Source organism: Wolffia australiana, chromosome 12 (assembly GCF_029677425.1).
Source record: "Wolffia australiana isolate 7733 chromosome 12, ASM2967742v1".
In the NCBI taxonomy this organism is placed as follows: domain Eukaryota; kingdom Viridiplantae; phylum Streptophyta; class Magnoliopsida; order Alismatales; family Araceae; genus Wolffia; species Wolffia australiana.
Window position 1 is genome coordinate 10642246 of NC_135846.1, and position 72089 is coordinate 10714334.

General features: G+C 37.1%; 3 protein-coding genes and 2 pseudogenes across 4 annotated transcripts; 2 read left to right on the forward strand and 3 right to left on the reverse strand.

Annotated features, from left to right (window-relative positions):
- Positions 1 to 37886: 37886 nt before the first annotated feature.
- On the forward strand, positions 37887 to 40103 carry LOC144710734 (SNARE-like superfamily protein). Its single transcript, XM_078584574.1, has 6 exons — positions 37887 to 38011; positions 38128 to 38226; positions 38331 to 38381; positions 39192 to 39365; positions 39802 to 39861; positions 39938 to 40103. Exons 1-6 carry the CDS (start codon positions 38009 to 38011, stop codon positions 39977 to 39979), a joined length of 429 nt encoding a protein of 142 aa, XP_078440700.1. The 5' UTR covers positions 37887 to 38008; the 3' UTR covers positions 39980 to 40103.
- CPK28 (calcium-dependent protein kinase 28) lies at positions 40038 to 44234 on the reverse strand. The gene is made up of 12 exons (XM_078584572.1): positions 43639 to 44234; positions 43418 to 43548; positions 43059 to 43100; positions 42824 to 42935; positions 42655 to 42733; positions 42420 to 42589; positions 41873 to 41999; positions 41671 to 41786; positions 41486 to 41593; positions 41240 to 41302; positions 40885 to 41058; positions 40038 to 40479 (listed from the first exon to the last, which is right to left on the reverse strand). The coding sequence occupies exons 1-12, from the start codon at positions 43987 to 43989 to the stop codon at positions 40315 to 40317; spliced, it is 1638 nt and encodes a 545-aa protein (XP_078440698.1). The 5' UTR covers positions 43990 to 44234; the 3' UTR covers positions 40038 to 40314.
- A 990-nt stretch (positions 44235 to 45224) lies between these two features.
- LOC144710733 (uncharacterized) lies at positions 45225 to 46795 on the reverse strand. Its single transcript, XM_078584573.1, has 5 exons — positions 46491 to 46795; positions 46324 to 46386; positions 46080 to 46244; positions 45928 to 45998; positions 45225 to 45641 (listed from the first exon to the last, which is right to left on the reverse strand). Exons 1-5 carry the CDS (start codon positions 46668 to 46670, stop codon positions 45380 to 45382), a joined length of 741 nt encoding a protein of 246 aa, XP_078440699.1. The 5' UTR covers positions 46671 to 46795; the 3' UTR covers positions 45225 to 45379.
- Positions 46796 to 54761: 7966 nt separating this feature from the next.
- On the forward strand, positions 54762 to 56526 carry LOC144710084 (uncharacterized; annotated as a pseudogene). The gene is made up of 3 exons (XR_013583197.1): positions 54762 to 54839; positions 55818 to 56006; positions 56101 to 56526. The product of XR_013583197.1 is annotated as an uncharacterized LOC144710084 (transcript).
- Positions 56527 to 69260: 12734 nt separating this feature from the next.
- Positions 69261 to 70010, reverse strand: LOC144710235 (protein SMALL AUXIN UP-REGULATED RNA 12 pseudogene; annotated as a pseudogene).
- Between the last annotated feature and the right edge of the window lie 2079 nt (positions 70011 to 72089).

Consider the following 72089-nt stretch of genomic DNA (forward strand, 5'->3'; position numbering starts at 1 on the left):
GGTACTGAAGCAAGAGGTTAATTTCCTGACCATGGTATATGAGTTTCTAGAACTTGTAGGAGTTTAGAAGCTTGAAACATGTTCTGATCCTTGTGAATTAAATAATAGAAGTTTAAATTTACGCAGAATGTTTAAAGCCTAAGTAGGCTATGCAAACCGTGGTTCATTGTCTGGCCTAGGTCAACCTATGGTTATATATCAACAAACATATTAGGACATCATACAGTATTCATTTCGGAAAAAATGTTAAGAGTAGGTTTCTATTATCTTCTTGACTTTGAAGATGTTTTGACAGCTGGAAAAATAGTCAAAAAGTTTTTGGAGTCCGAATTCTGTATATTCTCTATCAGTAATAACAAAATTAACTAATCAAAATTGATCCGGTCACTCAGTTGAAACGGTCAATCATGTTTCAAAAAAAAGTTGAAATGGCCAAAGCAAATTCTTAAAAAAAATTGAGAGGAAATATTACTGTGGCAATTATTTCTTGATTAGAGACTAAATGAAATCTTTTCAAGTCATGCAATAAAGACAACAAATGACATTCACCAAAAGTCACAACAGACCTTTGGAATGACGTACTGGTCAAATATCATTTCATCACCAGGTTGATTGGATTATCTGGATTGATCCCAAACCAATGGCCTCAGTTCTGAGACACCATGTGACGGTAGGCGGTGACACCAAGTAAATGTAATGACCCTTCCTTTTCTACCACAAGCTTTGTCTCCAACTGCGAGCTTGTTCTTCAAGATAGACGTTTAAAATCTGTATCATGTCAATCAACTAAATTTTTTCAAAGATTGACAAAGAAGTTTCAAAAATTGAAACTTTCCTTGTTCTAGTTTCCTAAGAAAATTTTGACTCTCCTTTTTGGACTTTAATGACATATTTTTATTATTTTTGTCAGTTTTAGAATTTAATTCCTTGCTATATCATATTGCTGATCAAATTTAGGGTCCCAATCGTTCTGACTAACCTGCATGGAAAAATGAGTTAAAATAAGACCAACAAGAAAAATGCATAGAAATAGACTATTAAGAATAAAATGCATATAAGGTGAATTTGATTATTTAATCTTTATTCTTAGTCATAAATGATAGCCAGGATAAGTTAAAAGGATCTTCATGAAGAGATATTAGAGAACTTGGAAGAATAAAATGCTATTATTAATTTTAAGTTAAAGTAGTTAGAATCCATTTGAGGAATAAGAACATTTTTTAACGGAAAATATGGAAATATATATTGTGACAATGCATTGTTGGCGTTTGGAGTAATGGAAACTAACTATCATATGGGACTGGAGGGTCACATGCACAAAGTTCATAAAATTTTGGAGGATATACTCCAAGTTAGGGGTTCTTTGAAAAACTTCGGAGGATATACTTTACACTGTTGAGTGTAAAGTATATTAAGTCTGCGGTGAAAAGTATTGGGTTCAAAATAAATCCACCAAGGGAGAAAAGATGTGTAATAAAATAAATTATGTGAATCAAGTAGATAATACTTGATTCAGGAAAAAATGAGGGATTGCATGGTCTTATATAGATTGAATAAAGATAGAAGGAGAGGGAGAATGGGCCTAAAGGGCGTGTAATACTCCCCCTCAATCTGGAGTTTATTATTAAAACAATCTAGTTCATCACACAAAGCAATATACATTAATTAACAGATGCTCTCAGAGATGATAATTTTCAACCGATCAATAGAAGAAAAATGGAGCAGATAATTTTGGGTTTGGAAGTGGATGGTTAACTTTTTCCAAGGTTTTTTACTTCTCTATTGATAATCTCAAAATCAGGTTTTAATTTGTCGTTAGTATTTTTGAGTTTAATCAATAAGTGTAGAACCTGTACTCACCTGAGTAAATTTAGCTACTGAATGAGATGAGACAGATTTAAAATGCAGAGTCGAGCGGCAAGAAATGCAAGGCATGAAAGTGAGAATTAAGATTTTAGAAGATTGAGCAAGAACGGGGATGAACAAGAAGAATGCAAGGGAGTGATATAAAGAATGTGTTGTATAAGGTGAATGGCGAGTAAGACAATCATGAGATGGTGACATGAAAATGGTAATGCATGATTAGGGAGTATACATACACAATGCGATGGTGGGACATGACGGTGAAATTGATCTAAGCTTACGATGATGTCGAGAAAAACCACTATAAGGCAATGATACTTACCGTAGATTCTTATGTTTCACCAGGAACATGGCAGTTTTTGACTGAAGGTAGTATCCCTCTCTTATCAGTTGCCTCTTCTCACACACTCAGGACACCAAGAGAAAACTTGACGGCTTCCAAAAACTCACTAGCTTTTAATCTACCAACAAGAGTATGAAGCAAGTTTAAGGATTAATTTGATTATGATCCATGCCTTTATTTATGGATATTATCGTATGGATGGAAATAGGGTCGAAGACAAAGCTTCCATCAAAATGTTAGCTCACTTGGTCTTCTGCATCATCAGTTATCAAGTTTTGAAGTTGGAGAAATCCTAGCCGTCCATTTTTCTCTCTCCTAATCATTGTCACTGACTCATCCTCATTTCCCATTGGCAGCTGAAATGTCAAGTCATCATTCATTTAATGATTGGTGCAATCATGATGGCGGATCATCTAGGCGATCGCATCCAGACTCATCACAGGCCACTATGCGGAGCCCGAGCCGACGTGAAGAACCCACACTTCCACTATTAAGTTTGAGAAGCGACATCATCGTATTGTTTCATGTCATGTGTCTTTATGTTCTTTTCTTTTTTCGTCATCTTTGGATTGTCGGGAGGCCCCTCCTGCGTGATTACCGGCCTCCCCCCTTGTACGTGCTTGTTACTTACCTATTCTAATTCTTCCTTTTAGGGGGGGAGAAGAGTCCACATAAAACTCCTCTTTTCCCCCTAAAAGACCCTTTTAAAGGGAGCCCAATAAGCTCCCTCTTAAAAAGGGGCCCATTAGCCTTCCCCCAACTGCTACTACTTGATTATAAGTAGTGGGAGAAGGGTGGACGTGGAGATGCATGCTTGTTTAAAAGAAAACCAGATCTGAAGTTGTTTTTGGCAGTTATTGTTGTTTTGGTGTTGAAGCTTGTCTTGTGTTGAAGAGCAAATCTGGACGGAGAACCAGGTTGATTTTCTTTCTAGAGTATCTATTCGACCACCATTGAGTTTCCTCGACTTGTCCATATTGCTTTGTTGATATTGAAGAAGACAAGTTCCGGAGGGAACGATTATCAGTATTGCTGGCTTAAGGCTCCATTGATGTTTCTTCCCCTTTGTTCTCTCAATATTGAGATGTCGATCGACCCGTGGTGAGAACCACGCGACTGACAACCACGAGAGGAAGTTGACTCACAATTTCTGGGACCAAAAACCCCTTCCGCAGGCGAGATTCTGAGATTCAACAAGAAATTCCTAACATCAATCTGTCGGTGAAACTGCCGTCTCCACCCAAATGATTCTTTTGGGTCACGGTTCTCGATTACCAACACCACTCTCTTGCATTTTCATCCCCGGACGATTGAACTCATCATTAAATCGGTGATCTTGCTCTTGCAGAGCCACTGGAAGCCAGTCATTTCGAGGACGCTCGCTGCTTGTGTGTCCATGTAATTTTCTCTCACGTATATTTTTGAACCTATCTTACCGCCGATTTACACCCACTTTGGCTGCGGATTCTCTATTGCTTACCGTAAATCCCTTCTTCTCATGGAGGATTTCTCTGGCTATTGGGCATTTCAACCTATCCGGTACTCCACCTATTTCACGGGCTACCTGTACCTTCACTGCTGACTTGATCTTCTTTGGAGCAGACTGAATATCAGTCACAATTTATTGTGCTTGACTCCTACCAATCAACATTGGGGGTCGGGAATATACTTCTCTCTTCGAACAATTCCCTCGGCCGGATCAGTAACTTCACTGCTGTACTGTGTTGCGACTGTATATTTACACATGGTTCATCTACTTGCTGTTGGATTGGAAGGTATCCACCGAGAATTCTTGAACAACTGCACAGACACACTTGCTATGAATCCTTGAGTCATGGAGATCACGACGCTGAATTCTCCTTCAAGGATGCTATGACCATTATTCACCATTGCATTCTGAACTCGTCCGTCACGTTTCGTCCTTCTCCCTCCATTTCTTTGCAGTAATATTACCTTCGTCAGTGCCAATTTCCTGATTGCTCCGCTATCTCGAGTGATTTCTATATGGTCTTAGCCACCACCGTCATGTTAGGAAATTTTCTTTGACGATATTGGATCGGCTTGTTCACGTCGACGGGTGTGGACACTATTGGACAAGGATCCTCCCCCCACCATGTCCATCCTTCAAGTCGATTATGCGGATCATTAGGAGTTTGATCATGACATAACCCATCCGTGTTGTCAATTGGTTACGTCTCTAATCTTCTGACTTCCGTCGTACTTCTCGTTAAATTCTCTAAACCTACACATCATTTCACATTGTCACATCGCATTGAGCGTTAATTCTCCTGTGGTGTAACACGCTCCGCTCGATCCCGATTGACATGTTACATCAAATCACCTCCTCTTTCACGACCAGATGTAGTGAGAAAGCCACGTGTCACTACGTAAAAGAAAAAGACAAAACTATTCTTAATTATCATCATTTAATTATTGTGATGTGGTGGCACATTGCCATACGCCAAGTCACTAGAATTTTCTCTTCATCTTTTTGTCATGAATGACAGGCTGACAGTGTCATTCACGTAAAAAATGCGACATTATGTTATTTGATTATGGCACCGTGAATAAATTGCACCTTTTTTGCAATGAGTAGCATAGCTAATATTGCTGAAGCTTTTGATTGGTCACCATTCGATTAAATTGAATGGTGACATGTGGTGGGGTGTAATTTTAAGGCATAAATATATTAATAAGTCATAGAAAATGAATGCTAGGTCATAAAAATAATAAATGTATTGTTGGACTTGGAAAATTAATATCTCCATGAATATAATGTCAAAAATTCATAAAAATAATTTTTGAATCATAAAATTATTTTCTTTAAAAAATATGATGTCGCAAAAACCCTTAATAATACTACTAAATACACGAAAACCAGAATATCAATCCAAAAAATACATTTAATCATTTTAAGCTTGATATCACAAAATGATAATTATTTAAATGCCTAAAAATATCTAAATTTCATATAAATAACCTATAAATTGCATGTTATCACTCTTCAGGTTGGATACTATAAACATGAAAAGACTTCATTTATCTCAAGGACATGGTTTGAAATTTTACCATGCAATGAAGGTTCTCTCTCTCTATTTGAGTGAATACACCGTGCCTAATTTTTTTCCAGAAAATCCTATTTACAATTTATTTCATTAGTAGAAAGATGACATCTCCTCTTAGTTGGGATATAATGTGGGAATAATTGAGGAGAAAAGTAAGAGAATATATAAGGGAGGAAGATAGTTAAATATCTAATTCCCTTTCTTTAGGGACAGAGAGGGTAGACCATGTCTTCACACACATGTTTACTTCCAAGCGCATAGCCCGTATCATAACGAAATATATGATATGTTCCTAAGGGCAATGGAAAGTCCAAGGAAAATTCAAAGGCATTGCTAAGATATGCGCGGTTAATTAAGTTAGACGGTCAAACTCCAGACTAGGTATTAGTTTATTATCATGAATTTTCAATATTTAATTTCATTAGAAAACTATAAATGCAGGAACTCAGCTTTATAATGGCCAAATATTATCTTAGAATGATATTTTTATGGAATTTTGTAACTATATCAAAAAAATTTTATCATATTCAGAGGGATAAAAAATTCATTGTTCATGACTGAGTGAACTCTGTTCGTCCATGAAAAACAGGTTATAATTTGGTGCTCTTGTTCGTGTTCGGTTTGTTTGTGTTTGTTTGGAAATGTACTGCATTTTGGAAAACTTGTATTATCTATGGGAAAAATAGACAATTTGACTTTAGCTAGATGGATGGAAAGTTTGAGTGTGACTAAGGCAACATAGTGGTTCACTCAATGAGCCATTCTTTACCACCTCTATGTCCTTGGTTTAATGGGGCAAGTTGTGGAGGGACGAAGCAGTTACTTGACGTTAGACTGAGCAAACATTTTCAGTGTGAAGTTGTAATGGTTCCAAAATATGCTATCACTCCACTGGATGGAGTCTATTTCTCTTCTATGCCTAATTGGGATATGGACCTCAATCATGGAGTTTTCTGGTGCGAATTAGAGGAGATTGCAAGGATGCGCATGGTACTTACCTTAATGAGTGCAATTTTCTTGGAGGAGAATCGACGTCTATCACCTATGGTGGCATCGTTCATTGCTTTTGCGCCATCATCATGGTCATGTCATATTTGGATTCTGAACTGACAATGATAACACTAAGAGTCCTGTGGTATTTTGCTAGTCTATGTTGGAAAAGTCATACAGTACAGTGTGGTATGCGTTAAGGTCAAGCTCCCACATCCTCTAATGAACCCGTGCCACCATAAACATTGGATGAGCCATCAAGACTAACTGTAGCATAATCCATGCTACTTGATTTTCCATAATTCATTTTCTCTTTACGAAAGAAAAAATGTTCCAAAAAATGGTCAACATGTGTCAACCAAAATTTTATAATTTTAAAACATCCAAAATTCATGCAGACCAAATGTTATCAAGAGTTTGAAATAAAATGGGATAATGTTTTCAGAAACCACATCAGCCTTCTGGGAGATCCAAATTGTTTATTTCTCCCCTCGATGTCCCTATCGTATTTGAGAATTAACCCTTCTGGTACTTGGTAACATAGTGAAGGGAAAATAATCAATGTGTGAGATATTGTACCATAAAAGAAATAAAAAAATATTAAATATGAGTTATACCTGAAGATTTTGGTTTATCATCCGTCTGGTGGAGTTTTGTCATCATGGACTCCTTCCACCAATTCGACCTCTTCAATCTCAGGCAAAGACTCATCCATGTTGCTCTCTAGATACTATTGCCTCAAACAATGTTTTAATATCATAAGTATGGATATGTTTTGAGCCAAAAGCCCTGAACATTTGTGCTTGTAAATTCCACGACCACCAGAGAAGAATCTTTCAACTGGTGCACTAGACGCACATACATGAAGTATGGGGCCAAAATAGAAAGCTTAGGAAATATCTTACATCCTTCACCCTGCCACCATAAGAGAGCATCACTCAATACATGAGTCATTTGTAGGTAGCTCTACAACTCATCTTTGACCGATGGGGTGACACAATTTTGACATGGGAACACCTATGCAAGCCTTGACTTGATAGATGGTGCGTATGTCTCATCCATCCAACCATCCTTGTCATCACCCATATATTGGTGTTGTTACCCTTCTTCGCCTCCTACCTCATCACCATCCTTCAAATTTGGGATTTCCTCCTCACTGGCGTTATTCAAAAGTTCTCAAACATATGCCATCAAGCTCTCACCATCCCCGGATGAGATGTTGTCTAATTTAATTTGTGGATCTACAATTGAAGCAACTGAAAATACAATATTTCCCCAAAGACAAGCTTCATACTTGGAAAGTTTTGCTCCCATTGCTCTGCATGTTATCTAGATGGCAACTCAATCATCCATTGTGAGAACAACACTATGGGGGAAAAAGTGTCCTTGGTTTATGGTATCAATATGTTCAAGAAGGTGTTCATCAAGACATGATAAAACTGTTTTTACCATCACACATTTAGAGCTGTGAACAATATCTGGCTCTTCATGGAATGCCTTTAAAATTATAGCTAATGTGCCCCCAATTCTAGCTAAAATTCTACCTCTTCATGGAATTGCTGTCAAGGTCATATGTCTCGATCACAAAAAAAATTTCTACTGTGCTGTCGAGGTCAAAAGAGACATCTTGTACAAAATTTTCCTCTTTTGATATGCTACCTGCAACAGTTCATGTGTGAAGTATCATCTAACCTTCACATCCAACCCCAATTTTCTGCTATTAGACATCTTTAGTTGTGCACACTAATAGTTTAAGTATCCAAGGAATAATATAAGAGGGGGGAGGGTGAATCAGATTCTCTATCTATATTATGTTTTTATTTTTACTTAGCCTAGGAATTTTCTACCTAAGAAATGATGTAGAGGAAATGGGAGACACAATTATTTTTCTTAGACTGATTAGACTAATCCGTAATGTTGTTTGGAGGTGTCCATCCCAAGGTGATGATGTGCCCTAACCGTGTTTGTGTGAATGCCCCCAAGAAAATCGCAGGAAAATAGGGCTGAACAAGGATACCAAGAAAAAGAAAAAGTAGATGAAGCTTTGTCGTCCTCGACCCCAAAAAGGTTTCCACGAAATAACATCGCTTGATCTACTTCAACTTGGCCCCCAAAGTGTTCTTATGGCCCCCAAAGCCGTAACCTGACTAACTACAAAGATCTAGCAATAACAATATATTTTTGAACAATGTCTTCTCCTCAACAATACTTAGTATGACAACTACTTAAATAGTATTCAAGAAAAGGACCGATTTTATGTATCTCAACAAGAACACTTTTAGATCAGAAATTTATTAATTCAGAGATAAAAATGAATAAATGTAACTATGACTTCCCTTTAACAATACCTCCTTGTTTGTGGTCTTTCTTTCTTGAAGTCCTTTTCTCCACCATGTTTTTTTGGGATGAAATTCTTGATTTGCATTTGACCTTTGGTGCTTGTAACTCTAATATCTTTTTAATTCTTGCACCAAATTAAATGATTCTACCTATTGTCTCACACAAAGTGTTCAAAATTCAATCAGATAAATCTCGCAAGATAAATCTTTCCACGTTCTTAGTTTACCGTCTGATTCTTCTGCGCCCAACTTCAAACCCTTGTAACTCTTTCAAAACTCAACCAAATGATGGGATTCCAAGTTCTCTGGTTTTTATAGATGTTACCAACGATTCATATGCTGAAAAAATCTCAAAATAAATATTGAAAGTATGCTAAAGATTGTAAACTTATCACAAGGTTGAGGATGTGCGAATTTCGGTGGCCAGCCTTCTTTCCATTGAATCTTGGAACACCTAGCACCAAAATCACGATTCCAATTTCTTTGAAATTGGATTGATGTTAGAAACAAATGATTTTGTCCAACAATGCTAAAAACTTGCTTGAAACCTGCTCCACAGATTGAGAGATCTCTCTAGCTTTTAGGCTGCGAATTTCAAAGGGCAAGGAGAAGATAGTTTTAAACTAGGGCTAAAAACTGTATATGTGGACTTAGAAATCTGAAAAAGGCATGAAAGCAATTTTTTAGAAGTCCAATATTTGTATGTTATGATTATGACTAAGCAATATAAAACAATAATCATTTTAATTTTTATATTTATAATTTTTCCATCATTTCAAAATAACCTTTCAAGAGTTAAGAGCAAAAACTAGCCGTTATGCCATGGATTCCAGCTTTAGAACAATCTTAAAATTTTAGGTATGTTTACCACATCATTTTAATCAATATATCAACATTTGATCATAATATCTTCATCTAATTAATTTTCATTAAATCATCCGTAAATTAAGCCTTAAATAATTGAAGGTTGTAATTAGTAATTTAAATAACTTATTAAAAAAATTAAAATGGAGTCAAATGCAGAAAAAAAAATTGAAAATTGTTAGAAAATATGTTTATCTTCGTGTCATAGAAAATACAAGCCCTACATACATGATTTGTCTTGTTCATCGTATGATCAAACTAAGTAGCCTTTTAATATAACTAAGGCTGCTATTTTATCTTCACTTACAATCAGTCAACTAGTTGACAGAGGACCTATTGTGCTTCAAAAATCTTATTGAGGAATGAATTACCTTTGACATTCATCAAAACACATTAAAGCATTGCGCAAAAATGCCCTTAAAGCTTCATCTTGACACACCATTGGACATAACTCCTTCCCCTATTATCTGATGCACGAATTATGACAATAATTTGATGTACCCTTGCAACCAAGTCTCCTAAGGAGTTAGACAACCTGACCCATTGTGTACATGCATCTTCAGACTGCCCATCCACTAGCTCTACTCCCTCACTGGGGTAATCGGTGGTGGAATTCCTAATGCTTTTATACCATCGTGCACTACAAGTTTGATATTGTGAATAGACATGCACAATGCAAGGCATGTAGCTAGTTCTATCAAAGTAGGAGTTCACTTTATTACTGGGCTTGTCAGCAATGTAATCATCAATATATTCTTACTTGCATTGTCTCTCCTAATAATGATAATTTTTTTCCAGTCTGAAGTCTACCAGCACCTCAAGAAGATTTACATGAGAAAATTCCTGCTACGCGGTCCATCTATTTTTGATGGACAACACATGTTCTTCCCATTGCCAGATCTCTGTGACCCAATGAAAAGTAATTCTGAAAAATGGTTTTTTTTACTCCAGAATACCAACCTTTTGTGAACGGTTTTCCTATTCATGGCCGATTAGCGAACGGTTCTCCTGTTTGCGAATGTTTTGGAACATTGTTATAGAGGGATTTCCTCTGTTCATGTTCATGTTTGTTTGTGTTCATTCACACCTCCGCAAATAAACGATTTTCTATTTCCATCCCTAAATATTCATAATAACAACATTTAAATCAAATACATTTTACATGGTTTTATGACGTCATATAAATAAAAAAATGAATTTTAATGTCAATTTTTTAGGTTTTAATGAATTATAAAAAATATATTATTTAAGACTTTTTGGAAATGTTTTGGATTTATTTTGAGTTTTCCACTTGATGGAGGACCATCGAGAAGCTCCTATTCAAGCTCGACATCAACCGCGACGTGACACCCGAGCCGACGTGAAGAACCCTACCTTCAAGTACATGGCTTGATGACTGATTGGGTAAATTGCGCATCTTATTTCAAGTATTTGTTTATGTGTAAGGACTTTCAAAGGAGGCCACCTGTTTGGGCCTTATGTTTTTATTCTGATGTAATTTTGTTTAATTGGCCCACTAGGGGCAGGTCTCTTACTTTGGCTTTCCCCTAATGGCCCATTTAGGCATCCACCTATATAAAGAGGGGAATGCCTTAATGGAGGACTGGCATTTGGAAATTTGGAATCGTGTTTGTTGTTCTTTTTTCTTCTCTTCTCCTTTCCACTTGGTGGGCTCCACCACCACACATCTGCGAGGATAATGGTTACTGGCAAGGAAGGGAATCACCCTCTTCCATCTCATCTGAATTGTTGTGAAAAAAAAGTTCCAGTGATCATCATCGCTCCACCCACAGATCCACCATTATCGTCTAATACGTGCGGTCGTCTAAGCCTCCCTCTTACGACTTCCACGACCTCTATACATTTCAGACTGTCGATCCTACACGGTCAATAACAGGCCATTGTACCGTACGTGGAAAACGGCAACCATCTTGACGATGACAGTATTTCTCGCTGCAAATCCGCCTGAGAACATCTGCTCTGGTCAAGAACAACTGGACAATATCACTGGAATCTCTCTTCTTCGGGTTCATTGACAATGCATTAACGGACGTATTCCCTCCTCTCATCTGTAAAGTGCAAAGACGATGAATATTTCTACCTTTTGACTCTTCTCGGAAAATTTTACTGCATTTAGGATAGCTGAATTTTCAAATTGGGGAGTCTCGGGCGTCGAACATCGGGCTGAAGACTATTCTCTTTCGGAGATGGAAGCTCAAGAAATCTCCTTCTCTGATCCGCCAATCAACCCAGATCCTATGACAATCTCCTTATAGCACCAAGTTTCTCTACGTGATGCCAAGCTACCCTGGCTGTTGCCCGCCCCAGGTCACTCCTTGTCAAATCCCCTTAATTTCTCAGCTTAATTACTTTCTTTAGTGCCGACGACGTCATTCCTTTGCCTGAGATTTCTTTACGTAGGATTAGCCACTTCAACTTTGAAATACAATTCTCTTTCTTTGTGTCAGTTTAGTATCGCCTCCGACGGGATTGGAACATCTACGGGCAGTGATTGCTCATCTCACCTCGTTCGTGTTCGTGACAATCCGTAGGTCATTTGGGAGCCTTTCACATTCCTAGTTTTCCTCTCAAACATCTTGTCGGGTCTAAGGTCTTATCCGACGTCAATTGTGTACTAATCATTATTTTAAAGTTTATCATTCATTGCTGCATTGCACGTTGTTTATTCTTGTGCCATAATTTGATCCATGAACTCGTCAGATTGTGTTACATCACCACTTGTGCTATCCAATTAATTTGGATTCTAGCCAATTATTGACGTTGAACACTCTACCTTAATGTTGATACTATTATGATTATTGGCACTTGTGCTATCATGATTCATGATACTCTTACCAGTCATTGTTACATTTTTAACAATGACTGGTAATTTTTACCAATGTCTGCTCTTACCAGTCATTGTTAAAAACTAGGTTACGGCATCATGATTCATGATGCTTTTATTGACCCATCATTTAACGTTCAAAATTGTCTAATGCGCAGGGACACAGGGTGCCATTGACGACATAGAGACAATATTTATGGTTCAGAGACATCAAAATTCATAACACAGAATCTAAGAATCCAGGAGTTTTAGGCTGAAAATTTTTGGGCAGATTTATCTCTCCATATATCTCTATCTCTCTTTTAATCATCTATGCCCTTGGATATTGATACAGATTTTATGGGTCAAATTTCACTATAGGTAAATTGATCTTTTGTCAAATATTCTTTTATTATTCAGAATGTTTTTATGTTGAGGGTAACGTCATCCTCACAAGGAGTGGGTTGTAGAGTAGATTTGTATTCTTTCTTATGAAAGATGTAGTTTCATCATGAAGGACAATCGTACAGATTTTTTTGCATTAATTTTAGAAGCATGGTCATAATTTAGATGATGCAACTAAGAGGGGGATGAATTAGTAATTATTTATATTCATTAAAATTTAAAATATTTTTACTAATCCATGGAATTATCACTCACCGCTCACTCTCACAGTACACAGGTGTGTTAACTCTTGTTCGAGGGACCTACATGTCTCTTACATACAAACCCGAGTATGTTTGCCCTGATTATTCCAAAACGTATTGGGGAATCTTGGTGAATATACCTAGCACAAAGGTTGTAAGACAACTTTGATAAATGACACAGAGAATGCGCCCACAGTGATTCCTTCAACTTATTGGGTCCTATACCACTACCAACTGTGATCGTGAAATGCTCTATTGTAGAAGGCCCTAACTCACTTGAGTTGAACTCCTTTATGAGATATCATGATTTTGTAGACTTCTCACACCTCCAGGTGTGCTTTTCAACTCAGATAAAGTTCCTTGTACTCATGGGACTTCTAATCCACATTGATCCTCCAGCTCACAAAGAGTCAACAAACAAGATAGAGAGTGTATTTAACTTAAAGGTTCAATATGCAAACCATTAAACTAGTGAGAAATATTCATGTCTTTGGTCTAGGGTTGACTTTAACTTAGGTTTGACCGTTATAAGGTTGATCTTGAATAGATTGACCTTAAATAAATTGTCCCTGACTGGATTGATCTTGACCAGGTTGACCTTGACCAGATTGACCGTGAGTATGTTACCCTTGCGTAGGTTGACCTTGACTGAGCTTGACCGTGACTGGATTGACCTTACCTAGTTTGACCTTGACTCAATTTTTAAATGACTAGGATGAGCTTATCTAGGTTGACCATGACTCTACTTAATCATGACTGTGATGGCCTTGCCTTGGTAGACCTTCACAAACTTACTAACAACATATAATAAACTAAGCAGTTATCAAAATGTAAAAACAACAATTTGATTTCAAATAGTATGAACTTAGATAATTTGATTTATTATGATGAATAACAGAATGAACTAACCATATGTGAATGTATCATTCAGTGATAAACAATGATGTCATAGCACTATATGTGATAAAAATCATTCAGAAAATTATAATATGTTTATTTTGACATAGAAATTAGGCAAAAAACATTTCAAGATTAAAGAGTGATCTCTAGAAAAGAATACCGACTAAATTTATATGTAGATGGATTCAGAAATGAAATAGATTTTAAATGTACATCCAGAAAGAAGATTTTAATTTGTAGGAGAGAAGAATAGTTATAAATAAATACCGACTTGATAGGTAGATCTGGAACTTAAATACAAGTTGTCAACTTACGTTTAACAAGATCTCATTCAGATAATACATCAAATTATTTATCTCTCAATGAAAATGGATTAAACATTCACCAGAAGAAGGAAAAAAATCAAAACAGACCGGTAAACTCAGCACACTCATCAACGGTTAACCAGAAATCAGATTTCCAAAATAGAAAAGCTTTCCAATGATCTAATAAAAGATATATGGAAATAGACCTGTGGTCGATTTTGAAAAGCCCTATCATTTTGTGAAATATCTTGGTTACATCAGATCAATGAACACACATATGAGCAGAAGATTCTGTAAAACAAACCTGAAACCGAGGAGCAGAACTTCACGCTTAGATCTTTAGAGCTGGGAGAGAGAAAATAGCTGAGATTCACGTTGGGTCATTTGAGCTGAGCGAGTAGGGCCTATTCTTCATGTTGTGTTCTCAGAGAGAGGGAAAACAACACTTGATAGAAGGTGGCACATGTAGATAGAATATGGTTTTGTTCTAAGTCTTGCGACATGCATGCTTCCCCTTTTTCATTTATCTTATAACATGTTATTATACATATTAAAATTTTATAAATTTTAATAGTCTTAATAAATATTGCTACATTTATTATCCAAACAAGGTCATTGAATTCGAAATTAAGTAGTGAGATTGAGTTATAAAAATTTCTCATTTTACCTCACTCATAAGATCAGGAACACATTATACTTATCAACACATATTTGGACAAATAAATGCATAAAGACTCGTAAATCAATCTGCACACAATCAGATCGCTGAGAAAAGTTGATGGCAAAAGAGAGGTGGAGGGGTTCTCTGTAAGCCGCACATCCCCTTAATCTTGGATAAAAATAAGAATCTATAGTGATTTCCTTAAAATTTCATTGTCATGTTTTTTCTTGACAATTATCTGCGCACATCCATCCATCCATATGTATCTTCGTCATATCACCTGTCATCATCATCCACTGTGCCTTCTTATTCGATCTATGTGGATAGATTTATATCTATATATTTATATATATCTTACTTAGTCTCCTCCTCATATTACCATATTTATTATCTTATAAATATATATTATCATTAAAAAAATCTTTAATTCCATCATCAGTATTCGATGTGGAGATGAATGATAAACACAAATTTAGGGTTATAGTTGGACTGTCATGGCGTATGAGTTTAATCATTGAAATTCATAAAATATTTAATAATAGCATGGCTAGAGACTAATGATTTAGTATTGTTGCCACAATGAACAATGACTAGGAAATTAATATGAGATAGTGACATGATGGAAATGGTGAGGTAGGATGATGATAGGAGATATTTACAAATATATTATAAAAAGTATTATGATAGATTAAATGTAGAACATAGTGATGTAGGGGGAGAGAAATAGGAGGGACACAGAGATAAGATAGGAAGGTAGATAGAGGGATAGATGAGTATATATGGATAAATGGATGTAAATATTTAGGTGAGTCTAGTGAAGGTGATTTAATTGGATCTAAATTAACGACGAAGACGATGATGGAACAATGTAAGACAAGAAAATGCACCTTAGATCCTTACATACTGGAAGGACCACAATTATTTTAGGATGCAGGTTCACATTTATTTTACTCCACCTTAATGACTTAAGACTCTCTTTCAAAATGCCTACAAAATAGTTTTAATGATGATTTTTAAAGCAATCAATGCCTCAATTCGCACATCAATGGTATGGATGGAAAGAGGGCACAAAGACCAAGCATCCCTCAAATTGTCTTCTCAATTGTCCTTTTGGATATTTAGATAAATAAATTAAATTTGGAGAAATCCTTGAAATTGATTTGATTATATAGTTGTTCTTCCCTCACAGTGTCATGATGACACATAAATTATGGGGTTAATTATGGGAAATTTACACTTGTTTACGCATTAGAATTACTATAAATGTGTAAAATTATTAAACCTATTCTTATATTGATATTCTTGTTTTGATTGATTTAATCAGATTTTATACAATTTTTTTGACATCATATCCCCAAGGAACTTAATGACCTGATTTGGAATTTATCTTTTATGATTTTTTTGGATTTGTATTCAGATATATATGAATTTTATAAATTTAAATATATATTATATTTTATAACTTAGTATTTAATTTATAATGATTTATAATATATTTTTTGGGCTTTAATATGCATCCGCCACATGTAACCATTCGACTCATTGAATGTTAACCAATCACGAGTTTCCATAATGATAAGCACAAATAATCATTATGAGAAGGCACAATTATGGCATTGCAAATCACGATACCATAATCCACCAATCATTATATAACAAACTAACACACTTTTCGTGGGAGGTGACACAGACCAATGGAAAAAAGAAACGATTTAAATCACAATAAATGTGGTACACGTGGTGTGCACATGCACCATCGCGATTGATGAAAAAAGGATTTTGATCCTGACGTGGTGCATGGAAATGCAAACCACAACAGGCAATCATCGGGAATATTCTCCTCTTTCTGACATTAATGACACGTGTCAGCATGTCATTCATTAAGATAGAGAAAAAAGAAGTGATATGGCATGCGGCGACATGTCTCTGCATTACGATTAAATTAAGATGAAGGAAAAGGTGTTTCTTGTTTTTTTTCTCTGGCCGGCGATGGATATTATGTGGCCGTCAAGCCAATCACACTACCATGTTTATTTAAGTCCATTGAATAAAATATTTATGTTCATTTTTATTCCGTGTGATATTTATAATGAAGTCCATGAATACGTGCAATGACTTAGTGAATTATGACGAGATCATAATACAGTGATCACTGGTCTTTAAACATGTATTCTAAATATTCCTATTCAATGGATAGTCGAAACGGACATCAAATTATCCGGATAGAATAGCACTAGTTGATCCTACTTATACGATAAGTATAGCTGATCTTATGGCTATTAGTGTGGTGACACTAAGGACAGATAGTTGGTGCTCTTTGTAGAAAGAGTTCACTGAATTGATCCGTATGAATCCCTGAATCGTATTATACCTAAATGTCAATCAGGTTGATTCAAGTCACGGTTGTATAAGTGATCCACTAACCTGAGACACCAATGACAACTCGTGAGTGGACGACTATGTTTTAACTATGACTTATGAGCCTCTAATCATGGGATTCAAATAAGTCATAACTCAGATGTAGTTAGAATCTCAAAAAGATGATTGAGTGGTCAAGATGGGATCATTCGCCCTCGGTGTAAGAGGAGATTGACTCAAGGAAGACGATGCAGAAAAATCCCTGGCCAAGGTAGTGAGCATATTAGAGAAGGCATTCTCCTATGATCCCTGTTACGTATCAGTACTAATCGAATGATGGATTAGGGTTTGATGATAAATCATACCCTAAGTTTTTCGAGAGTCTCGCGCGGATGATGGATTATACATATATGGTAACTGATGACGGTAAAGCTTCCATGAGAGAGTTCGAGACTACTCGGTATCTTCTTGAGCACGAGGTGTAGATTGGCACCCTACTCGATGGAAATTTAACCTATCGATTGGGTTAAATTGATCCTTATTTAATTAATATATATGTTGATATAGTTAATTAATAAGGTTGGTCAATACAATGTTATTGGGTCATTAAATTTATTAACTAGAACGATACATGGGCCTAGAGGGTCACACGCACAAGGTCATAAGGGCATTGGTGGATATATTTTACTTAGGAGGGTTTTTGAGAAAAAACCTTAAGTGAAATATAAAGAGGGAACGGGGTCTCATTTTAAGCACCCATGCAAGCCTGATTTGAGAGCCTCTCCCCTTCACCACTCTCTTCTCCACTCATCCAAGGAAGAGTGTCTTCATGGTGAGGAGGTCTTCAAGATTTCCAAGAAGAGTTTAAGAAGACGTGGAGATCCAAGCACCGAGTGATCGTGTGGATACTTCTAGAGGCCCGACGCATGAATGGCTTCAGATTGATCTTGGAGCGACAAAGTCAAGGGTCGAATGAGTTCCCTGATAAGCCGAAAAATCACGTAAAATTACGTGGTCGTTGCGCTTTTTAGACTTATGCAATAAATTTATAATTCCCTTAATTACTAAATAAGAATATAGAGCAAGCAAGGGGTCGATCCGCAAGGAGGCAACAATTCAGAATTTTCAAACAATTTTTATGAATCAAGTCAAGTAATTTTGAATTTTGCAATATTTAATTCAATTAATATTAAATAATATTCTTAAAATAATCAAAATTAAGTAAAACTTAATTTTGATTTCTCAGATAATTCCAGATAAGAATATTATTATTATTTTAAGCTCATAAAATATAAATTATTAATTTCCCAATTTAATAAAATTTATAATAAATTTCAGAACTAAAATTGGGAATTTAATAATCAAGAAAGTGATTTTTGAATTGGAGTTCAAAATGGATGAATTTTTGGTTCAAATTTTATTTTTGGGTTTTTTATATATTAAATTAAATTCCTAAACAATAAAAACCGAAATCTAGAGAGAGAAACAAATCAAATTAACCTAGAGAGAGAAAGTGAAGAAATTGGGGAAAGCCCCAATTTCGACCCTAAATTAAAAATGTAATGAAGCATAAATGTCCTAAAATGATTAAGAATTAATTATCAAAAGTCAGATCTCGAATCCAAATCAAAAAGAAGTGCTGATGCATTCAAAACATGAATCTAGGGCATGTACATTTCGCCCATGCCAAGGCGTTTTCGAATCGTTCTAGAAGATGATCAAATATAATTCAGAAACTTACAAATTTGATAAAGAGATCCAGATCTGACGACTTCCAGAATGCCTCCTGTGTCCTTCCTGGCCAATTGCTTGGGGAGAGCCTCCAAAAGTGATTTTCGCCCTTTTCCAGACCTCCATTTAAAGATCCAACCGTCTGGATTGTAGAGGGAGAAAAGACGAACCTACCCTCAAAATTTCAGCCAGATCGGACATGTAGATCTCAAGATATCAAGGTTTTAGTGAGAAAAAATCTGAGCCGTTGGATTTATTTATCTCTCCTCCAATAAGCTTGGAAATGGCGCGTTTTGATTGGCTAGCATGATTATATCTCGTTTTCCGCTTTCTCGGATCACGCCCTGACACGTTGTTGTGCGCGTCGTCCGCCCGCAATCATTGGCAAGTGATTTCGTCATTTGAACGGCTAGGAATTCTCCACGTCACCCTGAAATAATAAAAACAAAAGAAAAGGACAAAAGGTCTTTTTAAAAAAAAATATATATATATATATATTTTTATTCTCTTAGCCGTAATCTTTTACCATTCTTCTCTCTTTTATTTTAAATCATAAGCCGCTATTCTTCTCTCTCTTCTCTCTTTAAATATTTTAAATCATAGCCACTTATATTGACTATTCTTCTCTCTCTCTTCTCTCTTTTATATATTTTAAATCATAGCGGCTTATGTTGACTATTCTTCTCTCTCTCTTCTCTCTATTTATTATATAATAATAACCACTCATTCTCTCTCTCTCTTTATTCTTATTTAAATAAATATATCCATTTATTCGCCCGGGCGAATGACGTGGATACTCCTTAGTAAATATTTAAATATATTATAAATGCCAAATAAATAATATATGTGTTATTTAAATATGTAAAAATCATTTCTTGGCTATATAATGGTCAAAAAATTATATAAAAATATGGAAAATTCCAGAAAAATCATGGAAACACTTACCAACCTTTAGCCAAGTATTTAAAACCCTGTAAAAAATATTTCTTCACTGAAATGAAGTTAAATTCCATAAAAAATTATAAAAAATCAGAATTAATAATAAAATGAAAGGTTAAATGATCTATCTTTATTTTAATATGATAACATGGAAATATAGTCATTAAAACACATAAATATAATATAAAATTCATTAATTAATCTTGTTAATTTGCAAGTTATCATACCCCCCCACTTAAATTATTGCTAGTCCCTTAGCAATGTACCATTATTTCTTTAGATAACTTCTTCATCCATCAATACTCATTCATCTGTATGAAGTGTTAGAATTATCAATAACATGCTTAAACGAAACTCTCTTCGACAATTCGGATTCCACCTTGTGAGGAATATGAGTGCCGTCCTCATGGTTTGGATAGAGCTAATGAAATGAGTAGAAAGATGTACTTCTCTCTAGATATTACACTATGATCCATAATGCTCCTCACTGCACTCATCAAGTGGTGGGCCTTTCCCTCCCATAACAAGATCACTCTCTCACGGGTAGCGGCTACTTGTGTTCAAATTCTCCATTACGTTTCCTCCCACTATAAGATGAAATTTAAACATTCTCTGCCTCCCAGTTAGCACAGAATATCAAGTGTGTGATGGCATGGGTAAGAGCATAAGAATGAATGAAAAACGTAGGCTCAAAGGTGAAGAGATGGGTCGCGAATGGAGGGTATATCAAAGATGTCTCATTTCAAGTTGCCTTCTCCCAAGACTTAGACGAAGTGAGAAAGAAATAGAAAGAAGATATAGTGAAAAATGCCCTTACTAGAATCAATAATTCAAAGCAAAAATCAATCTACCAATAATCCCTATCACAAAAAACCCCATTTGTTTTCTTTGAATGAATTTTTTTTTAAAAAATTTTCCTCATATTTTTTCTTGAGCTTGAGGACTTCCACTTTTTTTTTTTTTGAAAGGGGTAAAAAAAAACTACTAAATATTTTGAAGAAGCAAATACAAACATATTTATCATTGACTCTAATAAGGGCATGATTTTTTTTTGTTTGAAAAAAATCATTTGAGAGAAGAAGAGTTAATAAGAATATGAAGAGTGAAATTTAGACAGAATTGGAGATAGAGGTGGGATAAAAGTGATCCCATGGAAAGAGAGATAGAGTGGCTTGGGAGATGGCTACCATCCATGAAAGGCTGTTAGGTTAGGAAAAAAAAAAAATTCAACAAGTGGATAGGAAAAATTGGCTCATGGTTGAATAAATAGATGATAATGTGGATAGCATGATAAGTAGAATGGTATGGCAAATGGCATAAGGTAGATCAAGAAAAGGGAGTTCTGTGCTTAAGGACTTGGAGAAATGCCTATCTTCCAGCCTACAGTAAGATTGACTCAATGGAAGAATGAAAACAATCAAGTAGGATCGGCTCATTTATTGGTGGCGCGATGGGGGTCCTCAATTCACTCAACTCTCTAGCATATTGAACCATAGTGCTTCAATCCTTTGATTTTCTTATCCCCTACACACCCACTAGATAACCTAGCCATTTGGAAATCAACTCTCATATCATCCAAAATCAAAGTTTGTCCCATCTTTGCATGATCATGATCTGCTATATAAAGCCAAACTTCCCTACACATGTAATTCGAATTCATGGATGAAGAATATCTCCTAAAGGTGGGTTTCATTTATACATGGAATTTATATGACATAAAGAAAAGTAAAGGTTTGCATTATGCAATGTAAACACATGAAATGTTCTCTCCCCCCTACTAAATTATGCAATGTCCTCAATGCATGGGAAAAAGATCAAAATTGAAATTCAGAAGTTCAGAATTGCAAACCTGCTTGGCGTGATCTTTGAAGGACTTACTAATGATGAGTCGACATCTCGTGTTGTTTCTGAATTGTACTTGATCATCTTCTTTATTCTGGAAAAGCTATAAACTGGAAACAAAATCAAAGAAAAATTACGAGCTAGGGAATTAGGTTAATTCCCCTTTATTTGCAAAATCAAAATTCAATAATAAAAAGAGAAAAGTAGTGAAATCAAAATCCTAGATTTATGCTTCCTGTATGGTGGTTTCGATCGGATTTAGCATTATTGTTGCCGTAGGTTGCGATATATCTTCTGCTTCCACATATGGCTTAAGTCGCGTACCAGTAACTGGGGACTCCTTCCTTTCTTAGAATAAAAAAACAAAACAGCTCCATTATCATATATGTCAGAAATTGTAAATGGCCCATCCCATCTTGATTTTAATTTTCCTGGAAAAATTTTCAACCTTGAATTATAAAGCCAAACCTTTTGTTGTTTCTGAAAATGCTTACGGTTAATATTCTTGTCGTGGAAGTGCTTCATCCTGGCTTTATAGATTCTTGAATTTTCGTAAGCTTCGTTCCTTAGCTCCTGGAGTTCATGCATCTGCAATAACGCTGTTTTCCGCTGCATCTAAAGAGAGATTAAGTTTCTTAATAGCCCAATAAGCTCTATGTTCTATTTCAACCGGAAGATGACATGCTTTACCAAAAACAACCCTGTAAGGAGACATCCCTAAAGGTGTTTTGTAAGCAGTTCTATAAGCCCATAGAGCATCATATAATCTGCTAGACCAATCTTTTCCATCAGGCCTAATGATCTTCTTTATAATCTTTTAATCTCCTATTTGAATTCTCAATTTGACCATTTGCTTGTGGATGATATGGGGTAGTGATTCTATGTTGAACCCCATATTTTTTAAGCATGGTCCTGAATTGAGAATTATTAAAATGGCTTCCTCCATCACTTATGATTGCTCTAGGACAACCAAACCTGCAAAATATATGTTGTTGAATGAATTTAAGCACTACTTTATGATCATTTGACCTAGTGGGGATTGCCTCAACCCATCTGGAAAGATAATCCACTCCCATTAAGATGTACTCATGCCCATCTGAATTAGGAAATGGTCCCATAAAATCAATCCCCCATAGGTCAAATATTTCTACTTCAATGATAGGCTGTAGTGGCATTCTATCATTCTTTTTGATATTCAGCGCTGCTTGACATTTTAAACAACTAGAGCAAAACTTAAAAGCATTAGAAAATAGAGTTGGCCAGAAAAATCCACAGTTTAAAACTTTAAATGCAGTCAGTTTAGGAGCATAATGTCCAGCACATAAAGAAGAATGGCAAGCATCTAAAATGCTCCATTGTTCTTCCTCCGTACACCTTCTAAACACATGATCAACACCTAATTTAAAAAGCTCAGGTTCATCATAATAATAGTAATTAATATCTTTATAAAATTTCTTTCTATCATTCATATCCCAATCATTAGGTATTAATCCTGTGACAAGAAAATTCACAATATGAGCGTACCATGGAAGCCTTTTACTTTGAATTTTAAAATATATTAAATGGAAAACTATCATGAATAGGAATAGATAATTCTGTAGATAATCTAGAAAGATGATCTGCAACAGTATTATCTATCCTCGCTTATCTTTTATTTCCAAATCAAATTCTTGCAAAAGTAAAATCCGAATTAATCTAGGTTTGGTTTCTTTTTATTCAGTAAAAACTTTAAAGCTGCATGATCTGAAAACACAATTATTTTACTACCTAAAAGATAAGAACGAATTTTTCTAGGGCAAAAATAATAGCAAGCAATTCTTTTTCAGTAGTTGAGTAATTTACTTGTGCTCCTCCTAGAGTCTTGCTTGCATAGTAGATGGCAACTGGCTTCTTATCCACTCTTTGTCCTAAAATTGCTCCCACTGCATTGTCAGAAGCATCACACATAATTTCAAAAGGCTTACCCCAATCTGGAGCTTGCAAAATAGGTGCTTGAATTAGAGCTTCTTTAATCTGCAAAAAGGATGCTTTAGCATTTTCATCAAAAACAAATAGTGTATCTTTAGAAAGTAAATTAGTTAAGGGTTTAGAAATTTTAGCAAAATCTTTTATAAATCTTCTGTAGAAGCCAGCATGCCCTAGAAATCCCCTAAGTTGCTTTAGGGTTGTGGGCAGGGGGAGGTTCTTGATAACCTCGACTTTGGCCCTGTCCACCCTTAGCCCATCCTTGCTGATATGGTGGCCTAGGACAATTCCCTCCACCATAAAGTGGGATTTCTCCCAACTTAGAACCAGATTGTTCTGTACACATATCTGCAAAACCTTAGTTAAATTAGATAGACAAATATCGAATGAGGAACCAAACACTGAAAAATCATCCATAAAAATTTCCAAGCAATCCCCTACTAATTCAGAAAACATGGCAGTCATACACCTTTGAAAAGTAGATGGAGCATTACATAACCCAAAAGGCATTCTTTTAAATGCAAAAGTACCTACTGGACATGTAAATGTTGTTTTCTCTTGATCACTTTTGTTAATTTCAATTTGATTATAACCTGAATATCCATCTAAAAAACAATAAAATTTTTGACCCGAAAGTCTTTCAAGAATCTGATCAATAAATGGTAATGGATAATGATCTTTCTTAGTCACAGAATTAAGCTTCCTATAATCAATGCATACTCTCCAACTAGAAGCTACTCGAGTTTGTACCTCATTACAATTTTTATCTTTAGTCACTGTTATTCCTGTTTTCTTAGGTACTACATGAATAGGACTTACCCATGGGCTATCTGAAATGGCATAAATAAAATCAGCTTTTAGCCATTTCATGATTTCCTTTTTAACAACCTCCAACATGTGCGGGTTAAGTCGCCTTTGGGGTTGCCTTGTTGCCCTAGAATTTTCTTCTAGAAAAATTCTGTGCTCACAAATATTTGGACTGATGCCTTTAATGTCATCAATTGTCCATCCTATAGCAGATTTATAAGTACATAAGACATTCAAAAGCTCTAATTCTTGTTCAGATGATAACAATGATGATATGATTACAGGAAAAGACTTACATGGTCCTAAATAAGCATATTTCAGAGATGATGGTAAAGGCTTAAGTTCAATTTCAGAATGCAAAGAAATATTTGTTGGTATGGAAGATTTTTCATTCAAACATTCATTAGATTCACAAGAAAATAAATCATAAGAGCATGGATCAAAATCAAAATCATCTTCTTCTACCAACCCTAGAAAGCAAACATCTTCACTTGTGTCTTTAGGGTATTTCATTAATTTGGAGATAGATAGTTCAATTTTTTCATCTCCTACTTTAAGTTCCACTGTACCCTTACCCCAATCCGTTGTGGCTTTCGCCGTAGCTAGGAATGGTCGACCTAAAATGATAGGGGCATGGCTCAAATTTCCTGTTATTTTCATATCTGCAACTATGAAATCAACAGGAAATTTACAATTCTCCACTTTTACTATGACATCTTCTAATTTTCCATAAGGTTGCCTAATTGAACCATCGGCTAATTGTAATTCAAGAAAAATAGGTTCAAGCTCACCAAATTTAAATTTATCATACAAAGCTTTAGGCATTATGTTTACACTAGCTCCTGAATCAAGAAGTGATTTACTAAAAACCATGCCTCCTATTTCACATTTAATGAGAGGAGCACCCGGATCTCTTCTTTTCCTAGGAATATCATTCAATAAAATTGAACTGATATTTTCAGAAAGTTGTACCCTTTTCTGCTTTCTAGAAGGTGTACATAGTTCCTTCACATATTTTGCATAAGAAGGAATATTTTGTATTGCCTCAGTCAGTGGAATTATAAAAAATCAGAATTAATAATAAAATGAAAGGATAAATGATCTATCTTTATTTTAATATGATAACATGGAAATATAGTCATTAAAACACATAAATATAATATAAAATTCATTAATTATTCTTGTTAATTTGCAAGTTATCATTCCCCAAAAGGGACACTCAGTATGTTGATTTTTTAATAATATTTATAAATGACCTTGAAACTGAAAATAGCATTTGATAGTGATGAGTGTGGATCATCCTGATGGGAAACAAATAGTAGAGAGTTAATGATTTTTAAATGGTGTTGAGGAGATGAGAAGGGATACTTAAAAGATAAGAATTGAGAGGAATATGCTGTTGGGAAATTTTGGGGCTTTGATGTAAAAGATCCAAACTTGAGGGCTTAAACTAATATTGAATCGAAAACTGATTTGAAAAGCAAGAGCATAGAAGTACCAAAACCACCACCTTTGCATGAACCTAGGGATGGCAAAAAATATTTTGTTCATTCGTGAAGGTGCAAACGAACACGAACAAACACAAACACGAAGGGGAAAAATATGATCCCAACGGGTTTGTGAATGGTCCGTGAGCAGAGGAGCCATTTGTGAATGGGTGGCATTCCTCAGGAAATGGTATTTATAATATAATAATAATAATTTATAAAAATAATAATAGCACTTTTTTGTTATAATAACATGAACACTAACATGAACAAGGATTTTTCCCTGTTTGTTCGTCAAGGAACACCATTCGTTCGAAGTCAAATAGGGAATTTCCCATCCCTACATGGATCAAATATGCAATCTCTTGATTCTTCCATTGAACATCTTCAAGCCGTTTGTATGTCCGTTCTTTATATGTATCTACACGATCTTTAAAGCACTGGATATCCTTTTCTTTCCATGAACTCAAATATTGGAAATCCTTTTTCCTGTTCATGCAGGCTGCACTTGACACAACACTTATTGAAGAGCAAGAGAACATAGATGGGGGAACTCAAACTAGCTTGTATGGGTATCAAATTGTGGTGACCCATTGTTATTTTAACTGTCCAAGGAGAATTACATTAATGTCTCTATCATTGAAAAAAATTAATAAAAGACCCCAAAATTCAAATATATCCAACAACATCCAAAATCCAAGTGCGTATGACCCCCTAGGCCCATGTATCAGTCTAGTTAATAACTTCAATGGCCTAGTAACTGTTATTGGGCAGAACTTATTAATTAATTATAGTGCATATTGATAAATTAATCAACGATTGATTTTACCCAATTGATTGGTTAAGTTGCCAGCTTGTGGAGTGAATCACTTGGAAAATCACTTGGAAATAAATCTGAACAAGGATACCAATAAAATGGTGAAGTTTTGTTATCCTCGGCCCTCGAAGTCTCTCGCAGAGCAAGGATGGTTGACCTACTTAAACTTGGCCCATGAAGCCTTCTCTACTTTGGCCCCCAAATCCTTCTTCTTATGGCCTCAATATCCTTAACCTGATTAACTCAAACAAGAATACTATACTTCTAACCAGTACGGATTTCATATTATCAATAATTAATATATAATCAGTCTCTTTAAGTAACATTCAATAAAAAAACATAATTTCATGTATTTAAACATTAATATTATTTCAGATCAGAAATTTCTTAATTCAAAGATGAAAACTAGTAAATGTAATTGTGATATCCCTGAAGCAATACCTCCCAATTTGTAACTCGTCTTTTGCCTAGTCAGCTTCTCCTCCACGTTTCTCTTTGGATAAAATTTTTTGATTCATGATTGACCTTTGGTGCATAAAAACTCAAATATATTTTAGATCCCTATACAAAATGGTACCATTAAAAGTTGCTTGGATTTATGACATGAATAGAAACAACTTTTTTGCCTAACAAATGATTCAAGATCAATTTAAATCAATCTGCACAGGTCGATCTTTCCATATTCTTCATCAACTACCTGATTCCTCCACGTCCAAGTTCAAACTCCTCTAACTTTTTCTGAACTCAATTTAAAGATGATCTTAAAAGTTATATTAATTTGTATGAATGTTAAAAATAGTTTTTAATTGAATGAAATCTTAAAATCAACCTTAGATTTATATTAAATATATCAAAAATATCTCAAGGGTCAAGGGCGTGCAAAATTTAGAGGCCATCCTTCTTTCCTTTGAATCTTGAATCACCGTGGACAAAAAATATGATTCTAAATCCATTGGACCAGGACTTCTGTTAACAACAAATATGATTCAGAGAAATTACTAGAAAACTTGTTGAAACTTACTTCAACGAGTGAAAGAACTACTGTATATTTGGATTGCAGTTTACTGAGAGCAAGGGAAAGGGAAGTTTAGAATTAGGGCTCAAAATTTTTTAAATGGACTTAGAAATCAAAAAAGGGCATGCAGGTAATTTATTTAGAGTCTAACTATCATTTGTATTGATTATGATTACACAATATGAAAGAGTAATGCTCTTAATTTGGGATGTTACACAAGTTCCAAACACCTCTCAAGCGTTAAGAGTAAAAACTAACCGTCATGCCAACAACCTTTGCTTTAAAAAGACCAGAAATTTCAATTATGTTTACTACATCATTTTAGTAAAGATATCACCATTGGATATTAACATCTTCCTGTATTTAAATTTCATCATATCATCAATAAAGTCAGCATTAAATACTGGATGGTTGTCATCAGAAATTTGATGATGTCTTGAAACCAATCAAATGAGGTCAAATCTGCACCAATTGCTGAAAATTTTTAGAGTATATGTTTATCTGCATGTCCTAGAAATTGAAATCCTAATCAGTGATTTGTCTTGTCACCCATACATTCAAACTTTGTATCCTTTTAATATTACTAAGGATACTATGTGGCCTTCACATACAACCATGACATGAATCAACCGAATTGATGATAGGCACAATACTATTTAGGGATTTGTACGGATCAATTCAGTGTTCTCTTTTCCCAAAGAGCATCCACTATGTGTCCACACGTATGGCTTCATGATTGGCCATACTTGTCATATGAGCTAAGACTAGATAGTGCTATTCTATCCGGATATTTCAATGTCCTTAGGTATCCTTAGAATAGAAATATTGGAACACATGATCAAAGACTAGTCATTGTATGTATTCACATGCTTCAACTATAAAGATCACATGTGCATTATGATTAATATATATTTTATTAATGAATATGGAACGAGAAGTGTAATGTGAAATTGGCTTGCATGGAACATATATTTCCAATATTTGCTTGAGGGTTATATGAGAAGGTGATAAATGGATATTACACATGAAATGTGAAAGGAGGGAGGATTATGTTGATAGTAGAGAGATGAGGGATGATGTGAAGAAATGGTAAAGTATGAGAAGGATGCTAGATAGAGATATAGTTTTAAAAATGTATATCAATTTCATTTGTTGAATAAGGAGGAATAATTGAATGATGTAAAATTATGAGCAAGGGTTTATGAAGTTGATACTTTAGATTTGGATTGATGGATCTAAAATAAGGTTGTTGAGAGAAATATGCCAACAAAACTCATCATAGATCCATATATTCTACCTGTACCTAGGCAATATGTTACTGCAGGAGAGCTCTTCAACTTCTGTTTTGTCTTCCATTTCACTCAATCATTTGCACCAAGAATTTTGATGGATCTAAAATGCAGTTCATTTTATAAGGCTTACAAAGTGAAGGAAAAAAAATTAGAGTTATACATTTATACCATGGTGTAAATAGGCAGAGAAGAGATGGCAAGTAACCCTCAAATTAACAACCTACAAATCCTTATGGAGCATTAGAAACCGTGTTCTAAAGTTGGATGATTTTGACCCAATGAAAATTTTGCTTTAATCCATTAGAAAGTGTGTTCTTGGTGGACTCTTCAGATTCACCAAATATTTATCTTTAATTTCTGTATTTAAATGGCATTGGTGAAAATGGCATCATTGAATTCTCTAAATTAGAGGCCATGATTGGCAACATTCTATATTTTTCAGTCAATTTTCATGCTTTGACATGTGCCTGTAGCAGTATTAAATTTATATCTTTTCATCTAATTCCATAGTGCACCTAAAATTTCTTGAAAAAGAATAAAACTAATATTTTTTCATCATCCCATTTAATACATTTTCACCCTACATCAAATCTCTTTACTATGTGTGTATGTATATGTTGGCTTAGAGGCTACATTTATTAAAATTTTAGATTTAGAATTTCTTCTACTGCTGCATGTCCACATATCTGTTGGCATTATTTGCATTTTAGTTATTGGAATTTTCATCCTACTGATAAAACACAAATGATTGGGTTATTTCCATCAAATTTATGGATTTATACATTAGAATAATTATATATGCATGCTAACAAGCTTAAAGTTATTAAAACTATTTTTATAAATTATTATAATTATTATTTTTATAGATCTAATGATGTTTTTATTAATATTTCTGACATCATATTCTTTGTAGAGTTAATTTTTCTGACATCATATTCAGAACAAATACATTTTTAGGATTTTTTGTGACATTATATTCATGGATATAATAATTTTCTAAATATTTATTAATATATATATATTTGGCTTTAAATTGTGCCCCACCACGTGTTGCCATTAGATTAGATCAAATGGTGACCAATCAAAAGCTTCAACAAAGATGAGCGGTGTGATGCCATAATTCCCAATCATTACCGAAACTTCTTCTTATTTTTTTTATTCGCAAAGATGACATGGACCAATAAAAAGACAGGACTGAAATTGCAATAATGTAGATTATAAAGATCAAGAGAAAAAAATATTAAATTAACCATATTAAAAGTAAGTTGCATTGTTAATCATGGTGTGCATGTGTACGACCATAATTGATTAAAAAAAGAGCGAATGATGCTGGCGTGGTGCATGGAGATGCCTCACCATGTCACACAATCATTGTGGATCTCTTTAATTTTTTTCAGCAGCGAATGACACGCATCACTATGCCATTGACTAGAAAAATAAATAAAAAAAAGAAACAATAGGTAACTTTTTGTCTTCTTCCTCTGCGCTGGGGCACACGGTGTTCTTCTAGGTACCGTGGAAGATGAGGCGATTGTGCCAATGACGAAAGGAATGACTATTCAATAATCTTACTGTGAATAAAAATTGAGATATCAACATCAACGATGATGAGAGAAAAATAGATGGCCACGATTGCTCCAACTTCAAAGCTCAGACAATCCACAATGCCAATTAAATTTAGGCTTGTTGGAAAAATGATAGATGGCATTTTCAAATGGATGGGACGGGACTAAACAAACTTCCATTCAGCCATTTGCCCACAACATTTAATTTTGTCCATTTTTTCATCCGTCCATGTTTTGTCATCGTCACCAGTCTGTCATCCATCCATGAGACATAGTATGTATGCTATATAATATGATATGTTTAGTTAAATAGGATATATATCATCATCCATCAGTGTGACATCAGTTCCATTTTCCATGGTGGAAAAATGACAAACTGGTGATGCCACCCTATGTTCACCACCCTTTCTGCATGCTGCCCACCGATGTGACCACTATTGCCATCCCTCATCACAGGCTACCTGTCACTAGCTGCTGGCCGCATCCTGACCGTTGTCGTTTCCATTGCTCACTGCTACCACATGTGGTGGATCAACTGTTGTCTACCTTTCCTCCATGTACATTTTTTACTCGTGACCTCTTGCATTCTTCTCTCTTTCTTCTGTATCTTATCACGCTTTCCTTTAGTCTCTCTTCTCTTTCTTTCTCTCATCTTTTCTCCTTGTCTCGCTTTGCTAATGTTTTTCATATGTCTTCTCTTGTTTCTAAAGAAATGGAGGAAAAATAAAGACATTATAGGTCTCATTCTTTTTCTAACAAACTCGAGGAAAAATAAAGTCATTTTATATCTTGCTTTGTTTCACATTCTGTCGAATCTTTATTTTAAAATTAGTTTCTCTCTGAGAACCAATTGGACCCCTTCTCCAACATGGAGTCCTCACCATCCACTATTCTTCATCTCAGTCTGGTGAAGTGTTTTGGACTGTATTCATGAGATTATTTCTCTCTCTCTCTATCCCTTAGTTTATCTTTGCCTCTATAGCAGGCGTAGCACATATAATTTTTCTTAAAGGTGTGAAAATTGACCTTGGAGGAGACTCTCTATGCATCCCACATCAACAATGAACGAGCACTGACTGGTAAACTCTCTCTCTCTCTCTATCACTCTTCTTTTCTCTCCCTTTCTTGGATAGCTTCCACTGTTCATATAACTTCTCTCTCACTCAACTCTCATCCGCTCTCTCCCTCTCTCAGGAATAACTTCCAGTAATTGAATGACCTCTATCTCTCTGTTCTTCTCTTCCTCTCCGCACGAGCTTCACCCTCTCTCTCTCTTCTCTCACTCTTCTTAATTTTATTTCTCTCTTCTCACTTTCCTCTATCTCCTCTCACTCTTATCTCTCTTCTCACTCTTATATCACTGCTCTCTGTCTTTCAGTTTCAATGAGTGTTTATCATGTGAAACCTTTGCATGATTGAACTCAACTGTCTGAACATTTTTTCCCCTTCTTGAAAGATCAGTATTTTCTCAAAATCATTCCATAATCTATCGCGCTATTTTCTCTATTTATTTTAAAAATACTTGAAGAGAAAGGGGGCTTGTCTCAGTTTGTCCCCATTGAATTTTGGCTTCTGCTTCCTCCTCAACTTAACTAATGGATGAGTCGTCATGGAATCGATCTTATCAAAAGTCACCAGAAAAAAATAGATGAATCCAGGATGAAAAAATAGATGATACAGGAAGAAAGAAGCTTAAACAATGAAATATGAACTTTCTGAGTTTGATAGTGACCCTCTTTCATATTATTAGATGAAAATCACAAAGCTTCAATCATTGTTTCTTTCTAGAAATTTTAGGCTCTGGGTATTTTCACCCACCTGAAGAGAGAGATCAAGCTAGAACAAATCAGAAAAAAATTCAAATTTGAGGTAGAAGAGTTTCCCATGAGCTCAATATTTTAATATTAGAATATCGGAAGAGTTTCCAATCAAGGCATTAGGTCTTGGATACCATCACAACAGCATAAGAAAATGTGGGAGGTCCTTTTCTCTTGAGGGCAGTCTTCTGGACTTTCTTCCTTATGGACTTGTCATCCCCAAGTGTCGCACTCTGGATGTAGTAATTTATGCTATCTACTGAATATTTTTCTAGAAGTGGAATAGTTATTGTATTACTTTCAATTCTGTCAGTAAATTCTTTTCTGCAACGTCTCTTGCTATTCTTACTTGCATGGCATATTTATTTATTTTACAATGCTGTTTATTCTTGTATTTGAGAAAAAGTGTTGATGAACCAAACCAGACTTCTTACATTATCTATATTATTCTTGTTGTAATATTGTAAAAGTATGCTACATTTTAATGGTTTATTAAAAGAAGCTTCTGCTATGCATTTTGTCTGAGGAGCCAGTAAAATGATGGAGTCAAATGTGGACAATTTGTTGTCCATTATGATGACTTTGAGCAACATCAGCATGTATTTGAGGTAGTAAATGATTTTAGGACTTGTTTCGAAGGGCCAACTCAAAATTTGAGGAGGCCACCTGTAGCAGAAATCTTTGAGTACTTCACCCGAGTGGAGAACTCGAAGTACATATGTGAATTATGTCTTGGTATAAACTCTATGAACAAAGCGTATTTACAATGAAGTAAAGATGGGAGTGCAAATGTTGTTTGGCAACATCTACAGACAGTTCATCATTGCACAATGAACTCAAAGTTGTAGTGAGTTTGCAATTATCTGTTACATAATTATTTTCCAACCTATTATCGACAAAAGATTATTACATTGTCATCTTTTCGGAGGAGAAGTAGGATATTCTATGCCTTATTGTTCGTAATGTACTGCCATGGTCAGTTTCTGACTCAGATTTTTATGGGCATGTTGATCCAAAGCTTATGGCGACGTACATATGCACGCATACACCATACATTATAATGAATGCGTAGCAACATCAATGCTCATCATCCCCTTGATCTGCGCTCATCATTCCCAATCATTGGCAATCGTTGTTCCCATCCTTGATGATGTCGGACGTCGTCTAGGACGTCGTCCGGTCGACACCAAATATGATGGGTCGGTGCCGATAAGGGATGATGGTATCGAACGTCGATAGTGTCATCATCCGATGGATCAAAACCCTAAATGGGTTGATGTAATTACAATGCGAGATGAGTGTCCTACGTGTCGTACGTGCAGGCTCCGACTCGAGGGAGGCGCCAAGCTCCAAGCTTGGACGGGGTCGCCGGGTGACGGCAATGGAGGCCTCTCGAACCTCGTCGGAGCGACGAAGGTGTCTACGGCCAAACGGAATCTATCCATAGGGCTCGCACGTAATGGACGTACTCGCCCGTACCGATAAGACACTCAGTTGTCCGTAGTTCTCTCAATTCGTCCTCTCTAACCTACCTAGCCCGAGTGCGGTGGAGTCAAGACGAGGATATACTGCAAGAGGTAAATAAACAATCGACGGGAGAGGACAGCGTACATCGTCGGCGGTGGCTCGTAGTGCAGTGTCGTCGACGGTCAGCGGTAATTCAAAGCGGGTGGGGCGTAGAGTTGCTGGAGAGATCACGGCGGCTTGACATGCAAAGTAGCGCTGGAGCTATTTGTAAAGGTCGGCGGAAGACTCGTTGAGGACATCCTGCGCTCAGGGCGAAGACCTCTTTGAGGCGTTGAGGAATGGCATCCTGGGGCATCGTTCGTTGAGGCGTCGTGGGTCGGCGATGATTGGCGGGGGGGGCAGGGCGCGGTGGAGGTGTCCGGTGGCAGTATCCAATGAGGTGGCGGCGCAGCGGGCAACGGCTTCGGCGGTTGCAGCCGCCCTAGCGGCTGTGGCTGCTCCGGTGGCTGCAGCGGCGCTCGGCGCCTATGGTCAGCTAGGGTGGCTGCGGCCGCTCTAGCGATTGCGGCCGGTCCGGCAGCAGCGGCGGCGCCCGCTACTAGGGGTGGCACCCGCGGGTCACGGTGCAACCGTGGCTTGCGGCGACGCCTGCGGCTGGGGGCAGTGCCTGCTGTTGGCGGGACGCTTGACTCTGGCGGCGGCGTCCCCGGCTTGCGGGGCTCCCTCGACAGGGGGCGGCGCCCACTAGTCGCGGCGGCGCCCGCTTGGGCGGTGGTGCCCGTTGGTCTGGGGCAGCCCGACGGCGGCCGCGAGGTGGCGCGGTGGCGGGGTGCCTGCTGCGGCGGCCACCTAGGGCTCCGAACAGAGCCCTAGAATTGGCACACGGGTGGGACAAAACGGGTGCGAACCCAACCCCGTTCCGTTCCGCCCATTCTCTCTCCTCTTTTCCTTTCTTTTTTCTTCCTTTTCTCCCTTTTTTTTGTATTTTCTAAACGGTGAGACCAAGAAAGATAATGACACGTCTTTCTTCTTCCTGGTCTGTCTTTCTTAGGGTGCCCTCTTGATGGAGGACCATCCAGCGGACACCAGGCCCGGACGACTCCAGCCACGCCGAGCTGCTCGCGCCGATGCTCGTGACCCGGAGTTTAAGTACTCCGCGTAAGTATCTTATCTTCCTTTTATTTGCTTTATCTTTTCGTTATTTTTTTTCTTGGATTTCATGGAATGGGCCGGTATTGGGCCTCGTCCTTGTCATGTTTTTTTTTTTTACTTTCAATTGTAAATTTTAAGAAAGGCCGAACCACGTCTCACGATGGTTCGTCCTCCCCACGTCTTCACTTGGCACCTATCCTCATTATATAAGGGGATAGCATGCCCAAGTGAAAGGTTGAGTCATTTGTTGAAGGAAATTTCCAACTCTTATCTCCACCTTATCGTAGCTAGAGCGTAGAGAGAATTGGCTGCCCTCACCCACGTCAAGACCACTCCGTGGAGTAGAGCCCGCGTCCCCCCACGTCGAGACCACTCTGTGGGAACGTGTTCAATCGTCTTCGTCGAGATCACTCCGAAGACGCCTAAAGATTCAAGCCCGCCATTTCTTGAAGCCTGAAGACTCCTTCGTCGAGATTACTCCGAGGGTATCTTGAGGTCCAAGAAGCACCCGCATTGGGGGTATCGTCGCCAGCCGTCCTCGTCGAGACCACTCCGAGTCCGTGCCGCCGACGTCTTCCTCCAAGATTTCCTCACCCCGCCATCAAGAACCATCTCTCCGATTACGAATTTGCCAACTCTCTTTGGCATTCTTGGGCGGTTGGTCATCAAGAAGGCTCTTCTTGGAGGCTGTCGTCCCTTCCGTTTCTTCATCGACCCCGGCGCCCTCTTCCGTCCGCCACACGCCTGTCCACCGCCGTGTGCCAACCACTGCCCGCATCCACCCTCCGTCGTCGTCAGTCAACAGCGCGCCTGTCGGCTTGCTTCCCTGCCACCCTGCCCGCCAGACCTCGGCGCCCGCACATGCTCCGACACCCTGCGCCCGGCCCGCGCTCACGCGCGGCCGCGCGACTGCGCCCGCCGACCAGCGATCGTGCCGTTCAGGCGCCCCCTTGCCCTCAGCGTCGAGCGCACGCCCGCGCTCACGCGCGCCCTCGCGCTCGCGGCCGTCGACCCGCGCCGGTGCGCACCCCACCCGGCATCCGCAAGTGCCCTGCATCCGCGTGCACGGGCCCCTCCAACCCTGTGCACGTGCACCCCTCGTGTCCGCACGCGCCCATGCACCTGCGGCGATCGTCCGACGTCCGAGGGAACACGCCTCCACCTGGTTGTCTCTTCCGTCCGCCCAGCTCCGGCCGTGCGCAAGCCCCTCGCCCGGGCGAGTTCAATCGCTGCCCCTGCCCGCCTCAACTTGGTCACCTTCGTCCACCGGCCATCTACGCAACGTCTCCCGCCGTGGACTTCCGTCAAATCAGGTACCTATTCGTTTCCCCTCCGTTAAATCCAGTATTATTACGTCTTGCAGTACCGTGCCCCGCTATCTCGTCCTCTGCCCGGATCTTCGTGATTTGTTTAGGATAGCCACCTCGTTGAGTGATAGGTTTTCTTCTTGTGGTAAAGGCTTAGTCGATGACCTAAGCGTCGAACTCCTTTGGGCCGTCAAACGCCCCTCACTCCTTAGACGCCTTAGTTGGTCCCAAGGGTCATGGGGAGTTTAATCAGATCAATATCTCGTTTATTGATTGACGTTAACTTCCCTCCCTAGTCGTGGTTGTCCATATATTGCTCGTTAAAGGTGATTTCTTTTTCGGCATTCATTCAAAAAAACAATTACGAATCCACTCATTTTATCCTGTGACGTAATACGAGCCGTCTGATCCCGGCACGCTCATCGTATTACATCACCTCTCTTCCCTTATAAAGGGGAAGAGATGGGCCCCTAAGTGGGCAACAATAAAAAGGAATTGGGTCCATTAAAGGGGGCCTTATAAATTGGGCCCCCTCATTACAAGGTAAAAGAGGGAATTTAAACATAAGGAAATAAGGAAAAGGGGGGAAAGAAAAGGACGGAACCTTTTCCATGATGATAAAACGATGGACACGGGACGCGACACAGTGCGACAAAAACACGATGACTCGATGGGGAAAACATAAAACACGAAAGAAAAACGATAAAACGATAAACAATAATTGAGCATTCATCACCCAATCTTTGACGACGGTGGCAGGTGGCGCGGACGACGTTGTCGACGATCTCTGATGGCGTGCGCCATCACTTGATGGCCATCGTCCTTGCTTTTGGTTTGTCCTCGTCCCCATTGCGACAATCATAATCAATATCCTTGGCGATCATTATCTCTGTGGTCGATAGTCCTTGTTCCTGTCCATGGTGGTCGTCTTCCCTGTCCATGATGGTTGTTGGCCCTGTCCTTCGTGGAATTCATACCTGTCCTTGACGATCATTTTAGTGCTTGGGGTTTGTTGCTAATGGAAATATATGTGCCCGACAGTCCAATCACACATTCCATATTTTGTGACCGATAATAGATTTTGTCTTCTACTTCATAAAATGTATTGCAATAAATAGAGATAGTTCTGCCGTTCAAAACTTTTGAGGGGGTCACAAGGGAGAACCATACCCAATGAAATAACATTAAGGTTGAAATCCTTTTCTACTTTACGGTTCATTGCGCTAATTTTTCTCAGGGTTCTATTTTATTTCAGCATTCTGTTCCATCAGGGGTTTACTGCAAAAGATAAAGTCTTCATACTCTAGATTCAAACCCTAGCTAACCTAAAAACATCATTTTATTTTGATAACATATTATTCACTGGAAAGTCTTATCCTTAAATAAAAAACTGAATTTGAGTTAGATTGTTCTTGATGAGCAAAGATGTTAGGATATTATCTATCCCATTATGGACTGCCTAAATTCAGGATAAAGCCAAAGTAAAACAGTAAAGTCCTCGATGAAAATATTAAGAGAATAATTATTTAAGTAAAAGGTTTTATTGACCCGGACACGGTCCAGAGTTTGTGTACAAGAAGTTATTTTTTCCCTTCCAAGAAGTTTTCTTCAGATTGATCTGCGGCGTCGGTCCGTTGCCCAAGACAATGGTGAGGATCCAAGTCTCGTCGGATCATCAAGAAGGAAGATTTGCCTAGTGTTCTTATGATTGTGGTTGAATTACCCGGTTGTTTAATTCGCTGTTTTTCTTCGTCGGCGATGGCAGATTCGGTTCATACTGCTTCAGAATCGACAGGGGAAGACCCGTCTCGCCAAGTACTACGTTCCCCTGGAAGACTCCGAGAAGCATAAACTCGAGTTCGAGGTGTGAATTCCCATCATCTTTCCGTCATCGCCGCATCTGAGGCAGAACTAAGAATTCTGGGTTAAATTGATGCGGTTGACGATCTGATTTTTTGGCTGTTCTAGGTTCACCGCTTGGTGGTCAACAGGGATCCCAAATTCACCAACTTTGTTGAGGTCAGACTTCGATTTGGTTGCACGATGCAGCGTTCTTGTTTTTTCCATTATTTTACATCATGAGATCTGTCGCCATTTTTTCGTTTAACGGGTGGAAAAAACAAGAGTTAGGTCGTTATTTTGATGGGTTTGGTTGCGGTTTACAGTATTCTTCGCAATGATCTTCAAGTTTATTGTCCAAGAAGACCGCCACGCTCTATATTTACTGATGGGATGGATGCTGACAAATTGAGTTTTTGGATCCTTCTGTCGATCTGTTTTCGACAATCTTGATATCTTATCTTTGCTTCTGCGTTTTCAGGATTAGGGCCTTGGTTATTATCTTTCTAATTTTTTTAATAAAATATGAAATGCCTTATTTTACCTCAAAATCCTTCCTGCACTGTTCACCTTTCCGTCAATGTATCTCCCTTAGATTGCCTTGTGGCCGGCTTCCAAATTAAGCTTGGTAGATGATGATTTTTTTGAAGATTGATCGGCAGATGATGATAATTGCGCCATCGTCATCCATGGGTGGCTTGGACAAATTTCGTCTCTAGAACTAAAAAATTGTCATTCTGATCTATGTTTGTGCTTGGACGAATGACGATGGCGATGATGATGTCGATCATCATCATCATCTTCTTCATCTTCGTCATCATCATCATCCAAAGCCTTCTCCAGATCCTTTTAGATTTTTCAATCATCTTTCTAGAAAAACTGTTCTAGCTTCTTGTCAATGCATGCAAGTTATGGTTCGTTTACACTATTCCTGTTTAGATAATTTTCGGACCTCGCAAATCCGTGATATGATCTCACATTTTCCTGCAGTTTCGCACACACAAGATCATCTACAGGCGTTATGCTGGCTTGTTCTTCTCGTTGTGCGTTGACATCACAGATAATGAGCTAGCATATCTGGAATGCATCCATCTCTTTGTGGAGATTTTGGATCATTTCTTCAGCAATGTATGTGAACTCGATCTGGTGTTTAATTTTCAGAAGGTACGCACGATTCTTATCTCTGATGACTAATCTTCTATCGACTCCAGTTGTCGGTCTGAATCATAAACGACAATGGCATTTTGAATTATTTTGACGGGCAATTTTTTATTTTTGTTGTTATGTTTGTGGTCGAGGTTGGTCCATCGAATTACTTATCTCCATTGACAAAACAATTATTTCATGTTTCCATATAAATTTGACGTCCCTTCTCGGTTTTTCCATGCGGAGGTTTGGAAAGTTCCGTTTATCTTGTTTCAGTGGGGCTCGTATTTATCGTTGAGGAAATATCAACATTCTCCTGCATCTTTATCAATGAAATTTAGCCTATCTCTGATGTTTTTCTTATTTAGATAATTTTTCAACGTGTTTTTTCATAGAGAAAAGAAGAGATTTAATTTACATGATTTTGACCAGTAGTTCCCGTCTGGAAATGCAGGTTTATTTAATTCTTGACGAATTCATACTTGCTGGGGAGCTCCAAGAAACAAGCAAGAAGGTACCCACCACCCAAGTTTCTCGGTCAATTTATCGTAAAATCTAGTCATTTAATCCATATTAAAATGTTTTTTCAGGCGATTATCGAGAGAATGGGTGAGCTTGAGAAGCAAGAATGAGCGTCACCAAATTTCTTGCTGCTGTGTTCATCACATCCCTATTCCATGAACAGGGAAAGAAAAAGAACAATGCTTACATTTTTTATTCTGGAATGATACCAAGGACAGCCCCCTTATAAGTACATTCCTAGTGTGACAAGGGAATAGTGGAATCATTCCATATAAACTCCACCATCAAAGGTGTGGACTTTAGTCTAACCAGGTTTTATAGTCTAACCATGTAAACTCACAGGGAATTCTGACCTCTCTTGCGAGGCGAACCACACGAGCTGCACACAAATGGCGGCCAAAAAGGCGGCACCGTTGACTGTAATGACTGTGTTGACTGTTTTGTGCTACACCTTGCGAGAATTTCGATTCGTGAGATGCGGCTGTTGTTGCACATTGCAGGAGCTGACGCTCCTCAGCAGACTCCGGAACTCGTTCAAGTTGATCTTCCCATCTTTGTCCATGTCCGCCTCCTCCAACAGTGGCTCGATCGAGCTCTTCAGACCCGTGTGCTGCAGATTTATTATTTTTTCAGGTTCTGAGTATATCAGAAGGTTTGACTTTAGGTAACAAAAACAGCTCATCTGAGATGAATGTTACTTAGTCTACAAATCTTCATTTTCCAAAGTCAGTTCATCTGAAGATGCATGTTACAAAGAAAATGAATCTTCATCTTCATGTTATGAATTCAATTTATCTGAAGATGAATGTTACAAAGTCAATGAATCTTTGTCTTCATGTTACCAAGTCAATTATATTAAGATGCATGTTACGAAGTCAATGATCTTCATCTTCATGTAACTAAGTCAATTCATCTGAAGATGCATGTTTCAAAGCCAATGAGGATTAAAATGGTGAAGGCGCGAAAAAAGTGAATTAATAAGTGGATACTAATAAACTGGTTAAGAGTAACTCACCAGTTTAAGCTCCTCGGGAGTGATGAAGCCGTCCCGGTCAACGTCAAGTTTCTCGAAGGCAGCCTGAGAGCGTGCCTCCCACTTCTTCGAGTCATGTTCCTCGAGCTGCCGCACATGCAGAGTTGCCGCCACGAACTCGTCAAAGTCAACAAGCCCATCTGTGTTGCTGTCCATCTGCGTTTGGATCAAGACCCATGTGGTCCAATGTTATGCGGCAGGTATAATTCCTTATTGTTTTACAGATCATAGTACAAAATTTAATAGAAATGTTTATTCGTGAGTTAGTAATTGATTATTTCAAAATTATATTTTCAATTAAGGCTAATCTGGGAGATTTGGTAACAGTAACACTTACGGCTTGAAGAATCTCCATGACTCTAGGTTCCTTCACCTTCCAGGGAAGATCCTTTGAGAGAGCCTGCGTTTAGATTTAGAATCTCCAATTTAGTGATCTTTCATCACTAAATTTGACTCGGTAAATATAGATAAGGATGAGCGCATAAATTTAGAACGCGATTAATTGGGAAAATTAGGAAACGATCGATTTAATAATGTTTCATCGGTAAATTTGAAATAAAAAGTAATATTAGCATTTGTTCACCTGTCGCATCTCTTCAAGGCTGATGGCGCCATTCTTATCTACATCAATGGCATCGAACTGATCACGGAGGTTGGCCATCTCTTCTGGATCGAGAGTGCTGGCAAGCGCCTGAATCATCCAAACATTGATAAATTTAATAACGCATCCAAATTTTTTGGAATTTCCGAATTAGGATGTTAGGTTACCCTAAGTGCAATCTGCTTCAAACGGCTATACTTGACAAACTCCCGGATATTATTCAATACGGATATATCCAGCGGAATTTCTGATGCGACACCGTTTTCTTTCACCCAGGGATGAGCTGAAAAAATAAAGGATTAAACATCATTAAACTGGTTCGAGAAAATAAAGCCCGTCTTGTGAAAGTATAACAACTTTAACACATACACAGAGCTTGAGCAGCTGTGAGTCTTGCACGGGGGTCCTTCACCAAGAGCTTCGTAACAAAGTCCTTGGCGCTGCTACTAATACTAGGCCAAGGCTTCCTCCGGAAATCAGGTTTCTTCCTTAAAACCTTCACAAATTTCCACAAAAAATAAGTAACTTATGTTCGCTGGGCTCTACTTCAAGGATTATTTTTCATAATTTACAAAGTTTTACTCTTTTTTTAGGAAAAATGAATTTTTATTCTATGAATCAGTGCATGTGTTTTCGACGAAGTAGAGTATCTCTTTGAATTTTCCATGTAAAATGAATAAACCTTGTTTCCTGTCCTCTATTTTGACAGAGACCTGATAAGGACTCATCTCAGAAGATCTGTATCTCGTGAGGACTAGACCATTCTAACTTATCATCTTCCTCTTCTCTCTTCCCTCTATATTCCTCTTCTTTTTCTTGATTTTCATTAGATCTTCATGGGGATGGCAACATATTTCAAAGATTATTTTTCATAATTTTATATTCTAAAAAAATCAGTGAATGGGTTTATAAGTACCTCTTTGAATATGCCATCCTCTGTTTTATCCCAAAACGGCCTTCTTCCGCACAGTAAGATGTAGGTTATAACCCCTATACTCCAAACATCTGACTCAGGTCCTGATCTTCGTTTCAATACCTCCGGAGCTACGTAATAAGCGCTCCCAACTATATCATGGAACTTACGTCCTGCATTATACAACCAAAGTCTTAATCACTATAATCATCGTTTTAATCATAAATGAAGCGCATACCCGGCTTTATAAAGTCCGAAAGGCCAAAATCCGTTGCCTTGAGAGGAGAATCTTCCATCGTTGATTTAAACAGGAAATTCTGCGGAGATAAGACCATTGATTTCGGGCATGAAAAAACAATAGAACTCGTTAAAATCTTCAAGAAATGTTTTTTTTTTGTTGAATTTACCTCGGGTTTCATGTCCCGATGAACCAACCCATGAAGATGACATTTGGCCGCCACTTTGAGCATTTGCCTCACCACTACCGCGGCATCTTTTTCACTGTATCGGCTATCCTTTCTGCAACAGACCAAAATTCATGAAAATTATTTTTTGAAAGAAAAAATCATGAAATTGTGAACTGTTGTTTGCTTCTGAATTTTTAAAAAGAAAAAAAAACAAAGAAGAGTTTACAGATTTTACTTGGCCAGTATACGGTCGAGCAGCTCCCCTCCTTCGCATAACCTAGTAAAGAAAAATTAGCGAAGGGGAAAATTAGCAAGTTATGAAATGAGCATAATTTTTTTTTCTAAATCTAAAGTTTCAAATGTGTCAATGAAAGATAGGCTGACGAATGTTTTGACCAAGACACTTCATAACCCGATATGAATCCCTTCCGAGCTAATAAAATTCTGCCATAGATTGTGTTCTAACCAGTAAAAACATGAAAATCCGACCGCTAATCTTCAAACGAATTACTAAACACAACTGAAGTTCTCAAACATGGTTCTGACAGAAATCTACTATTTTTTGTAGGAACGACAACAGGGAAAGAAACTTACTCCATGACTATATACACATAGGAGTCATCCTCAAAAGCGTTGTGGAACTGAACAACGTTCTCATGGCCGGTGAGAGCTTGCAAGATCTTCACTTCTCTTCTCACATCATCCACCGCGACGCTGTGTTTCATCTGCCGAAGACAATAAAAAAATTCGGTTAAATTCGACACCATTCCACCAAAATTTTTTTTAAAAAAAAACTCGATAAAATCGACACATACTTTGCTCTTGTCGATCCTCTTGACGGCGACGCGATCGCCGCTGGCCTTGTTCGTGGCGACGAAGGTGTATCCAAACTGGCCGTGCCCCAAGAGCTTCCCGATGGCGTAAATCTTCTCAAAATCGCGGCCATATCCGAAATTCGTCTTCTTCGCGTGAAGAATTGGGGATCCGGCGATCGATCTCCTCTCTCGCGCTTCATCTTGCTGACAATTCCTCGCCTGAGGAACTGGCGATCCCGCGACCGATCTCCTCTCTCGTTCTTCATCTCGCTGGCAATTCCGCCCCTGAGACGGCGGCCGAGGCTCGGCTTTGCCGTCTACCTTGGTGCCGGCGGATAAGCAGGTGCCCATCTTCTCTCTTCTGTTTCCCTTCGGCTTTGCCTACTATTTCAGAGATAACCATCAATCAATCAATCAAAACAAGAAATTAATCAACCGATCAATCAAGCAAACGCGTGAAATTGCTCTGACGACAAGCACGCGTAGTCGCAGTCGGGAGAGGACGGGGTCAAGGAAGACGACTTGCGAAGAACGGTGCCAAGATTCATCCTTTCTTCCACGGAAATTATGGGAAAAAAAACAAGGGGTCCAAAATAAGACATGGGTCCCCTTTAGAGAGAGAAAGAGAGAGAAATATAGAGAGAGAGATCCAAAATGGGGAAAACCGGACTACCGATAAACCCCCCGATCTCCCCTCCTCTCCTTCCCCCATCTCTCTCTCTTCTCATCCTGTCTCATGTCATCTCTCTCTGGTTTTCGACAAGGTTTTGGACGGTGGTCAACGCGTATGACAAAGATCTCGCCTTTCTGCCTCAAAATAGCACCTCCTAGATATTAAATCTACATCCCCTCTAATTCTAATCAGAAAATTATCGCAGTAAACAACTTCAACAAGATTAGTAGAAATTGAGAAAACTAGGTTTACCAGGTGGGTTTTTTTGTAACCTCGGAAAGAGAAAATTTTGGAGATTAAATGTCCAGCCCTTCGATTCTGCTGAATACCCCTTCAATTTGGTAAGAGAAAAATCCAGCAAAATAGTTGTTATGCTTTAAAGAGAAGAGGAAAATGAAACCTGTCGTTGACTTTTTTGCCGTTGACCTGGCGTTCCTTTTTTTTATCATCATTTATTGCACGCTTGGTTGATTGAACTGGATTGGGCCTTTCTACCTCGGAATAGAAATTTCTAGAAATTAAATATACATCCCTTTAAATTCCGATGAAACAGAATATCAGAACACTTTGCTTGAGAAACAGAGCGTCTGGGCACAAAAAAATCAACAAATTTGATAAATTTGAGTTACCGGGTGACATGATTTCTCGATTGAACAGTATACCGTTGGCAAATCGGACTTTCTTTATTCCAGAATGAAACAATTATAGATATTAAATATCCATACCCTGAATAACAATTCTGATGAAATGGAAAATCAGAATATTTTACTTGAGAAGAGAAAATTATTGAAACTGTATAACCCTATTAACTTTCTATGAAACAGTTTCTGGGCACCGACAATTTCAGTAAGACAGAGAAATCTACAGAATTTGGGTTAATGGCTAATACGATTTGTCGATTAACACTAGAGAATTGGCAAATCAGACAATTCGTATTAACTGAATATCCCAAAAATTCCAGTTAAATTGAGTATCTGGGCAGAGGCCACTAGAACAATTATGAAGAAACCAACAAAAATTGGATTTCCCAATATAAAATATAAAACTAGTCAGACGGTAGATCACTTCTCAACTGGCAAGCTTCTGCTTCTTGGGCTTCTTTCTCGAGGAAATGAAGTCATCGTCATCGTCATCGTCATCCGAGGAAGCGGCTGCAAGCTTCCTCTTAACGGTGGTCTTCGGCGTGCTCTTCACAGCCGAGGCCACCTTTGGGTTCTTAATGATGGATTTGGCGGGCGAGTTTTGCTTGATCTGATTATTGTTCTTCTTTTGCTTGTTCTGGTAGATTTTCTGTGCCAATTCAAAGGGAAGTAGGCCGTACTCCATCATCCTGAAAACGCAGGAAAATTAACAGTTAAGAGATTATCGGTTTATGAGTAGTCTATGTGCAATGGCATGATAAGAGCTTAACAGGGAAAATTAGTGATATTGAAAGACAATAAAATCGCCCATTACGAGAGCTCTTCAAAAAGTCATGAGCTACTCGGAATTTGAGTCATTCAAAGTTCCATGAACAGCCCAGAACGATTTGGGGAGAGAAAAATTATTAATAAGATCTGAAAAAACGGTTAAATAAGAACAGAAAATTAACGGAGAAAGAATTCTTCAGTTCATACCAGAACTGCGCCATTTCACTACTGGGAAGCTGCTTGTAGAGCGTCTCGTAGAAAATTCTCAAGGGATCTCTCTGAAGATTTATACAGGAACTAAAATTATAAAAAGAATACGAAAAAAGAAATCTAGATGACGGTGAGAGAGGGTGTGGCACCTCCTCGGGTGGGTCATGCTTTTGCCCTGGTAGATCATATAAATTCTTTTGTTTTTTATTCCCTTTTCCTGATGATTTTGCGTTGCTCGACATTCTGCTGCCCTTACTGTTCCCATCCATCTTCTTCTTCCTCTCTGAACTCTTCTTTATCTTCTTAATCAAATCCTGAAGCAAAAAAAGAGGATTAAAAAGAGGTAAAAAAAAACCATTCATAAATGAAAAGAGATTCGAACGAGGGATCCACCTTACTCTCATCGTCCTCCTCCCACGGCTCCTCCTTCTTCACACCCGTCTTAGCATTTGTCACCTTCAAACACAACAAAGATTCATTAATTATTTCTTTGAAAAGGAAAAAAAAAAACTATTACCAGCACCAAAACGAAGTGGTGATCGCGGATATGATGAACATACCTTTTTCAAAGGCTTATGGAGATAATCGTCGCCCTCTTCTTTCTTAACTTCGAAAGAACGATTTCTGTTTTGCAATGGCTTAAATTTCGCGAGCTTGCCCTTGGAGAACGCAATGGGAACATTGTCTTCCTCGTCTTCTTCCTCCTTCACCTCGGAAACGCTTTCCTTCTTCGCTCCCATGGCCACCTCGGCCGAACCCTAGCTCGCGATTCGCGAAGTCGAGAGAAGAAGAAGAAGAAAATGGAAGAATACGAAGAAGACGAGGAAGAACGAAGAAGGAAGAAGAAGAAGTAGCTTAGGCCAATGAAAATTTAAAAGTTAGATCTCCGCCGTCCGATTGTGAAAAAGCGGCAATTATATGCGAGATTACAAAAGATTATTATAACTATTCTTAAAATTTAGATGGCATACGTTTGTAGAATGTATAAGAGAGAGTTCTTGAAGGGATCTTTATGTGAATTTATTTCGAGTTTGGTTGCTGTTGATCTTAGGTGATATGTTGTCCATTTGAAAAGTAATTTAATATTGATTAGTATGTGAAGAACTTATGATTTTAAGGGATTGATCAATAACGAGAAAATAGTGGATTGATCAAGAGGAACTGATCAATATTTGAAATTTCATATTATTCAAAAAATAAGAGTAGATTGAAGGGTATTATTCAGTTGATTTACCCGTGCTGCGAATCTAACTTTATGAATATAGTTTGTCTTTTTCAAGTTGCTCAAAATCATGACCAAAATAGGGATGCCATTCCTCTATTTACTGTAGTTTTATTAAAGCCACTTTAAAAAAATTAAATTGATAAACTTGGGTCTAAGGTAGTGACTGATCAACTTAAATTTGTGGATTCATATAATGTTTTATTTATGGCATTCTATCTGATTTTTAGAAAATTTTAAGCAATAATTTTATAATAATAATCATGCATGCATGGAATGATTACATTTGCATTTTTTTATTTGCGAACGAACAAATTGTTTATCTTTTGAAAATAGTTAAGGAACATGATCTTCTTACTAATACTTTCATCTTATGCATGACTTTTAAGCTACATATATGTCTAACTTACTTTCTTAGCCTTATTGAATTGTGGGGAACTTGGAGGACAAAAGAGAAGAGATATAAGATTCTTAGCATCAGCATTATTGCAGGAAACATACAAAAATGGGAAGAAGAGTAAAAGGGGTTGGAGCTACCTCTGAAGAAGCCGGCAGTCATGGATTTCTACAGAGGTCCATATTACTGAGTTCACAACTGGCACCCCATAGGGTAGCATCCACTAGAAGGCCAGCCTAAGGAGCTAGCCTATCTCTGCCAAGTGCTCATCTTGGCGCTGAGCTCTAAGGCATGAATGATATTAAGTGGCTGTCAAGTAGGGTTCACCCGCCCCGATACCGGTATCGGATTATGGTATGGGACAGAAGCTGTATCTGTACCAAAAATCAAATTTTTGGTATCCGTTTTTTTGATATCCGGATATCGGATACCGGTATCGGATAACGGTTGCTACAGTATCGATATCTGATATCGGTATCAGTCTCAATGTCGTCATCCGCCTCTGTCTCTCGGGGAGGATGACAATATCGGATATCGGGCTTGGATATCAGATTTCCATATCCAAGTTAGAGATGATATTTAAGAATATAACTAACCCATTATTATTCAGCGGTTAGAATAGATCAACGTGGGAAAGAGGGTAATTGGGGAGCTTTTCTATTGATTAAGTGGCTTGTTTAATATATACAGCTGAATCTTTTCAATTTCTTCCATATGGGATATTAGGATTCGGAGTGTAACATTAAACTACAAATCTTTTTATCCCAATATGGAAGAAATAGAAATTTTCAGCTCTATTTATTGGACGCTGTGTTAATATATTGAATAACAAACATATATAAGGCGCTGCATATTTATCGACTATAGATTAAATATCATATTATCATTTAGTGTATAGTCTGACTCATTTAATATATACAGAAAAAAATTTCTAATTTATTCCATGTGGGATAACAGGATTCGGAGTTTACATTAAACTTCGAATCCTGTCATCCCATATGGAAGAAAGTAAAAATCTTGCACTCTATATATTAACTAAGGTTGAAAATACATCTAAAGCTTATGACATTGATGTACATTAGTCATTGGATGGGATGATAATATTTATTTTTTCTGTCGATACCGGATATCGATATCCGGATACTGGTTCCGATATCCGGATATTGAAATCCGATATCCGGTATCCAATATCCGGTATCCAATACCCATTTTGTCCTTACCCCCCAAATATCCGTCTAGACGTAAAGGACAGATATCGACTAATATCCGATATCCGATATCAGACACCGTCCCGGTTTTTTTCCGGATATCGGATACCGGATGGATATCGGTTGGACAATCACTACCTTCAAGAAAACACACTTCTATATCATGTTTAAGTTCATTGAAATAAACATTTATTCATTATTATTCTCATGTGATATTTATAATGAAGTCATTGAATACATGAAATGACTTCCTGAACTATGATAAGATCATAGTAAAATGATCAATAGTCTTTAAATGAATATTTGATAGAGACTTAAAATGAAGATGAAGCTATCATGAAAGAATAATACAATCTGATCTTACTTGTACGATAAGTATGGGTGATCTAGGGAATGCCACATCCTAGACGGGATGGCTGAGACATCATAAGGTGGATGATGATTGATGACTGATGAAAGTGTGATGTCTAGTTTGTCACCTCTCCCGTCATGTCACATGTCCCTAGGTTTTGACAAAATTAGTCAAAATTTTATCACATGTCACAGCCCTCGTGTCTGAGAACATGATAAATGTGTTTATACTTACATGCATTTTATATGGATTTAAGTATTTAAATATCAAATTTATCATGTAATTAACTAGATTATTTGAAAGACTCAGAATTTCACCATAAATACCATTTTATGCATATTTTGAATATTTTTGCTAATTACTTTCATGTCAAGAGGTTTTTTTATTACTGATAAGTACTTAAAAATTCCGTGTGGAAAAATTTGTATACATTAAATTAAATGAGGACCAATAGCCTAAGCATCCCTTGTGATTTTAGAGCTATTTATTTTGGTTATTGGACCAAATTGGAGCAATTTCAGCTTCGGGCTTGTAAGGAGCAGTTAGAGAGGTGTGGATCGCAAAACCTCTCTAACTTCCCTCTTAATGAGGAAAAATTTCAAATGGAGTTCCAGAAATCAAATTCAACCAATGGGACAAGAGGAAGCAATGGCAAGGAGAGAAAATATGAAAAATAGGACATTTTACTTCATGCTAATATAAATATTATCTGGCTATCTCTCTCTAGATCATTCTGAACATGTCCTAGTAGTGGCTAGCCAGAAGGACAAGGCTCTCTAGGATCCAGGTTGTACAACCTGGTTGAAGTGTTTTGGAGTGTTCTTCCTTTACTCATCCTTTTCTTGGATTAAATAACATCTGATCCTGGAAAAATATAAGGATCCAAGTTTAGGAAGAGGCACTAGAGCTCAAGACATGAGCATCAACACTTCAGGAACGTAGATCTAAAGTTTTATCATTATCCCCATCTATTTCCCCTACTTTTCCTTCCTTTTTACACCACTTACTCTCTCTAAATACCCATTTTCTATAAATTCTCTCTCTACAACCCAAAATTTTCTCCATCCAGTTTTCTCACTCAAAGTTTCAGTAGATTTTTTTTCTAATTACTGATAAGCCTAAAATTGCTGTGTAAATACATCGTTGTTTGAGCTTTTAGACTTATGCAATAAAATTGATAATATCCTTTAATAACTAAATATTATGTATAAAGTAAGCAAGGAGTCAAACCACAGGGAGGCACTAAGCAAGAAATTTTGTCCTATTTCAAGTCAATTAATTCAAGAATGAATTAATTTTGCACTTAATAGACCTCAGTTATGTTCAACTCTGTTTAAAATTAATAAAAATTAAGTAGGAACTTAATTTTGATCTTAATGTTTTTGGTCAAGACACTCAAGATAGGATAATTTTTATTATAATATCATATTAATTTGGATTACCAATTTCCCAATCAAGATAATTTTTTAAGACAATTTTTATGTATTGAAATTGGGAATTAATAATCAAGAAAGGGATTTTTGAAATTGGACTTGAAGATGGAAGAATTTTTGGATGAAATTTTGGATTTAGGTTTTTTATATATTGAATTGAATTTTTAAACAATCAATTTTGAAATCTGGAGAGAGAAAATAGATGAATTAACCTAGAGAGAGAAAGTAGAAGCATTTGGGGGGAAATGGATTAAAGATGACATTAGACCCTAATCTAAAGATCTAAGATGCAAAATTGGATGAAATTAATGTAGAAATAAGGATTAAAAACCAGATCTTCAATCAAAATGCTAATTTCATTTCAAATCAACTTCAAGTGCATGTACATTTTGCCCATGCCATGCCGTTTTAGAATCTTTCAAGAAGAAGTTCAAAAGCAAATTAAAAACTTACAACTTTCCATGATGAATCAGGATCTGTCGACTTCCAAAGTAACTCTTGTGTTCTTCCTGGCCAGATCATTGGGGAGAACTTCAAAAAGTCCATTTTGCCTTCTTTTCGACCTCTATTTAAAAATCCAACCATATGGATTGTAGAGGGGGAAAAGACAAACATGCCCTCAACATTTCAGCTCAATCAGACGGGTAGTTCTCAAGATATCGCCATTTTACTGGCGTTTAATCTCAACTATTGGATCATTTGATTATTTTAAAAAACTGGCTATTTCTTATTGGCTGACACTTTTTCCCCTTGTTTTCACCGTCCTCGGATCTCATTCTGACGCGTCTTTGCACGCTTCCATAGGCCACAATCATTGGAGAATGATCGTGCACTTGAGCGGCTTACAAAGCGCCACGTTGCCCTGTTTTTAAAAAAAGCAGAAAAGACAAAATCATCTTTTCGTTAGAATTATTACACGTGGTTTTCGATTTCCACATGCCTTTAATGCACGTAACGAATCGATTGCCGCGTGTAATAAATACAATGCGAATCTTTTTTTTCTTTTTAAATGCACGTGTGTCGGTTGACGTGTGCAATCAATGCACGCGGCTAATCGACTGTGGTATGAGGTAAATTCTCGTTTAATAAACGCTAGCGGAGATCAATTCTATGCATGCATTTATTGCACAAAGAAAGTTTACTCAAAAATAATAAAAAAAGAAATCATTCCTTTTTCCTCGTCGACCGCCACATTACTCCTTTTGATGTAATCATTTGCTCATTATGGCATCGCGAATTGTGATGCCATAATGAGCTAATAATGCTCTTTTTTATAAATGAACCCACTGATTTGCCCAAATTTCGGGCAAATGACGTGGATCCAAGTGATTATATATATAAATAACTTTTAAAACACCAAATAAATACAAAATATATTCTTAAAATTCTAAAAAACATTTCTTGACTAAATAAAGGTCAGAAAATTATAAACAAATATGGAAAAAATTCTAGAGAAATAGTAAAACCCTTAACAACCTCCCCAAGTATTTTATGCCCTGTAAAAAATATTTTTTCAATGCACTGAGGTTAAAATACTAAAAATTCAAAACAATCATAAAATGAAAGTGCAAATCATTTATATCCATTTATATATGATAACATATATGGCCATTAAAACACATAAATGTAATGTAACATACATCAATTTAACATTGTAATTTGCAGCTTATCATTTACCTTTTCAAAATCATATTTTATTTCATACATATTTAAAGCCCATTCACATCCCGTTCCACTTTAATCTATTTTAGGGGTTTCCCACTCCATTCCATTATCTTGAATCATCCACAATTTGGCCAAGTGCAGGTCTCTCTGGGTGATCCCTTTGACCCAGAGCCCATTTATGTGGGTCCACCTGAAATTAAATAAGAAAAAGTATAAATTCATTTATACTATTTATAGGTCTTTTAGCATTAAATAAATTCTTAAAATATTTTGATAATTATTATTTATAATTTTTTAGTCATTTATGAATCTGAATTTAGCTCTATAACAATTATAAATTCTCAAAATATATTTCTCCTTTTCAAATTAAATAAATTTATGATAAATCATATTTAACTATTTTTAATAACTTTCTTACCTTTTTGATTGAAAATAAATTATATATAATAAAAAAATCTAAAAATATTTTTTGACTTGTGAGCTTCTTTCTTTCATTTTGAAGCCTTGAAAAAAATCTGAATTTGAATTACTGCTTCCTTGTGGATTGACCCCTTAATTACCCTAAAATTGTTTAGAGAATATTAAGTGGAAAATAATTATAATTATTATTTGTTAACTATACATCAGAAAAATGACATAAAACCCAAAATTTGGACGTAACCATATCCCATCATAATACTGTCATTGGATAGCATTCTCGTAAAGGATACAATTCCATTCTTAGGAACTCATAGGTCATAGTCAAAGTACAACTATCCATCCACAGGACTGATAAAATGAGTTTTAGTGGTAAAATATACATATTTTAGTAAAATATGCACCATTTTATTATATACATATTTTATCTTTATTTTACTAAAACTTTTCCTTCCATGCATTAATTATTGAAAATCTGCAAAATGAACATTTATCCTCATTAAAATTCTATCTAATGTTTGAAGGACATTTTCTTTATTTCATTTAGGAAATATTTTGAAATTAATATGGAAATATAGAAAAAAATGAAAAATGGTTTGTAAGTTTCCAGCTGAAGGGGAGCTAGTGGACTCACGCTAGCCGCCAGCCAGCGAGCACTCAGCTAGGGATCGGCATGCGTCATCCGTTAGATCACGCATCACCAGGATGAAAACGTGACAGATGACGTGACAGTGACGGTTTTAGGGGTCCATGATGGTGATGATGACGGATGACGAAGTGGTCGTGATGCGGACGTGGCGGTGACGGGTTGCTCAAGACTCGTGATGTGACGGGTTGCTCAAGACTCATGATGTGATGGCCGTGACTGAGTTTTTGAAAACTTAAAAGGACAGAAAATACATATAAAAATCATTATTTTTAATCTTTGTAAAAATAATGAGATTTTGCCACATGACGTGACCATTTCGATTTCCTTGCATTTTGCACAGAAGTCTCTATTTTTTTGTGCGTGGAAACCGGCGTTGCCTATGAATAATTGGAGATATACCCCTCCGTTCAAGTAGGGTTTTATTCACGCCACCCGTGACAGTGATGCCGTCACGGTGACAGGGATGTGACGGGACGCCCTATGGAGGGACGGTGACGGGAACGTGATGGTTTCTTTTGCATATGCTAGGACAGTGACGGGATGGTGACATGACAAAAGTTTCATCATGTCACCATCCATCATGTTTCGTCATCTGTTCTGTCACGTCCGGGGCGTCACTTCCTGGACGTAGCGTTCCCTACGCTCAGCGCTCAAGCCGGCTAGTAGCCGGCGAGCACGGCCAACAAAAGGAGCCCAACTACTGGCCTAGAACTAAGCTAACAAGGTAGGCCCCAAGAGGCCCAACAACATGCCTAATGGATCTCAGTTCACAGAGAGGAATTCGTTTATTTCGATAGATAATACCATACAAAATTTTTATGGAGTAACACTTCCTAAAATTTTTGATATGGGATTTCCTCATATTATGTCTTTCAGTGCCGCACTAGGCCATGATGATAAAAATGAGATTGATCGTAGCCCAACAGTCCACGATCGGAAGAAGTAGAGAAGAAATATTGAACAAGCCTCGAGCCGACTTGGCCCGAAGCCCTAGTCATAACGAGATTTTTTAAAGATTTCAAACCAATCTCAACCGTCCAATCTTCTTAAAGAAGATCGAACGGTGTGATTCAATAAATACTAATTTTAAATATTTTTGATCTTTTGGAGAGTTCTGACTGGTTGCAGGGCACTAACGCGGACGAGGGCCCACACAAACTGGTGAATTACAAGATAGAATGATCATGGGCATGCTGATAATGCATCTGACATGGCCAAAAAGGGTAAACCGATTAAAAGTGGGTCCACAACTGTTGTTTAATCAACAGTCATTGACCCATTTCAAGGAAAGATCAAATGGTTGGGTGGTAATAATGTCTTTTTTTTCTCCCCAATTGTCGCCCATGTCAACCGATTAGCGGAGGCTGCCGCCAAGGGGACCATGAGTTGATCCAATGGCCCTCCAAGTGTCTAGAGAACCTCTCTTGACCCATTAAAGAGAGAATTTGAAGAGTAAATAAGCGATCTCCTGTCGCAGGAAGAAGGCAGATGGCGAAGGTCCTCTTGAGCTTTGAAGCATATGGCGTTGTCGTGACAGCTCCGATGGAGTGTAGACGGCTCAGAGAGGCATCAGGGAAGAGCTAGGCAATCTCATATATGTGCCAGCATGGAGGAGAAGAGCAAGGAAGATTGAACACTGAAGTTCAGGGACGGTGACTGGCGCTGCCACTCTTGTTCATTGATTTAGGGCAGAATTTGGTAACTCTTAAGCTCCTTGTTGCAACTGAGCAGTAAAATAATATAAACGAATCAAATTCTTTCAAATCACTGAACTAGTTCGGTATGATCAAACGTTGATACCATGATTTTGTTCAAGCATTTTAATGAGCACCTTGTGTGCATTCGAGTTTCTCATCGATTTATATAAATTAATTTTGATTTATATTTATAAAAATATAAAAATATAAACATATATAAACAAAAAATTGTAACAACGCATTATAGGATTTCAGCCTCTCTGATGCATTCTATCAAACTCCTCCAAGCTGTTTGACATAACTACCCCCTAACTCCCGATTTTTTTACTATAATATATATATTTATTTATTTATATAAATCCATACATTTGACTATATAAGAACCACTAAACCTATACAAGTCGTACTCTACCAGTAAAATTACATTATTAATCATATATAATCATTCTTATTACTCTTCTTAGTCTTTTTATTTGATATTAATCTCTCTTTTGCTCTTTCTATTTAGCTACATAGTTATTTTATAAATTAGACAATTCCTTCTTCTCTCCCTATCTCTCTTAGACTTAATCCCAAATTCTTAGCATATATAAACATCTCTCTAGCACGCTTATCTACACCTAATTAGGCACTCTCCCCCTACCTATTAAAATCCTACTTCTATTCTTCTTTCTTCCGTTTACCTCTTATCACAATAACTATTCTAATTAATTGACTACTTACATCTTATTACTATAACCTCTTTTTTGTCGTCTAAATAAAATATTAATACCATTATCTTTAGAACTCACTCATATTCTTATATAACTTACTACTAATTAAGAAACCCCATATCCTCTAATGATAGTGCGTTCGAGGGGTCCTTCCCTCTTCGGTTCGGTTCGGTTCGATTCCCTCGGTGACTTGGTTCTCTTTGTTCGTGTTCCGATGGCTGCTTCCGAGGTTTCGGTGCTTCGTCGGCGGTCTGGCTTGGGCCACCGACGATCGGTCTCTCGAGAGAGCCTTCAGCGAGTTCGGCGAGGTCATCGAATCGAAGGTAACGCCTCGTCCAAGAGTAATCCAAGTTTTTTTTTCTACACCGTCGTTGATTTTTCGAGCCAGATCTGATGTTCGATCGGTGATTTCTGCAGGTTATCAATGACCGTGAGACCGGAAGGTCGAGGGGCTTCGGCTTCGTCACCTTCAGCTCCGAGCAGGCTATGAACGACGCTATCAAGGGGATGAACGGTCAGGAGCATCACCGTGAACCAGGCTCATTCCCGTGGCAGCGGCGGGTTCCGCGGCGGCGGTGGTGGCGGATTTGGCGGTGGCGGCTACGGTGGACCGCGCCGGGAGGGCGGCGGTGGCGGTTACGGCCGCGGGGGCGGCGGCGGCGGGCGCGACCGTGGCTACGGCGGCGGATCCGATCGCTACAACAGAGGCGACGGTGGTTCTGACGGCTACTGGAGAAACTAATGCTGACCCGGTCACTGCCTGGCTTTTATCGTGGAGAAGACTTTGATCGTTTCTGCTGTCCTAGTTTCGATGTTCTTTCCCTTTGATCGTTACCTTCTACTTTGCCTCGTGTATCTTCGCTATTAGCCACCGGTTCGGCATGCCCATGAATCTATAAATGTTTGTTTATCAAAAAAAAAAAAACCTCTAATCATAGAACTTTGATATTTTTTATATCTTATTAAAGTTATCTAATTATTCCATTACTTAATACTCACATTACTCATAACTCATACTCCATCTCTCGCTTCTTTATTATTTCTAGTATTTATATATAAATAACTGATACTGTCTCAGATCTAGTTCTCTTATTCACCTAGTATTCCTTCTACTTACTAACTACTCATTACTTCTTAGATTCACCATCTTGAATACCTTTATTACTGCTCATTACTATAACTCAGGTATTAAATACACCTCTTAAGGCCAGGCCTTGTGGAGATGACCTCATTCTAACTATATGTCATTGTGAGTTTTATATTTGTTTCGAATCTATTTGATTCAGGCAAATTAAAAATAACAGTGACATTAAAAATTACTATCTAATTTGACTTTATCAAAGATGTCTTTAATGTCTCAGGTCTAAGGACCACTTATACAATCATGATGTGAACCAACCTGATTGATAGTTTAGTATAATACCATTCAGGGTTTGTACAAATGAATTCAGTGAACTCCTTCCACTGATGAGCGCCTTGTCTATCCTCAATTTCTCCACACTAATGACTATAGGAATGGCCACACTAATCATATCATCGAGACTAGATAGTGTTATTCTATCCGGATACTGGATAAGCCAGAATTTGGGTTAAATAATTTTTTTGAAGGCTTTCATTTATGCAACAATATTCATAAATTTTCCTTAGAATAAGATAAGTAAGGGTCAAATCCACAAGGATCATGTAATGAGAGAGTAACTTGGAATTACAATAAATTTAAATAATTATTTTAAGTGAATTTATATTTTCCTAGATTGTTGACTATTTTCTAACAACCAAATCAACAAAATGCAGGAAAACAAGTCAAACCTATTTTAAATAAATGAATTAGAAATGTCAGTTGTTTATAAACAGTTACAATAATTTATTATGATTTTAAATACTTTTTTTGGTTAAGAAATAAATTATAAGGAACAAATAGAACCTTAGGCCACCCATCCACCGTGAAATTGCAACATAAATGAACAGTGAATGCAAAACCTTGCAACTTTTGTTACAAGAGGAATGTTTTAGTGCCCTTTGATACATTGGAAAGCTTGAAGTCTAGGCTATCCTTTGGAAATTATCCTGATAAAATGGTGAGAAATTCAAATCAAACATGCAAGAGATCACACAAACTCTGTTGTCACTTCCCCGAAGGGACAAGTGGTGCTCTTTCTCCAAGAATCTTGTTTACCCTTGATCTCTCTCCCACACTCAACTAGAATAGATCAAATAAATATGCTGCAATAGGCCACTAACAGCAATTGGGAGCATAAACCCAAGATTAGATGCAAAAAGAGGGGAGAAGAGGTTAAATAGAAGTGCCCTAACTCTCCTAGCCATTGGATGTCCTAGACAAGACATGCCCTATTTACAAGATGGAACTCCGGTTGATATGGTCCCGTCGAAAATCGATTTTATGGTATAGACGCTTATGGCATTACGACCTTTACCACAACAAAGCTGACACAGTGAATAACCAAATTCCAATTGAAATGAAATCTTTAGGAGGAATCAATGAAACGACATCAATTCAAATCCTGGATCTTCAAATTCAGAGAGAAAATTCCAAGGTTTTGGAGAGCTAGGGTTACTCGATTCTAGCTTGGATCCATGCTCCTACTTCCCATATTAAAAGCAAGCCTTTCAAATTCAAATTGTGTGTTAGTTCCACAATTTTGGCCTTTAGTTGACCTAGTGATAACTTGCAAATTAACATTGTTAATTGATGAGTTTTACATTATATTTATGTGTTTTAATGACCATATTTGCATGTTATCATATACAAATGGAGATAAATGACTTACACTTCGATTTTACTATTATTTCTAATTTTTATCATTTTTGTTCATGGTTTGTAACCTCATTTCATTGAAGAAATATTTTTACAGGACCTTAAATACTTGGCTAAAGGTTGGTAAGAGTTTTCCTAATTTTTCTGGAAGTTTCCATATTTTTTATAATTTTCTAACCATCATTTAGTCAATAAATGATTTTAGAATTCAAAGAATTGATATTTATTAATTTATTTAATATTTAATTACGATTTTGGCATTAAATAGGTGGCGTCCACATCATTCGGCCGAAAATTCAGGCGAAGGATTGGAATCGCCAGCAATTATTGGCTCATTATGACATCGCGCATTGCGATGCCATCATGAACCAATCATGAAACAATGACATGGCGCGGACGCCGAGAAAAGGTACTTTTTCTTTAATTTTTTTTTGTGCAGTAAATGCATGCAGAGAATCGATCTCCACGTGCATTTAATGAACAATATTCTACCTCGTACATGGTCGGTTAGAAACGTATATTTTAAAAAGAGAAACATTTTTTTTAGGCACATGTAATTGATTCGCTGTGTGCATTAAATGCACACGGCGGTCAAAAAAACATGTGCGCTTATGATTAACGAAAAGTGCTTTTTGTTTTTTTAATATATAGGGAGACGTGGCTTCGTTATAACCGTTTAAAGAGACGAATCACTTTCCAATGATTGCGGCCGTTTGAAGAGCGCAAAACGTGTCGAACGTGATCCGAGAAGGGGGGGAATGAAAATTAAAGCGTGGACCAATCAGAAAAGGACATTTTAGGAAATATTTTTAAGAGAAATAAAAGATCTAATGGCCTAAATTAATCCTCAGTAATACCTTGATATCTTGAGATTTAGAAGTCCGATTGGGCTGAAATTTTGAGGGCATGTTTGTCTTTTCGCCCCCTACAATCTAGACGGTTGGATCTTTAAATAGAGGTCTGGATTTGTCTTTTCCCCAAGGATTTGGCCAGGAAGGACACAAGAGTTGCTTTGGAAGTCGACAGATCTTGATCCTGCATTCAAAGTTGTAAGTTTCTGATTTGTATTTTGAACTCCTTGAACGATTCTAAAACGCCAAGGCGTGGGCGAAATGTACATGCCCTAGAAGTTGTTTTGAATTAAATTAGCATTGCATTTTGAGTTTGATTCGATATCTCATTGTTAATCTTTAGTTTTAAATAGATTTGGAACAATTCTACATTTTTAGATTTTTAATTTAGGCTTGGATTTCACATTTTCCCCAAATTCTTCACTTTCTCTCTCTAGGTTAATTCGTCTAGTTTCTCTCTCTAGATATAAAAATTTATTGTTTGGAAATTTAATTCAATATAAAAAAAACCTTAAATATATAATTTCATCCATAAATTCGTCCATCTTGAACTCCAATTTCAAAATCCCTTTCTTGATTATTAAATTTCCAATTTTAATTCATAAAAATTGTCTTAAAATTTTATAATAACTGGGAAATTAATAATCCGGATTAATCTGATCTTTTAATTGAAATAATTTTATCTTGAGCTTTTTGAACAAAATATTTAAAATCAAAATTAAGTTTTTACTTGATTTTGATTAATTAAGAACATTATAAAGTATAATTAAGGTTTATTAATTGCAAAATTAATTCATCCTTGAATTAATTCATTAAAAATTGGATAAAAATTATTGCTTGCTGCCTCCCTGTGGTTCGACCCCTTGCTTGCTCTATATTCTATATTTAGTGATTAAGGGTATTTATAAATTTTATTGTATAAGTCTAAACGCCAAATCAACGGCATACTTTCACGCATTTTTACGCTTATCACCTGGTTCTTAAAGAGATTTTATTGGGATTCTACAATGGGTTTCTTGTGTATTGGGCCTCTTATTATTATCTATCAGACGGCTAAGGTTTCTCCTTTCTACCCATTTTTAACCCAAATATACCATTGTATTTACCTAAGTCCTATTTTTCAAATAAAACTCCAAGAATATGAGAAAATCTGCTTGACTCTAAGGAGTCAAGCTGGGTTAGTCTAAAAAATCAATAAAGTGTATAAAAATAGATCTTAATAAACTAAATCATAAATTTCTCATTTATCTTTAAATGGTGAATAATGCAAGTGCAAATATAAAAATCTTTGGTAAATAAGAAGTATAAAAACATAATTTTATTGATGTAATCAATGCTTTGATGTCCTTCTCAAGTATCCTTTAAATAACAATATTTAGAATACATGCTTAAAGACTTGTTATCTCTGTATTACGATCTCATCATAATTCACTAAATCCAATTATGTACTTAGGGAGTTCATGATAAGCATCACACATGAAGTATAATGAACCTACTTGTTAATGACAATGGAATGAGATGTGGAATGTGTAATTGGCTTGCGAACCTTACATATTTCATTTGTTGAGGGTTTTTAATACATATTTTTTATTCCATAAAATATAGAAAAATTACCTAAATTTTCTAATCTAGGGATAATATCATTCTACCAATTTTATGCTTCTAATAAAATAAATAATAATAATTTTTCCTATAAACACTTAAATTAATGCTCTTTCTCTCATTTAGAAATTTCTGTAAGCACTTTGTGAGATCTATCCTTCCCTTGAGTTTTAGTTTTTTACCATTCATTTAATAATTTTCTTACCCCTAAATACTTCACTATCTCTTTACAAACCATCTATACATATATCTTCATAAATTTCCCTTATTTAGGATTTAAACAATAATAAAAGATTTCCCTACTAGTATTATTATCGCTATATCTCTTTTACTTCTCTTCTAACTCTACCTCTAAATGGTTATGCCCGAGGTGACAACCTTGGTCTCTTTTATACTTGTTTGAGTTAGATTAGAAATTTACAAATATTATGTGATTGGAGTTAAATGAATAAAAACTACATGTGATACGCCTAATTTTGCTTCGTCACATTGGCGCCGTTGCCGGGGACTGGTGTCCCTTGGGATTAGATTTGATTTTTGAGTTTCATGTATTTTTTCTATGTTTCTTATTATTCTTATTATTGGGCTTGTGAGCTTAGTGGAACCAGAAAAAAAAACAATGAACTTGATTTCATCATTACTTGATTGATATTTCTCTTTAGCATGTGATTGTGGTATTAGCCTTTGTGCAGGAAAGTATTTGGAGAAACTCAAGGTGTACACGTATTTTATTTTGATGCTTTAGTCCATTTTTTAAGGCTTTTTTGGCAGTAGTACTATTTCTTGATGTGGGTAATTAAAATTTTAAAACTCAGGTAAATTTGACTTTGGGAATTAATTTCCTCTCTATATTGTGTACTTGTTTTTTATTGTTTTTCTGGACCTTATTTGATTCAGTCATAATTTTACTAAGCTCTAGACTATGCTTTTTTAAAGGACTAGTACTTAATTTGATAGGTGGATTAGGGCCAGCTAGATGGTCATTATTTCACTATAACTGATATTATTCCCCTAGTTATATTCATTATGTTGACCAAGATTGTCCTTATGGAAATGTCTCCCACTCTATATCCTTCAATGGATTTCTTGTAGAAGCATACGCTATGGCCTGGGATTATCATAGCCATAGTATAACAACCCCTGGAGAACACCTATGTCGATTCCTCAGAAATGTGAAACTAGGATTCATGCGACCCTTGATGAGGGCACAATATTTAGGGTAGAGACTTATATTAAAAGTCTTCTACAACTTTTTATAAGCAGCCCATGGACCTAATGTATGAGCATCTGGAGGTTTTCCTCCATGTATGTGATAGTGATCATTTTTCTCATGTCCCACTTGAGATATCTAAAATAAGGCTATTTTGCTTCACCCCCAAGGGACAAACTCATGTGTAATTTAGATATCTAGCTAGAAATTTTTGCGCATGGGATGATAAGAAATTTGAATCTGCAGTATAAATACATAGGTAGTGGGGGAACAGGCACTCATTTCCCACACCTATATTATGACTATGAGGAGTGTTTTCATTATGGAGGCACCATGGTAATCCAAGACTAAGGTCAGTTCTATCACCTCAATCTATTTGAGAAAAGTTCACATGATACATGTTGTTACCCTAATTCACCCTATGAACATACTTTTACTTCCTTCAGACATGAGAGGATCCCTGAATGATCTCACTCTCTTCTAAGTCATGAGCATTGGCATGCACCATAGCAGCCCAAGTCATGTCCCACCAGTCAAGCCATAGATGACTTGATGATGAAGATGATGGGTCAGATGGTACTGATCAGCAGTAGAAATTAACGCATGATGGATCTATTGGATGAATTAGAATATTGGTGAGCCCACTTCCTTCTAGGATGAAGGGATGATATACGACAAAGCATATTAATTAATTCAGGAGTGTGCTGAGGATCATAAGTTCTCATTGTGCTTGGAGGAGCATAATGAGATTTTAAGTGATGTCCACCAACCCTAAAAAAACCATGACAATCAGGTTGAATAATGGGTTGATAAGTCTATGTGTGCAATAACATTTTTATTCTTTAAGATCAGGATATTGAAGCTCTTATTCCTATTCTTGACTCATTCGAGGGTGAGAAACAAGATCTTCAAGAGGAAAGAAAAGGAGATTTTGATGAAGAGGAAGTAAATAGTGAGACCATGACGCACTCATATGCACTTGACTTTAAGAAACACAATGCATTTCTAACTGTTTCAATAGCGATAGTTGATGACCCAATTTAAGCAAATTACACTAATCTATGTTACGCTAAAATTGAGCCTAAACTTTTGATATTTTGGAGGTGGAAGTAAATTTAAGCAATCAAAACTAGTAGAATTAATGGGGATTTTTTATGATCAATGTAAGTTATAAATATATAAGTTCATAGTATATTAACGTATGCATTTGGGGAAATAATCAGTGAGCTTTTGTGATTATAACTGCTGACTTGGATTAAACTAAGGAAAGAATGAGTGAAATATTTTCAAGTGATATTTATTTCCCCGAATTTATGATATAGAAAAATATAACATAAAAGCTAGGAATTATATATGTATGGATTACATCACATTTTTATTTTCTATTACCCCATTTTCATGTGACTATAATTATTGATTTGATTAAGGTAGGGATAATCGATGAATGAGACCTTTTTGTTATATTTTTTCCCCAATTTATGATACAAAGGCAATAAAAGTTAAATAATAATGAATAATATTTGCTTTTAATATTCATCAAAATCCATCATAAAAATTTGGTTAAGTCTAAATATGATGAAATTGGTAAAAAGATAACTGTGAATTTTTTTGATGCTAGACTCACCAATCCAAATTAAGACACTAAACTTTCTAATATGAAACAAATAGTTTTGTATATATTAATGCATCAACTAAAAAAAATACTTTAATGTTTCCTTTTTTATTTAAAATATAACTGAACTTTTCATAAAATTCATCTATATGAAGAATATATTACCCTTTCTATGAATTTTATGAGAAAAATAACTTCAATTATGTTTGCAACATTTGCTTTGAGAATCATATTTTTGAGTTATGAAGTTTACCAAACCGTTTGAGAGATTTGTGTTATCTATATTAAAAATGCACCTTATGTTTTAGGGATATGTTTTGAATAATAATTTTTTCCTTAAAATAAAACCTAACTAGGTGGGTTTAAATTATTTTTTTTCTAAGTTGGAGGAAATTTTATTGCATTGTCAAAAAAGGAATTGTGTTGGCACATGTGGCAAATGGTTGATGAAAGGTCTTAAAAAAATTATCATATTTATAGATTGGGACCCCTGAAGAGAATATAAAGCTCTATTTTTTTATTATGTTGTAGTTTAAAAAATATTAATCTGAAAATTTCTAAGTTCTTAATTTTTGTTAATTTTAATCAATAATAAATTAAATGAACTATTAAAAAAAATTAATAATTTTTAATTAGATGCATTTAAAGTTTTTGAGAAGTGTTTTTCCAATACTACCATTTTAAGGATACATTTAATTCTATTTTAGTACAATTTTATTCATCATCAAATTTTATTTTCATTACACACACAGTCAGATAAGGTTTTTAAATTTCAAGTTTTTGTGTTACAATTTCGGTTCCAAAGCTACTATATTTCTGATCATACGTCATTAAGATATAATCTAAAAAATAAATCTGACAAAGAAGGCCTAATGAGATAGATATTGCTTATGCAAGAACTTTAACTTTAAATTAGACGCGATATGTTTCAAGAAAAATATGTATATTTATTTTACCAAGATTTAGACTTAAATATAAAAAATAGAACCCTCAATATACTTCCCAGTATAATTTACTAAATTTGAACATAACCATTTATTTTAAAAATAATTCATTTATCTAATATAACCTCCTAATAATATGTATACCATTTAAACTATAAACGTTACATTCTTACTATGCATCATTTTTACAATTTCACTAAACTTTTATAAAATTAAAAAGCTCTTGAAATTGTTACATTTGTATTTTTTTACCTTCAACCCTTAAGGATGCACAAATTTTTTATTTAGCTTATATAGTGTAACAATAATTTTCAAGTAATTAAAGGAAATATGAAATGCACATAAACCTTGCTCCTGGGATAAACTTCAAAAAACTTAAATTTATATTAATTTTTAAATGTTATTTTTTATGATAAGGGATAATGATAGAAATATGATTACAATTATTCAGAGCATACATTTTACATTTTGATGGATAAAATCCATAATTAATATAGGTACATATTTAACTTATTATACATTTAGAGAACTATTGAGATTTTGTTTTTTGAATCATAAAATATCTTTCCCTTCTCAAGTTAAGCTAATTTAAAGCTAATCATTAGTTCTTCCCTAATTCCCTCAGGAAGAGATCACAAGATTCACTTGCTGCTCGTCTCCCTTTGGCCAGATTTTATCTCAACTTTCCTTCTACACTTATCACCACCACTACTCCTCTAAGTTAGTGTTCCATACCTTGATGCGTCTCTTCTATGAAGGAATAAAATCAATAGAATTGACACCCCTAATGCCAACTCCTTGAATTCTTCCAATAAAATCCATGACTTTAAAGAATCACTTCTTGAGTCACATCACATCACTTCCTGATCCTCCACTAGTCAAATGCAAGATTCATCATGAGTAAACTATGTAGTGGCACACACAACCACACACCATCACCAGACGTGACACCACTATCATATGAGACATCACGTGTCATGACACATTGGCAATGTCAACTTCAAACCTGAGAACTGAGTATCATTTAAATTAGATTTGAATCTTATAGTTATTTAAATTGTTCTCTTTCCTCCAAGGCCTATACATAGGCCAATGCTGTACTGAACTACTGGGTGACTTTTTCTTTGGAATTGAAGTTTTCTTCTTCTAATAGAAATTTCCCTAGTCTCGTCTCTGCCACCACTGCGGCTTGCAACCACTGCCGCCGTTGAGAGGAGACCTCCCTACTCGCAGCCATTGTCAGAGCAACCGCGGCCCCCAACCATCGCCCTCGTGACCGCCGCTTGTCACCGCTCCCCAAGAAACCCGTGCGCCTCAACCGCGCGCGGGGTCCTGCAATTGCAGCCAATACCCGCGTGGCCACCACGCAGCGGCAGCCCGTGCAGCCACTACGTGCAGCCTACGCTCGCGTGCCCACCGCATGAACACTTCGTGCGCATTGCCACTACGTGCAATGGTCGCCTGCACGGTCACTGCATGGAGCCACCGCCTACACCGCACAGTTGGTTCCACGTTTGGCCTGTCAAAGCGCACGTCATCTGCTCTTGTCACCAAAATACTTCACAACTTCCTGCATTGCCCTCTCGCATTACGCCAGCTTTAAAGGTTCACCCTTCCCTCTTTGGTGATCCACATTATTTTATCAGGTATTTTCTCGCGTGTTTTTCCACCGCCATTGGATTTAGTAGAATAGGTTCGTTGAATACATTTGAATCTTCTCATAATCGACCGTTAAATATATTGGATTTGGAGTTTGTTTTCTCCGTGGTGGTTGTAAGACAGTCCTCCCGCCCTAGATAGAGGAAAGGGGCTGCACCATCAGCATTTTTTCCGGATTTAAATGTTCAAAGTTGATCATGTTGATTTGTGGTCTGTTTAATCCATCCCTAGTTGAGTTAGCCTATCCTAACCGCATCAGTCCTAGTCATCCGACATCACTATGTAACTCCTTTGAGTCACCACAAACATCAATATCGTGCGAATAATATTATAATATGCGTCATCAAGTTTTGGTTTTCTTAATGACATCTTCAATGATCTAATTCAATGACAACCACTCAATTGTGCCCTTCCAAATGTCTGTCTAAAAAGTTATCTCTCAAAAATATACTGAAAATTATTTTTATATTCCTATATTATTGTGAAAAAATCATATGAGTCTCTACAAAAAAATCAAACAGAATAATATTCTTACTCTAGTTATTCAATCAAACAGAATAATATTCGAGTGTGATCGAACTAAAATGATAAGAAATATCATTAAAAAATTATGGTACAATATTCCATCTCCAGAAAAATATATGATCCAATAAGATTACTAAACTCAATTCCTTTATTCACTTAAGTAATTAATAAGATATCCTATAATAATAATTTTTACTTCTGTATTATCAATACGATGTGTAGGTATCTAATTGATTAACAAAATATGTATGAAATGAAATTAAGCTCTTCATAAAATAGTTTTATTTTAAGTCATAGATTTTAATAAATTAGACTGATTCAATGTATATTTAATATTCAGATTTGCTATTTCTTATTTTCAAGAGAAAATACCATTATGTCATACATAGTTGATATATACAACAAAACTAATGCACATAAATTTAATTTACCACAGATACTAAAGAATCTTTAAAAACATTTTCATAAAACCTTTCATGATTTGTTACAAATTGGGTTTGTGACATTGCTTTTAAAAATGCATAAAACAATGTGCACTCAAAAAAGTCCTGTAAAATTAATATAGGATACTTTTGGAACACTTTTACTAGGTATATGATGTCGGAACCAGTAAAGTGTGTCCATTTAAATTTAAATTTGGAAACTCAGATATAAACTTTTCTAGAATATATTTTATCATAAATTTCTGTTTGAATGTGTTTGATAATTTGATCATAGATTTTGAGCTATGAGAATTTTGAGCTACATGGGGTAAATCCAAAATAGTTCAATGAGATTTTGAGCTATTGCAAATTTCATTAATGATATGAGGATAAGTAGTATCTTGATCTGGAACTTCAAGAAACTGTCTGGATCCTTGATATCAAAACTATAATTCCAAGAAATTATAACAAGAATGAGATATAAACTGCTGCTTAGCTCAAGATTTTAAAAAAGAGGAACAAATAATGTGTGGTAATCAAGACAGTGGAAAGTTCACAGTGATTCACCTTTTATTGTTCTCCATGAAACAGAAATAGGGAGGAATACTGGATACCCAAAATTTATGAAAATCAGTCCAAAATTTTGGGCCAGCCATTGGGACTGGTTTTTTTTCATATAAAAGGAAAATAATTATTTATCATTGAATTCAATTTTAAAATTCTTAAAAACATTTATAGGCACTATATGTTATTATTTCTTAAAAGGCCAAATTAGCTTTTCAGTCTATATTTTTCTTTGAGAATAATTAAATAATTCCTCAACATGTTTGAGCATTGACTGCATCATTTGACTAAAATAAAGCTTCGAAGAAAAAATTGAAAATTGATAAATAAAGTGGCATTGATGTCATATTATTTTTTAGGTTCAAATTGCAAATTTGGCTTGATCAACCAACATCCAAAACCAACTTTATTTGTAAAGATTAAAATACAAATATCTAACTCTATAAGTGTATTTAATTTATTTATCTTTGTAGACGGTCAATATATCGCCCATAGGTCTAGCATTAGTCGGCTCAAGTAAAATTGTGTTGACGTAGGATTGAGCAGATGATTTATGACAACATTATGTTTGGATGAAACATTGAACCTAGTTTAGTGAAAATATACCAACTTTTAATGAAACTGCTGACATTTCAGCATTCATCGATCATTTCAGGTTTGAAATCATCTGCTTTTGTTTTTCTATGTATTTATAAGGAAAGTGGGTCCCTGCGAAATCATCTCATTATTGTGTAGGTCGGTGTAGACGTCTGAGAGGTGGACACACGCAGGTGGAGATGCGGACCATGCGGCGCATCGTAACATGCAAACCAATACCATCATCAGAAATATTTTGATATCCTGGTGACGCAGTAACGGAAATTTATGACCACTTAACAAACTATCATCTTAATTGTGATGATATTTGCTGTGGGGAGAGCGGCCACCCCACCCCACTTCCGCTTTTTCATGTTTCCATGTAACTTCACACCCTGAGAGTCTGAGATCCAAGAAAAAACTGAAACATCGTCTAGAGCGAGAAAGAAAGATTAGGCAGATAGAGCTCAAGATATCTGAGGAGACAGAGATCTGTTCTTCCGGCGCAAGACTCTCTCTCTCTCTCTCTCTCCCTTCCTCTCTCCCGCCCACGCACACACTCTCTCTCCCTCCCTTTCTTTCTCTCTATCACTCTCTCTCCCTCACTTCCTCTTTCCCACCCACACACACTCTCTCCCCCCTCCCTCTCTTTCTCTCTTTCTCTCTTTCTCTCCTTCTCTCCCTCACCTTCTTTCTCTTTCTTTTTCTCTCCCTTTCTTTCTCTTTCTCTCCCTCACTTTCTCTCTCTGTCTCTCTTTCTCTACCTCACTTTCTTTCTTTCTCACTCACTCTCCCTCTCTCTTGGTCTCTCTTTCTTGGAGTGGAAGATGAAGAGGGAGCAAGAACAAAGTCTGAAGTTTTTTCAGTCTCCGTGCGCACCCGCTCAAAACCTGGTGTTTAAATACATTGATTGAGAGCGGCCATGGAAGTAGAATAGGGAGAGAAACAAGGGAAAAAGGCTCCCCTCCCTCCCATTGGACAGCACTTTTAAGGGCAGAAGAGAGAAGAGAAGCCAAGGGGCCATCTCCATTCCATCTCCTCAGAAAAAGAAGACTAAGTCAGCCGAGCGTGGAGGTCAGAGAGCGGAAGACGATCTCCTCACAAGGAAGAGTGATTCCCATGTCGTGGTCGAAGCCAAACTCCTCCTCTGCGCGGCGAAGGAGGTTCTGAAAACCAGGGTGAGTGAGGAAAGAGATGGGCACAATGTGGCGACTCCGCTTCTCTCCCACGTAGACTGCGAAGTGGCCCTTGGGAACGTCCACCGGAAGACTTCTCTCCTTCTGCTCGGAGCTTCTCCTTAGGCTCTTGCACCTGCGGATGATCTCATTCATCTTGTTCACCTTACCCATCGCCATCGTTGGCGTCAATCACAGAGGAGAGTGTGGGAGATCGAGAGATCGAGAGTGAGAGAGAGAGAGAGAGAGATGGAGAGAGGTTTGGTCGATGCTTGATGCTTATATAAGTTGGGTAGAGAGAGGGAGAGAGGAAAGCATGGACATGTGGGATGTTGGAGGGGAGGGGAAGGGAAGAAATCTCTCTCTCCATATAGATTATATCTCGGTCTCTCTCTCTCTCTCTGTAACCATCTATGCAAGTCTGTCGGGTCAATTGTGTGCAGACGTTGGGATAAAAATATCGGCTGCAAACTCGGAACCTCTCGTGGCAGGGACCTCTCTCCTTTATCATTCTCTCTCTACCCTTATATAATCATCAAGCATCGACCGAACCTCTCTCTGTATCTATCTTTCTACATCTGTCTGGTCAAATGAGTGCAGGCGCTAGGATAAAAACATCGGCTGCATCTCTGAGCAGGAAAGAAAATCAACTCCTCTCTCTAGATGGGCGCATTAAGTGAGCACCCAAGACCGCTGATAACTCGACAAGTGGGACTCCTCGACTGCCACCTGCGTAGCGGCTCCGTTCTCAAGGCCGTGGTTCGTACTGCGAGGTACGCCCGCAGTCCTCAGCCGTACATTAATGGCAATAAGTCTCTCTCTCTCTCTACATATTTGCATCTCTTCCTGTTGATCTCTCTCCTCTCCCTTACCGTAAGCGAGCAGCGACGAACTAGTCGGTGGAGCTCGAGGATTTAAAGCGGCATGTGGGTCATCAATGACAGTCTTGGGGGCTGTTTCCTGTGCCGTGAATTTTTCCTACACTGTGGAAGAAGCGGGTTTTCTTCTCTTTAAGGTATGATTGGGAGAGAGAGAGAGAGAGAGAGATGGAGAGAGAAATTTCGGTCTCAATGAGGATCGAGAGGAGGAAGTTGTCTTGGACGAGTATAGACAGTGAGGAAGAAGTTTGGAAGAGAAGGTGCAACAAATGAATAGAGAGAGCTGGAATTGCTCTGCGTGTGTACTAGTGGTGGTATTAGGAAGAACTGTAAGAAAGGAATGGCGATAGACGGTCTCGGGCACGGGTAGCTGAGTCTTGAAGAAGGAGAGAGAGAAAAAGAGTCGCAGGGAAGTTTAATTAGAGAGAGAGAGAGAGTAGTTGATCTTGTTTCCAAAGAGATGAAGCCTAAGAGAGAGTGAGAGACAGATAGAGATGAAGGCTGAGAGTGAGAGAGAGAGATAGACAGAGAGAGATGAAGCCAGAGAGAGAGAGATGAAGCCTGAGAGAGAGAGAGATGAAGCCTGAGAGAGAGAAATGAAACCTGAGAGAGAGAAATGAAACCTGAGAGAGAGAGAGAGATGAAGCCTGAGAGTGAGAGAGAGATGAAACCTGAGAGAGAGAGAGAAATGAAGCCTGAGAGAGTGAGATGAAGCCTGAGAGAGAGAGAGATGAAGCCTGAGAGAGAGTGATGAAGCCTGAGAGAGAGAGAGATGAAGCCTGAGAGAGAGAGAGAGATGAAGCCTGAGAGAGAGAGAGATGAAGCCTGAGAGAGAGAGAAATGAAACCTGAGAGAGAGAGATGAAGCGTGAGAGAGAGAAATGAAGCCGGAGAGAGAGAGAGAGAGAGAGAGAGAGAGAGAGAGAGAGAGAGAGAGAGAGAGAGAGAGATGAAGCCTGAGAGAGAGAGAGAAATGAAGCCTGAGAGAGAGAAATGAAGCCTGAGAGAGAGAGATGAAACCTGAGAGAGAGAAATGAAGCCTGAGAGAGAGAGATGAAACCTGAGAGAGAGAGATGAAGCCTGAGAGAGAGAGAGAGAGAGACAGAGAGAGAGAGAGAGAGAGAGAGATGAAGCCTGAGAGAGAGAGAGAGAGATGAAGCCAGAGAGAGAGAGAGAGAAATAGAGAGAGAGCAGAAAGAGGGAGCACAGTGTTGATCGGATTTGTTGGAATGATTTTCCAACGCGAGAATTGAGAATTGTAAAATAACCTTGTAAGTCAATTTCACGGGGCACCACTACACGTGGTCCATCTTGCCTCAGGTCTGTCCTTCCCAGCTGGATTTTGCTCCATTGGGCATCGCTTCGGTGTCTCCTCGGTGCCATATAACGCTAGATATTTTTTAACCAGAAAGAAGCATAAAATGCATCGAGACTATAAATAAAAAAATGAAATTAATTTATTTTCAAACTCTCACATCACATGATGATTAAAATCTACTAAGAATATCTGAAATTTTTTTTTAAAAAAGTATGCCCAGAAATTGTCAAACGTGTAGGAGACTTGACTTGCCGTCAGCTTAAAATGATGGGAGCAAAAAAATTTCAGAGGAGAT

Excerpts from the sequence above, each read along its gene's own strand:
- LOC144710734 (XM_078584574.1), top strand. Across the intron at positions 38,227-38,330 it reads AGCATAAACTCGAGTTCGAG|GTTCACCGCTTGGTGGTCAA; the intron begins GTGTGAATTCCC and ends TGGCTGTTCTAG. Across the intron at positions 38,382-39,191 it reads AATTCACCAACTTTGTTGAG|TTTCGCACACACAAGATCAT; the intron begins GTCAGACTTCGA and ends ATTTTCCTGCAG.
- CPK28 (XM_078584572.1), bottom strand. The coding sequence starts at position 43,989 with ATGGGCACCTGCTTATCCGCCGGCACCAAGGTAGACGGCAAAGCCGAG. Across the intron at positions 43,549-43,638 it reads AGAGGATCGACAAGAGCAAA|ATGAAACACAGCGTCGCGGT; the intron begins GTATGTGTCGAT and ends TGTCTTCGGCAG. Across the intron at positions 42,590-42,654 it reads TTCGGACTTTATAAAGCCGG|GACGTAAGTTCCATGATATA; the intron begins GTATGCGCTTCA and ends TGTATAATGCAG.
- LOC144710733 (XM_078584573.1), bottom strand. The coding sequence starts at position 46,670 with ATGGGAGCGAAGAAGGAAAGCGTTTCCGAGGTGAAGGAGGAAGAAGAC. Across the intron at positions 46,387-46,490 it reads TCCATAAGCCTTTGAAAAAG|GTGACAAATGCTAAGACGGG; the intron begins GTATGTTCATCA and ends TTGTGTTTGAAG. Across the intron at positions 45,642-45,927 it reads AGTGAAATGGCGCAGTTCTG|GATGATGGAGTACGGCCTAC; the intron begins GTATGAACTGAA and ends CTGCGTTTTCAG.